This window comes from Dermacentor andersoni, chromosome 7, assembly GCF_023375885.2.
Source record: "Dermacentor andersoni chromosome 7, qqDerAnde1_hic_scaffold, whole genome shotgun sequence".
NCBI classification, from domain to species: domain Eukaryota; kingdom Metazoa; phylum Arthropoda; class Arachnida; order Ixodida; family Ixodidae; genus Dermacentor; species Dermacentor andersoni.
Window position 1 is genome coordinate 77,933,136 of NC_092820.1, and position 72,089 is coordinate 78,005,224.

The 72,089-nt window shown below is 47.6% G+C and overlaps 2 protein-coding genes across 3 annotated transcripts; both read right to left on the bottom strand.

Moving 5' to 3' along the window:
* Positions 1-2,733: 2,733 nt before the first annotated feature.
* Positions 2,734-13,490, bottom strand: LOC126534274 (serpin B3-like). Of its 2 annotated transcripts, XM_055072110.2 has the most exons (4): positions 12,973-13,490; positions 11,780-11,933; positions 9,421-9,534; positions 2,734-2,985 (listed from the first exon to the last, which is right to left on the bottom strand). In XM_055072110.2, the coding sequence occupies exons 1-4, from the start codon at positions 13,395-13,397 to the stop codon at positions 2,815-2,817; spliced, it is 864 nt and encodes a 287-aa protein (XP_054928085.2). In that variant the 5' UTR covers positions 13,398-13,490; the 3' UTR covers positions 2,734-2,814. The 2 variants fall into 2 exon arrangements, with proteins under 2 accessions (XP_054928085.2, XP_054928084.1); XM_055072109.2 differs by lacking the exons at positions 9,421-9,534; positions 11,780-11,933; positions 12,973-13,490 and adding exons at positions 5,059-5,282; positions 5,413-5,602.
* A 13,154-nt stretch (positions 13,491-26,644) lies between these two features.
* LOC129385732 (uncharacterized) lies at positions 26,645-55,855 on the bottom strand. The gene is made up of 7 exons (XM_055072772.2): positions 54,945-55,855; positions 50,775-50,841; positions 48,525-48,761; positions 39,161-39,356; positions 38,862-38,899; positions 29,505-29,694; positions 26,645-27,007 (listed from the first exon to the last, which is right to left on the bottom strand). Exons 2-7 carry the CDS (start codon positions 50,830-50,832, stop codon positions 26,959-26,961), a joined length of 768 nt encoding a protein of 255 aa, XP_054928747.2. The 5' UTR covers positions 50,833-50,841; positions 54,945-55,855; the 3' UTR covers positions 26,645-26,958.
* Between the last annotated feature and the right edge of the window lie 16,234 nt (positions 55,856-72,089).

The following is a 72,089-nucleotide window of genomic DNA, read 5'->3' on the forward strand; positions in this document are numbered from 1 at the left end:
TTGTTGCATTTAATAGGAAAAGCTTTAATATTTATTGACAGCTCTTGTTTTCCTTTGCCTTTCCACGCAAATAAACTATGTATGCTGCTGTAACACCGTGTGCAACGAAGCTCCTTATATTCAAACAACTTCTCGTTCTTTCCTTTTCCTCTGTGTTAATTTCCTATCTGTTCGATCCCTTCGCTCCAAACCTCCTATTGACAGTTACAAAGGCTCAGCCGGATGTAACCACCAAACAGGTGGCTATTACGTGTATTTGGATGTTCATGTGCTGTCCCATGCCGTTTATCAATCCGACGCAACAATTTTTTTTGTTGCTATACGTATTTGTATCAGCAGCCAGTGGTTCGAGGCCAATCACAGAATTCATCTCAACCTCAGCATGGCAGCTTGATTGTCGTGCGACACCTGTTTGCGGGAGTGAACTATTCGCTTGACTTGAGTGGCAAAAGTAAAAGGAAATGACCTATAAAGCTGTCCGCTTGTATAAGCGTTATCGCGAAAGCAACGAGTGGAAAGTAAGTTTTACTGCCAGGCGGCCTTCGGTTCTTACGTATGACAAGGGGGATGGAGATCGCCCGGATGTAACTTGGCTCGACAAGGCCGAAGAGCTTTGCCGCAGTCACGTGCAGTAGACAGGCAACTCAAATATAGCTTCTTATTGAGGGTAATAAAAAAACCAGGATGTTTGCTTGTTCTTTATGCGGACGAAAACTGGAGGCCACCTGCACTGAAGGCGTGGAAAATCCTCCGATGGTCAGCCAAGGGCTCCGCGTGACTTAAAAGAAACGTGATAACTATAAAAAAAGATGTTATCAACAAAAAAGCAATGCACATTTACCTAGAACAAGGAACAGCTTAAGAAAACCCTTCCACTCTAGTGCACTCCAGTAGACGCTGGCGTTGACCGGTTACAAATCTTTACAAAGCCTGCACGTGGCATCCGAAATGCATTGTGCGCCAGTGCGTGCGCCCACTGAGAAACGCGTCACGCGGAAACCGGGCTCCCCTCTCGCGCTTCTTTCTGAACGCGCTGTGCCATCTAGTGACGCTGCCGAGAGTTCTGTGCATGGCCTCCGAGACTACAAGCGCGGCGCGCCGGGGCCTGCAAACGCCGAGAATTGCTCCCTGGCTTGCCGCCCACCCGTTGCCGCATACTCGGTATCTAAACTTGGCGAGAGGTTCATTGAAGAGCGGCACATATCGAGTGCATTCATGACGCAGCTCGCTAAAGCTTTGGCGTGAAAGATGCTCATGGAAAGGAGGCCCATCCGCTCATATATACCCAGCGCATTTCTCCGACAGCCTTCTGAAAAGTCGGGTTGCTGTCCTTGAGGAACACTTGTGACGTGGCTTGGATTACTTCCAGCATCGGAAAAACTTAAAGGATCTTTTTCGTAATTGTCGAGCGGCACATTCCCAGTGTCACATACCTAGATACCCCAGTTGGCTCCAAACACCTGCATTTAACAGCAGCACACACCTACGGGCACATACCTGATGGGTCTAATTGGCATGAAATAGGTTCATTCAAGACCAGCAAAGACCAACGGGCACACACCCAGTGCTCCAAGCCGGCGTCAAAGAGTTTCATTGAGAAGCGATGCCACCCAGTCCACCATCTACTGTGACCTATGTCGGCGCGAAAGAGGTTCGCTTAATAGCGGTACATATGTGCACATTGCCACATACTCGGTGACCGAAGTTGTTCAGACGGTCAGTTTCGAACCTTGTTCCCTCAGCATAGCAGCCTCATGCGTTCCCCGTTCGACCACTGACCCAGATGGGTGAGTGAAACAACTTTATTCGGTCCACAATAAACGAAAAAAATGGGTAGAGACATGCGTACCCAGATACGTAGCCACCGGAGCATGAAGTACTCTAAGAATGCTAACGCAGTATGAAAAACAGTTTTTGATATTTTAGTTCAGTGCAGCGTGATTCTGTACGCTCTAGTTGCCGTCAGGGTACCAAGATGGCGCCATTCGCTCTACTGCACTCTAACCCCTTAAACTTCGTAAAGTAGCGGCACTCTCCTCCTCCTCCTTCACTCCTCCTCGTTTCTCTTCTCTTTCACGCTCCCTCCTCGACCGTGGCGCCGCCTACACGGCTCGAGCTTAGCAACGGCGCCAACATGCGCTCCTCGCCACTCCGTAGACGCTTTTCGAGCAAAAATGGCGCTGATGCACGGCGCGAGGGCCCACGTGATGCTATTAGGCCAATAGCGACGCGGTGTCAGCCTCGGCCAGAGCGCGCGAGGAGGAGGCGGCATTCTTCAAAGCGTGGTACTACTTTACGAAGTTTAACGGGCTTTTTACTGCGCACGTCTCCGTTCCCGCAGCGTTCCCCTAAATTCCGTTCACTGTGAATAGTTTAAGGACATCATCAAATTGCTCAAACTCCCTCATAAAACACTTGCTTTGGCTAGTTGGTTCATGCTTGAAGTAGTAAAGGCAAGGCGCAGAAGACCAGGACTCAGGAAGAACACAAACGACAGGACCAGCGCTGGTCCTGTCGTTTGTGTTCTTCTTCCTGAGTCCTGGTCTCCTGCGCCTTGCCTTTATTACTCCCTAATAAACTAGACTGCGGGTTGTTAGCCAATTACCAGCGTATCCCCACTCTCGCATACGCCGTCCGTGGGCTGTCAGGCGCGACTCGTTCATTGTAGCAGCCGCACAATCTACATCATACGTAGCTTTCTTCCGAGATATGCAAAATAAGGACAGACGGCAATCGACGAACAGGTTCATTGTGCAGAGGCAGACAGAAAATTACAGAGCCAGCGACAGGGGGCGCCCGATACTCGCTAGCCGGCTACTTCCAGGCGAATATCTTGCGGACCGAGCCGAATAGGAGGACGGCCTTGGGCTCGCTGTTCATGACGAGGAACAGGAAGGGTCTGTCCACGATGAACTTCTCCTGCTCCTCCTGCTGCTGCTCGCCGTCGTCGTCCGCTGCTGGCGGCGTCGACGTACCGGGTGCGGCCTGCAGCAGTGATCGACGGGGTTTAAATGGGCAATAAAAGCAAAGCACTAAATCAGATGACTGACAAAGCCGTCTTTCAAAACTCTATTTACGGTCATTTTGCCGTATCCGGCTAATCAAGACACGATGTAAGAGACGTCAATATATCAATTTCGCGCCGTAAGCCTCGGCGCTGGCACGTCAGAGTGACGTGATAAGCTTCAAAAGTAATTCTGCTGCTACTCAACAGTTGTGGCGCAGTGATTGTTCTAAAAATTGCTAAGTTCTGTCTTTGGCTCTTAAAATACGATACACTCCACCTTTACCGGTAAACAGACAATTTGACTCTAACAGACGTCCACAAATCCCATGACGTCACGGCGCGTTGATGCGGGAACTTCAGTGAGCCGTTGCCACTAGTCCTTCCTTCTTGCGCCTTTAATGGTTTACCGATCCTGTTCCGGCACTCTACAAAGGTAATTTCCTAATACAACTAAAATAGCTTTTCTCTTCGCATGCCTTGAGCCAGCTGCCAATACCGATTTCTTGTTCACATGGACGAAAAGCGCCAAAATTTTGTCATTAAACAACTGCTTAATCCAAATACTGAAATTCGTTGCACTTAAGAAAGAAGGCTGAATTATTCTGACTGTAACGAACAGAACCTTTATTTAGGTCCTCATATATTTTACGAATGCAACATTTTAAAAAAGAAATGAAGCCCGTTATCCGTAACTCTGCCCCAAGGAAGGCTATTGTAGTTCACTAAACTCTAACTATATGAGCATCTGAAGAGGACAAACCAAGACGATTGAGTCCACAGGTTAAGTTAAATTGTTACAATCTTCAGGGGGAAGGAGTGATCGAGGGTGGTTAAAATACTTCATAAATATTAGTGGTATATACTAGAGCAGTGCATAACTTTCGTATCACTTTTGGTCGCTTCAAGTGTCTCAATAGGGCAAGTCGACAGAATTGCAGTACTGTTTTTATTTATTACATAACATAGATGTAAACTTGACAGAACGTTGTTTCTTGCGATCTTCTACACCCTTATTTCGCAGAGCGCTTGACGGCCGAACTTAAGAATCTGCTCCCAAAACTTCACAGAGTTCAAAAGGATGGTTTCCTGAGCAAGTTGATATTGCATTGTTGAGACGAGCAGTGCGAGAATAACCCTTGATACGAAAATCAGGAGACGAACGCAGTGCCGATTACCAACTTAGGTTTATTGAAATGGCAGGTAGCACGTTGCGAACAAACATGTGACAGAAATTGAAAAAAAAAGATGACGGTAAGAAACAGAAACAGCAAAGCATTGGTCATTCAATGATGCGCATCCAGATATTCTATCTCTGAGGCATGCAACGTGACAGATGGTTTGGTGGCACACTTGGCGGCACAATTCCGAAGAAATGTGTATCGCCAAACGATCTGTCACGTTGCATGCCCCAGAGATGCAGTATCTGGATGGACATCCCCGGGTAACCAGCATTTTGCTCTCCCTTAAATTTGTGGTCTTTCTCCTTTTCTGCCACATGTCTTTTTTTTACATTATGTACATTTCTCCGATTTCAATAAACCTCAGCTGGTAGCCAGCGCAGCGAGGAAACATCATGGAACACGAAAACGCGTCTATAAGGCATTGTGGTTCGACAAAGCGTCACAAGATGCCACTACGAGCGTCCAGTGACCCTGCATTAGGCAAACACCCATTGCGTATACCGGAATACAGGACACGCTAAATCTCCCTAGTGCTGCCTTTTCAGCCGCAGCAATGTTGCCAGGTGTCTAAAGGCGTCAAATGAGGCCAGCAGAAAACGATCGGCATGGGCTGGAGAAGGCGCTGGCAGCTCCGCCTGCCAGCGGCCCTCAAAATCTACCTACCGCTAACCAAAAGCCACGTACCACGCGCAGTTCCCATGATGCAACCCGCGATCTGAACATTTCCCCTGAGTCTACGAATGAAAGCGGGAAGAGAGCGGCGTCGAAGCATGTTACCTTGCGAAGGCTAGCTGCCTAACATCATGCTGTTTCCTAGTCTTTTTTCTTCCTCATGAAGTTGTCACCCTAGAAGAGTCTGCATGCGCGTACCTGCGCTCCTGTGTACTTGGGTATCCGGCTGCTGGCGCGCTCGCGCGCGTGGAACACGGCCACGTGACGGGCGAACGAGACCTTGGGTGTGGCGGCCGAATCGCAGAGCGTCGAAAAGTCCGCGTCCGGTCGGAAGGCGTCCTTGACCCCGAGCGCCGGCAGCGCCTCCTTGAGGTCGACCACGTCGCTCACGCGGAACATGGGCACGCTCACGCTCACTGGACCTGCAATCGCGTGTTGGCACGCCATTGGTACGACAAGACGCCCCCCCCCCCCCCCCTCCCAATCTTTGTCACATTTGGGAGATACTGCCACTTCATGAAACGTATGCTCCGTGCTAGCCCCACAACTCACCATTGTTCTCAAGCCTGTCGATGCAACTGAGGATTTGGTGCGCATTCAGTTTTCCCTCCAGGTCTCGCAGGCTGTTTGGCGGGTCTGGCACCAGGATGACCATGGTCTTCTTGTGCTCGCGGTAGGGAATCTCCAACATGCTGGCTCCCAACTCCGCGCTTTCGGCGGTGCGAAAGTGCCCTGTCTGGTTCATCATGCGCACCACCTGCATTGTCGCGAGTACAGTGTCCGTGTACTATGCGGTAGTGTTTTCTACTTTGATATATGCCATCCGATATACTATTCTGTAATATTGTGCGATAACCTTGCGCTATAATTCCTTGTTTTGTGCGATTAGAATTATTTGCCTACTTCAGGCAATTTGGGTGTATCGATCTATATATCTAGCCACTGACGCCCGCCCAGTGGCCCAAGCGCCCTACAAGCTTGGAACGCTATAGGTATGTTTGTGGTTTTGATATCATCATAGCCTTTGCATCGTCGTGACTCCAGCTTTGTAATCCGAGCTTTGTCATGCCATCATCGTTGCATCACTGATGTCAGTCACTCTGCCTCGTGCATTTGTTGTCATACCGCCGTCGGGGTTGTTCTTTCATCGACACTCCTACTTCGTCATCTGATTCTCTTTATACCATCGCCACGCCATCGCACCCATATAGTCGTCGTCTTAGTTTCAAAAAAAATAATTCGTTCTAACGCCGTCGTCGTCAACCCATTGTCCTCATACCATTGTAGAGACATCGCAGTCATTGTGCCGTCGCCATACTATCTTCATCATGCATTCGTCATAACAGCGTGCGTAGTCGTGAATCTCGTCGTGTCTGTCCGCGTCATTGCAAATTTGTTATCCGACTCCCGTCATGTATTCGTCGTAGCGCCGTCGCCGTCATCCCATCGCCGTTGTGCCGTCGTGGTCACACTGTAGGTCACACGATCGTCATCACTTTGGAAACGTCACGAGAATGTCGCCATCCAAATGTCGTCATGCCATCGTCGTCACATTTGCCTTCTTCCTTTCATGGACGTCACTCCGCCTTTGTCATGCTCACACAATCGCGTTGTCATCATTTAATCGTTATTATGCCGCTGCTGTCATGTCATCGTCCTCATTGCTTCGTCGTCATACGCTCTTTGTTATGCACTTGTTGTCATACGGTCAACGTCATTCCGTCGTAGTCATTGCATCATCGTCAGCCTACCTTCGTCATACCGTCGTCATCACGTGGTCGTCGTAGTACAGTTACCATTATACAGCCATCTTCATGCCATGGTCGCTATGCAGTAGTCCTCACCCTCATCATGCCGTTGTCGTCAGGCTATATATATATATATATATTTCAATATCGCTATCTATTTGTTGTTAGGCCGTCGTCGCCTTACCACCTTGGTCACTGCGTCGTCTTCTCTACATTATCATGCCGACATGGTGATGGCCGATCCTGGTAAGCGAGTATCATAGTGTGTGCCAGAGGCAGTGTATGTCGCATTATGGACGTCAGACTCTGGAGTTTTGCAAGACGGGTAGCGCCACCTGCCGGTGCGAAGAGGCAGTAATTGAGTAGTGCGAAGCCCGACTCTCTTGCTAAGTTGCCTATGCAGCTAGCGACTGCGAAACAACAATTTAACTGGATTTTGATCCATATTGCGAGTGTTTTGCGCATTTAACACCCAGACAGAGAGCTATGAATTTCTACGTTAGTCGGACGCGCCGCCGAACTGTCATAAAGCGCTTCTTGGCTCACTTTTCAGACTGATGGCGGAAACGACAGCAACCGCAATAGCTCCGCGCGCTACGAAGAAACGCCGCAATCGACGCTACTGTTGTGTTGTAAACTGCCATGAACGTGAAGGGCGGAATGACAACGTTCAGTTTTACCGATTTCCATCGCGATCGTATGAAGGGGAAAGGCGAGAGCGCTGGATACGGGCCGTTCAACCTGCTGGGTAATCGGATTACTTGCATTCCCCACAACACAGCGGCCCGCATGAGAAAGTGCGACAGTTTTGTTCTTCTGTAATTGTGTTGCGTAGCCCTGACGGAGGACCGTGGTAACCAAGCGATAACTCAAGAATTTGCAACCGCCACTTCGTTGGTAACAGAAAAAACAACGTTGCGAACCATCCTGCTTGTGTGCCATCAATATCTCCACTTTTTAACAGACGTCCGCCTCCGCTTGACTCAGCAAGTGGAACGGAGATATTTGGCAGGTAAGCCTAACCAAGCATTTTGGTTCGTTTATGAATTCAAAATCCTGTTCTAGTGCATCGTTGTATCGCGAGCTCATTTCTACTTTCGGTATTTTGTATGTCCTGCGCCGATACAACAAGCACGCTTCGCAATGTGCTGAGCCTGCTCGACTGCGTTTTTCAAATGTGAGCAATGGAGTTGCTGTAGGAGCACTGGACGAGTAATTGCGAAGTAACCCGCGTGTGTAAAGAAAAAAATGTTGCGTTTATTTACATTTATTTGTGCGCGCTTGTTGCTCGAAGCGTCTGCGCGAAACTTCAAATTAAGGTACGAGCGATGCTGTAGCTCCTGCGAGAAAGAAAGATGCAGCGCGTAGGCACTGTAGGAAGCTTCTTTCGTTATGATCACACGCTGTTTGCTGCCTTGGAAAAGGCTATGAAAGGATACTCTCTTTAAATAATTGCGAGACAAAACATTACAATAAAATACATAAAAATATAGGAGATACTTAAGTCGTGTGTTCAGGATATATTCAATATGAACCAATTTGAAATGCTTAGATATTTATGCGGATATACCTACAGACAAACCTGACGCTCTCTGTACTTGCGAGTTGCAGCACGCCGAAATAACACTTGAGACTTTATTTTATATTGTACACGTACTTTCACCCTGCTGAGCTTCCTTTCCGAAGCGTGGATGGGCGGAAGAAGCCTTCCAGGTTTTTTATTTTTAGGAAACCATGCCTCAACACGAACGAAAGAGAAGGGTCTATTGTAGCCTATGCACTTTCGCTTGCGCACAGCTCTCCTTGCACTACTCAGTTCGCGCCAAGGCTCCGATGGGGGCGCTGGTGACGGATTTTTCTGCAGCGCCGCCTGGGCAGAGTCTGAGGTCTATATCCGAAGCAATAAAATTTTCACAATGATCGCTGCCAAGTGAAAATAAAGGTGCCTTTAGCTATACGGTGGGTCGCTATATTGATCCAATCCTAATCGCACTACGTCGACAGTCGTCTTAAAATGGGTTCTGTCGGACTTTTTTTCTATTCACTAAGAGAACTTCGCCTCACTGGTTTCTGCTATGGGAATTGCTTCTGTATACTTTTCTATACACTTTATGTGTACCCGTTATATGAACAAACGATTGACTGAGTGATTGGTAAAGGTCGCACACCTCAGAAAGTAACCAGAATATGTCTAGTGAACAAGGTTCAAAAATAATGCAACACACGTGCTAGACGATGTGGTTTGGGACACCTCTACAATTTATGCACCTGAGGTTCTTTAACGTTCACATAACTTTAGACTCACGAGTGATTTAGCATTCCGCCACATTGGAAGGCGGCCTGGTATTCGAACCCATAACTTTTGAGCTCGGCAGTAGAGCGCCATGGCTACTGAAGCACCACGGTGTCTTGAAAAGGGTGACCAGCCTTTGAAGGCACAGACACACTATACAAAAAAAAAAGATTTTACCGTTGATTACTGTTTCTTTACTATAAGATGCGCGTAAGCAAGTTGGAACAGGCAACAGGCAGACGTCCCCCTGTAACGTGTTATACTGCATCACTTTCCTGAACCTCTGTTCGAGAAAGTATAAGCTAGAGTAGCGACTCCTGCTCGAAACGCAGAAATCGCCAAGATATTTTAACCTCGTCGCTGTACTTCGTAATTCAATCCGAAAGCCTGCCGTGGAGTGTGATATGCTCACGCGGAGAAGCGTACAGCTTGCTTTTTTTTTCATTCATTATAGGCAGTGCGGGGTTGTCTAAAACACAACGGCGAAAACGGTTTTTTGTGCTCTATACAGCTCCTCACCTTAGATTTCTTAGGCGTTTCGTGGAAGAACCCACGAGTGACGTGGAATACGTGACGCCATTTTCCTTTGATGAAGAGGATGCTGAGCAGAAACAGCGACGTCGTGCGGTCCACCTGATCGCGCGGGAATGAGTGAACAGCTTGTTACCTCTAGGTGCCTGTTTCTTGCTGCTAGCACGGGTATAGCTTGACAAGGAAGCATGACCGAACAAGTAACTTAGCGCAATGAAAACCACAGACACAAGAAAGGTGGGCACATATACAACAAACGTGGACGCTTGTCTTTGTCCACCTTTCTTGTGTCTGTGGTTTTAATTGCGCTCAGTTACTTGTTCAGTTATGAAAAACCAACTAGCCCAACAATCGACTCTTCTAGAAGGAAGCATGAATGCCGTCATCTCGGGCGTAATGTGAATGTGGTGTGCACGGGGCTCCGATATCAGTTAAATACTGCTGCAGTGCCACTAGTAGCGACAATGTGTAATGCGTGCAGCTGAAAAAGATAAGAGCCATTTTAAGGTAACCCGTTTATGTCACTGGTATTTGTAAGGTGTTAAGAAACCGGTAATAAAGAACAACATCAAATTCGCGGAGCAGCTCGCAATAGCGCCGAGCCGCTGTACTTGATAAGCCCATGTGACACGGGTTCCATTTCGCATAACGCCTAAGATTTATTTATTTTTTTCGCCGAAGAGCACCATGAACGAAGTATGGTCTACATTTTGCGACTACACAACCTTCGGGATTGGCCCACATTTGTATACTGCCCTATCTTTGGTGCCGAGCAATATGTTTGGTTCGATAGCTAACTGGAAAGAAAACTGCACTGACAATGCCATGAAGCTTATTCGCAATAATACTCTTCTGAGTAGCGGCGGAAGAAGAAATATTTTTCGATAGGGGGGAGGGGGGGGGAGGTTGCACCCACTTGACTGGGGAAAACAGGGAGAGTAGCGGGTACGCGGCGGCTGGGTAGACCACGTACTAACAGAGAAAGTTCGGGAGAGGGGTGGAGGAGGGAGGCGTGGCACGGTGCCCGGTGTGCCATTTCTTGGCTAATCCACTATTCCTGAGTGTTATATTTGACTGAGTTTCTTTTACGTTTCCCTTCCGCGTTAGGGAGAACGTGAAACCGTCGTATGTGGAATCTATGCCTATATAGTACATGTTCGAAGTAACCAGAAACCACTGACGACGTAGATAACCTTGGAGGGAGCATTATGCCACTCAGCCGCAGCCTTGCCAATCCAACTATCCGTGAAGCCACCACCTTCGCTTTTTCGCTATCAAGAACTCAACCCAGCAAGGCAAGTTGCCCTGCGCTCGGCAAACTCACCCCAGCGTACTTGGTTCCAGGAAGGTTTTAGCCGAGTGCACTGGCTAGGGTGCTTTGTCAGCCTTTCCGTGCACATTCTCTTCAGATATGTTCGTGCAAGATCGCTTGTTTATTGCAACGCACACCTTTATTGTGTTCGTTTCAACGTGCCAATACCGCAGCCGTACGTTGCTGTCGCATCCGTGGTGCCTTCAGAAAATCCCGTGCTGAGCATGGCTAGCTCACCGTTGGAAGACACTACAACTTGCCGTGACATGATCACGTGTTGGGCGGACTTTTTCTTGAATCAATTTTGTGACGTTACGCTCCTCCTGCTTTTCTTTTCTTCCTCCCAACATCCGGGCCGCAACGAGTACGGAAGAAATACCCACAACCTATTCGGCCATACTAAATCACCAGAAGCTGGAGCGACGAGTCGATTCCCCATCCCACCCACACCTCAGCACGACAGCGTCATAATCTGCCGACAACAAACCAACACGTATGCACATGAAATCCTCGTGCATTACAGCTACCAGACGCAATTTCATTGCTTCTGACCTCACTGCAACATGCCCGACACTCTTGCACACCCTGATCATCGAATGTCCGTACTATATTCGCAGCACGAGTCAACGGAACAACAAGAAAGCTCAGCAATACAACCTTAGCTTGGAGCTCAAGAACTTGAAAAAGGCCCAAGCAAGCGAGAAACTAACTGAACTAGCAACAAGAGTCAAAGACGACCTCGGTGAAAAGTGGGAGGAGCTGCTCTCTGGTGGGAAATGGAGGAGTAGATAACACAGATTCAGGAACACAGCAAGCACCAGAGGTTTTCTGGGCTAAGAGAACCACCCAACCCGGGCAGGCAAGAAAAGATAGCCTGCCTTTTCAACCAATAAACGTTTCAGTCATTAATTCCTCCACCGTAACAAGTGTTCATGAACCATCGCCACTGTATCTTTTTCTTTCGTTGCCACAGAAAATTACCCGCGAGTATATCTACATCAGGAGCACGACGAGCGCAAGTCGAAAAGTGCCCACCTCTGTCCAGAAGGAGGCGTCCTCTGGTGTCTTGCAGGAGAACGAAGTGAGAGCTCCGATCCATGCCGTCATGCGCGTGGGGAACACCACGCCGTCTGTCGGGTCGTTGGCGAAATCCTCGGCCTCCACGCGGCACCAGCGGCTCAGCCATCTCCTGCGCACCATCCAGTGAGGCTTGCTCGTATGCGCCCTTCTAGAGCTAATTATTAATGCTAAAGTATTATATGTCCCATTACGTGAAGATGCGACGGCGTCGTTGTGACTCAAAGATGGTGCTCAAAAAGTCGCAGTTACGCCCGAAATTAGTAGACGACTTACCAAGTAAGGATAGTAGTTTTATCAGCCGTGTAAAGTTGTAAACATTCGCTTAGTAACTAAATTACCGAGCATGGTGTGAGCGCGCACAGGAAAACATGAACTCATCACACTCGAGGACAGTGGATACTCGCCGTCAAAACGCTGTTGTGAATAAGCGTGGCAGCAGCAGCGAGTGAAGTGACCTTCGTGCTGTCTATCGCTTCAACGCAAACTAAGCGGCGAGAACACTGCACACACAAAGCAGTGAGTTGCCGGCGCGTCTAGACTCTGCCCCCGTCGCAGATCGCTTACAAGATAGCGCGCAGATGTGCCATACGCAGTTGCGACCGGAGTAGAGCACATTCTCAAGCGTCACTGCCGAATTTTTCATTGCGTCGATAGTCAAGAGTTAGTTACCAGTTTTCTTCCAATTTCAGTATTGTTAAGGAAATAGAGAGATCTACAGCAGCAGGCATAATAAACTGTTTCGATTTTTTTGTGATTCCTTAAGAACACAGAAATCACCCTCCTAAACTCGGCAATGTATTTCCAATGAAGAAATTAAAGTGAGCGTTTCATTCGTTCTTTCATTCATTCGTAAACTTATAGTGCCCTTATGGGTTTAAGAGAAAAAAGCAGAGGTGTGCGACATGGTACGTGAATGCTGACGATAGATAGATAGATAGATAGATAGATAGATAGATAGATAGATAGATAGATAGATAGATAGATAGATAGATAGATAGATAGATAGATAGATAGATAGATAGATAGATAGATAGATAGATAGATAGATAGATAGATAGATAGATAGATAGATCATGTCTTCAACTTGTCATAAAGAGAATTTAACGCGCATGTTCGGCTCCCATTAAGAACTGCCTCCGTGCACTCACTTGTACCCATCGGCGAGCCGGAGCCCCTTGTCGTAGACGAGGCAGTTGTCGTGGCGCATCTCGAAGTTGCGCCTGTTGCTGTCGGGCCACGTAGGGAACAGCCGCGCGTGCCAGATTGGCAGGCAGGTGGACACCTGACGGGGCTCCTCGTATCCCAGGTGCGCGGCCCGCGCGATCTGGTCGGCGGTGCGGCCCCGGGCGCCGTTGTACAGACCCACCAGGGCGCTCGACAGCAGGAAGGGAGAGAAGAGCATGTTGCGCGATCCCGCGGACTCCCGGATCACCTCGTGCAACTCCAGCGCCAGCTGCAGGCTGCTCCGTGCGAAGTCCGGTGCCAGGCTCATGCACTCCTCGCGAATGTGGTGCCTGCGCGGGATACGTCTCCTTCTCGCAAAGTTGACCCGCACGAGGAACCAATTAAGCATCTCGCCGAACAGTGGTTCAATAAAATGTTCATTCTCTCTCTCTCTCTCCCCTACATTTAAGGCTTAATGCTTACTGAGATAGAAACTATACGGACGCTCTACGTGCGTTCGCGCCGTCTGCGCCGCCACCGCGGCCGTTATGGTGCTGCTGTCGTGCTGAGGGCGCTGAGGACGCATGCGCGGCACGCGTGTGCACGTTTAGGGAATCTCCAGGGAAGAGGACGTTCCTAATGGAAGACGCGATGGAAAATAGTGGACAACCTGCAGCGCAGTAACTGTCTCTCTGTAGAGGGCACCTCCGCAGCTGGCACGAGCGTGGCGCGCTCACGCACTTTGGGTAAACTAGCGTTCCTGCTGTGCTGGTGCGAGTAGCTCTGGCCAGAACCGCAAACGTCAAGCTAACGTTATCCAACATTTGATTTGGCGCTGAGTCAGGCGAACGGTTTGCCATCGGTCTCGTACGTCTCGTGAACCATGGCGAGTGCAGCGCTACACGGTAGTGCTCATCAAGCCAGCGTTGCGATATGCATGGCCTCCGAGATTGCGCAAGCTGGTAGGTTTTGCTTTAGCGGTCCCATTCGTCGCATTCCCCAGCAAAAAAAAAAGAAGTGTATAATGCGGTGTGCGCGCACGGTTTCGCAGAGATGGCATTGTTAGTCGAGTGCTCTGGTGGCCATAGAGGGCACAGCGCGACAGATCTCGACGCCCGCATCGCTTTTATTTTCACGCTTTCATTCTCAGTGACGTTTAGGGGCCCGCTTCGGGCATGGAACTTTTTCCAGCATTCAATTCCTCTAGCAGCCACCACTTCCCCCAAATAGGACGCGAAATGTGCACACGCTCTCACCTTTTCAAAGCTGGCGGGAGCGTTTGGCCGAGAAGACTCTGGCGCTGTCACTGCGTTTCACTTTCTTGTGTCGCTTGTGTTGTTGACGTAATTTGACATTGTTCCTACTTTAGCGCGCGCGCATTTGCTCACCTCTAGCAAAGACACGTTGGTCATTTGCCGTGACGAAGGCCACTTGTCGAATGTGACATACAGGGTGTTATTCGTCATCAAAAAATACTACAAAGTATGGAATTAAGACATTACATGGGCCTAGGCATGTACCCTTGAACAGCTCGGCCAGTACTATGTTGACCCAACTTGTGGAGGCTCATGTGACCACCAAGCCCACTGCGGCTGGAAATTTCTTCAGGATAGACCCGCCTGTCATTTATTATGGCTTGGCAGTAATGAGGCAGTCTACAAACACAGCTTGTGCTTGCCCTCAATGAAGAGAGGTCTACAATGAGCTCATTATGTTGAACAAACAATGCGCAAAAACTATGCATGCGTGCTGCATGTGCATTGCAGGGTAACTGTTTTTCTGTCGAGGTGTAGCGTATCGCATGGTACGTGGGCGTAGATGGGGAACGGATGGGACATACTTTTTTGTGACGTGCTTTGAATTTCCTTAGACTGCCGAAATAGACTGCGATTTCTGTACAGTGTGACACCGTGGGTTTGTGGTTTTGGCCTCCTGCGATGCATTCTAATGGGCTGTGTGGTGACGTTCCTCTTTTTTGTTTGGTCGCACGTAACCGTACTGCTACATCCGCGATTTATTACACGATTGTGCATACGTCAACTTATGGTACGAACCCTTTGATTAGATACTAGTAGATTATAACAACCATACCCCAGATTGCTGAATCAGTTGCAGGGCAGCAAGTGCGACTCAAATGCATGCAGAGCTGGTGTTATGCTGTTACCAGAAAGCACCTAGGCTTATATTGTCAGTAAGAACTGCGTAATAGCCGGCTAGTAACATAGCGTGTTTTTTTGGTACTCGTGGACTGTAAGAGCCGCACCTGCACAACACTTCCAGCCTTCCGTGTTGCCAATGTCGGAATGCGCGGTGTTCTGAAGTGAATTTTTCATTGCTACACCTCTCCGAAAGTTGAGTAAGACGCTGAGCCCATCGCTCGAGCGTAAGTCTACGAAGTCGTTTTTCGTCGGGAATACTGCTTGAAGCTTTCGCCACGTTCAGCTGAAGTTTCATTTACCAACATTATCGCCCCAAACACACGCACAATTATCGTTCGGTAGCTCAAGCTCGGAAACTTACCGCGAACCATGCATGCGATCACGCACTCGCCTTGACCACTTGCCACGCGTAAAGGACGGCGCAGCTTGGCTGCAAGCCGGGAGCGAGGGCACGCGCATGCGCACAGGCATAATTGAGTTGCAGAATTCGTCTGCAAGTCGTGAACTCGATGCACTCGCTCTTTCGCAGCCAGATTACGCGTATGGTGCAATTCTTGAACCCAGCTTCGGAATGTTGCAACGCTTAGACTGTCAAGGGAGCTGTGTTCTGTGCGCAGTCTTTTGGGAGCACGTGTGCGAAATATGAGACCAAATTTAATTTGTACCTTTTGTTTGCTTGTTTGTTTGTTTGTTTGTTTGTTTGTTTGTTTGTTTGTTTGTTTGTTTGTTTGTTTGTTTGTTTTCTAATCCAAATCATCACGCTGAAAGTGAAGAGTTCCGACTCGTTAGGCTTATAAATAACGAACCAGATGTAGGATTTCTGAACTCCTTGGCCAAATGTCATCAAAACGTTTAAAGAAAGGCACACCATTACGGTCGTTTCACGGAGTATAAAATAATGAATTATCAGGCAATTTCGATACGTTTGCAGAAACACTGCACCGCAAGAACACATTTAGCTTTAGCAAGTGCCGAGGGCTCATTCTGGAAGCACATTCGCCAGAATCTACGAAAGAACGGTGAAGTATCACACACTGTCCATAACTAAGCTTATATCGATATCGATTATATCGACATTCCAGCAGCTCTCGTCGCTGCTTCTGCATGCTGCATTCAATGCTAGGGCTACAGCCAGGACCGCGCTGGAACTCTAGCACGACGCTACAGCCTAGCTACAGCTACAGCCTAGAGGAACGCTGCATGTGTGTGGTCGGGGACACAGTTTCCTACTAAACTCATTGGACAAATATCTGGCACTGCTGTCATTCAGGTATAGGTTAACTACGTGTATTTGGCTAATCTTCCTGTTTGTGTACCTTATGACAGACTTGTGGCTACTGCACTTTATTTCTTCGGAAGGAATTACATTTTTTCACGCATATGATGGCGATAAGGCTCTCTGTGCATTATGTTCTTTGAGAGTTACATTTATAACCCAATATTACGTTGAATATGAATACTCGCAAACTCAGAGGGTGATTTGAAAACACAAGGACGATGTTCAGGCGAATCCGCGTGGTTACAACCTGTTATTCCCATTCTTGCTCAACCGCCACACGTGCGCCAGATTTTTTCTCTAGTAATCTTTGCAGAAAGCTACGGCAAAAGTGGCTGGACTGAGTGAAAATACGTCCTCTTCCTTGCGTAATGACCCTATCTTCTACTCGCCGTGCCTCGTCTACTCCGGGACATGGGGCCCTGTCCGATTCAACCTCACTACAGATACGAGATAAGTCCTTGTCTCCGTCCCGGTCCTCAGCAAGAAACATGTCTAACTGATCCATGTTAAAATTTCGTGCTTTCCCTTTCTCCTTCCTCTGCGAAAACATCCGTGTCACAAATTTTCTTATTTTCTCTGGATCATTTCTACCCTTTCCCCGTCCGCTTGTGAAGAGTAGCAAACAGGACGCTTAATCTGGCTAACCTGTTTGCATTTCACTTATTATTTCTATTTCTCTGTGTGTGTGTGTCTCTCTCTGTGTGTTCTACGTTTCATGAGTTTTGAATATCGGCTTGCACTGGGACGGAGAGATACTCACTCGTCCTCGGGCGTTGCTTCACCGCTCCTCCTTGCGCAGGAATCGATGGGCGAGCTGTTGCCCGAGAACGGTGGCCGGTACTCCACCGAGCCCTGGCTGTCCAGGGACACACGTGACATTTCCTAGAGGGCAGCCTCCCGGGTTATAGGGAAAGGAGAAGACGCGGCTCACGGGAGAAGGTGAGGATACTCTTTAAGCTGTGTTGCTTGCGGTCGTTGGGCTTAGTCTTGTCTTGTCTCCAAATACTGGTTCATACCCACTACCAGGGATTGGCAAAGAAGCAGGCGGTTTGAGGTGTCTTGATTAGAATTAAAAGAACAACTAAATTTTCATAGAATATTTTGTTGTTGTTCTTGTTGTTGTTGCCTCAAAACATGGATGGTACCCACGAGGAGGATTGGCCACATTACATTGATTGAAAAGTACACGCAAAACGACGCCAATAAGGGTAAAGGCAAACATTCAAAACGAAGGCAACTAAATGATGACACAAATTTTGAGAGGAGCTATACACAAGCTTACCAAAAAAATAAAAGCGACATAAGATGTCCCACGGTTGGTACCCTAGCGGCATAACCTTCCGGACGCTTCCGTCAAGTCGTGCAGGGCAGTAATCATCGACGCATGGCTTGTGCCTAATTGATAGGCACCAAAAGACAAAATGCTTGGTGCTGTAAGTGTTAAACCCAGATTACCAGTTGAAATATGAGCAAGAAAGAAAGAAATTTTTAATAGCTTCTCGTTCATTAGAAAAAGAGCGTGAGTTAGTTATGGATAAACCAGATCAATGAAAGTAAAAATTTAGGTGGGGAACTCTACAACAGTAGCGTGATAGCGTCACTTCGCATTGTCTCGAAAGGCATTTGCTCATGTTCCACAAAAATTTTAGATGTCGAAAATCATCTTTGGAAAGTAGGGACGATTCACTACAATTTAGACATAAAAAGCGCTTAAATCTACCCATTGATATAAGAGAATTTAAGAAGAACGTTTAACAGCGAACCATTTAGTGACGACGATGGGAGCGAGTCAGGTGATTCTTTTTAAAAAATTACGCTATGTCCAGGGACCCAGACAAAGCGGAATTAAGAAAAATTTTCAGGGTCAAGGGTCGTAAAATCTACTCAGCAGGTGTGACCGATTAGTTGAAGCTAATATCTACAGACTGAAAGTGCATCTGTAACAATTATTACTTTACCTTCCTGTGGACCCAATTTTTTGAAGGCCAGAATTTTTACGAGAAATTCTGCAAGAAATATTAGGGTGCAATAGCGAGACGAAAAGCAAAAGATCAATTAAGCTGATTTGAAAAGTTGGCAACTCTAGGCTTCCCTAAATTTTCTGTTGCGTCCGTTGAAATCGCCAAGTGAGACTGAAAATAAATAAGATGGTCTTGAAGGAGACATCCAAGTATACGCGCTGGAAAAAGTTTTGCGTGTTTGGGAAGAATATCGTCCAAAATCAGTTTCACTTTCAGTATAGTAGAATTTGGAGAAATCAGGCACGGTAGACGAGCTTGAAGCTTTGATAACAGCATCTGAAAAAGAACAACTTGCGCATGTTGATAACGCCACCAACACGGTTTGAAAAATGAATGAGATGAATTGATGGAAATGGATGGCAAACGGGAGAGGGATGCATTGTAAAGCTTCAGGAAAGGCAGGACAGTAGGTCGCATAAACCTGAACTCAAGTGCAATAATTCCATCCTCCGGATAACGCACATTGTTAGCCACAAGATTCGGCAACCCAAGACAATGACGCAGCGCTTGTATTTCCAGTAGTATTAAAGGTGTTAGCTTGTATGCTGCACATACTGAAAAAAAAAGAAAATCCAATTTCGAGAATGTGGAGGACGCAAAACTTACAAATCATCAGCAACGTAGCCCTTCGCATACTGGTGTTTCTATTACTGAACCGGTGCAACAATCCTATTGCACGTTCTTTACTAGCATTTGCTTTGATTTGGTGCTGCCGCTTTAGCTTACCATGAGATGCTTGTAAGTGGATACTTGTGGTTTGGCTCATTTCGACGATGAAGAGAAATAAAAACGGGATGTAGCAGTGGAAGCACAAGTAACGAACATTTCTTGACATCAAAGGAAAAAAAACAGTCCGTCCAGTCAGACCGGACTGTCAGACAAGTATGACTCTAAAATTCGACCTGAATTGTCGCATTGAAAATTGTTGTATGCACCCAATTCCACAAGCTCTTTCCACAAACATCCGTTTTGATTCCCCAAGAAATGCAGTGAGAATTAAGATCTCTTGCTAGGAGCATTGCATTTGAACAATTTCGTGACAGCGAGTTCAAATGACCAGTGCACCTGACTCCGTTCAGGAAGTACACATTAACCACTGTGAAAGCAGCGCAACCAGGCAGTAACAGATGTAATCCCAAAATTTCGCAGTCTGAACACAGTTGCTCAAAAGTGACAGTTACCTTACGATGCTTTTTTGATGAAACTAATGCTTGCAGCCAACCGCCTCAACGCATATAAAGAGGGTCAAGGTAACCGGAGGATACAGAGCGGCAATTCCAATGAACTCTTACTGATGCTATGGCGATCCTAGTAGCGATGACTCCACAGCGAGACGCAACGCATCCTGCTCTTGGTGTTCACTGTATTTTTTCCCCTTTTTTCGGCCTAGATTTAGGAGAATCAGTGGGTGAAAAGGCGGAATCTTACGTCTATTGCTGATGGTCCCAAGCCTCTTGTGTCCAAATGAGGGGCTGGGTTCCGCAGTTGCTGATAGCGTTGAACACGCGAACGTGTCAGACTCAGCCTCTGCCTGACTGTCAAAGTTTGATTTGTTCGAATGTTACGCAGAAATAGTAGTTGAAGGGGGGGCAGGGGCAGCACATTGCCATTGGACGAGGCTGTTGAATTTAGCAGTTAGAATTTCGGTTATACCTTTGGCAAATGTGTTTTAAAAAGTCGCACTATAACTACTGGGATAGCCTTGTCAATAGCTGCGGCTGCTGCGGCCGAAACTGTGTCTTCTAGGGATGTGGAATGAAGGGACGCAGCGACTGAGTAACCGACATCAGGTTCTTCATTAGCTGCTGTTACTTCCGCACCGGAACAATGGCGTCTGTCCGCGATCTTAGGCACCTGCACCTCACAACCTCGCGTAAGGCAGTTACCATTCGTAGCACTGTGTGTTCCATCGCACAAGCAACACCTTGGTGCATCTACGTCAAGCGGTGATTTGGAGTGGGAGCCACCACAATTACAACATCCCATTGAAGGTCTCCAGGCATTAGCACTGTGCCCATATCTCCAGCAGCTTCGGCACTGCAGTGGTCTAGGTGTCAAGGTCTTCATGCGGAACAAATACGGTCATGCGTTCACTTCAGACGGGCGCAACGAACCGAGGAACAAGACCATAACACTCTCAATTGCAACTCAGTTATAATAACATAACACTCTAGTTGGAACGCGGTTACCCTCTAATGTGACTTACACCTACCTTGGGGGACTGGCAAAAAATTTGGCACATGATGATGATGATGATGATGATGATGATGGCTCATGCCCACACTGGTGGATTGGCCCTCCTGCTCGAGTTTCTACCTCTTTCTTAGTAGTGGCTCTTATTGGCGTTCAGTATCTTCATCTATGGCTGTGGCTCGTACCCACTTTGAGAGATTGGCGAAAGATTGTGTGGATTGTTGGAATCGATAATGGTTTCAGCAAGGCAACAGACTTCGATAAAGAACTGGAGAGGCTGGGTGTGGCACGCCAACAGGCGGAAAGAAGTTATCGGCGCGCGAAGTTCGTTCCAGATCTGAGGGCTTCACGACACGTACAAAAGAAAGTACAGCGTCGTATGAATAAATTGAAAAACAAGCGATAAAAATATTTCTGCCAGTCGCTTGATCCCCGAAGATCGCTCTCGTACATATGGAGAACAGTTAGGGGTCTTCGTTCATGTCCTCATCAAAAGAAGCCTTTTGCTGCTCTGGCCTTCTATCAACGCCGCCTGCAGCTTGAAGTGGTTGACGAATTCTGTTCGCGGGTTGCTGGGTTCGTGGTCATCACTAGTGACGCATCACTTAGTGACGTTCCTGAAGCATGTCCACCAGAAACGAACGTGTCATTTTCACTCCAAAAGCTCGACACTGCGTTGGCAACTTGCAGGTATTCTTCGTCACCAGTACCATATAGCATCGCATGCGCTGCCTCATGCTACCTTGGTCATGAAGCATGTGGTTAGCTGCTCAAGTACTATAATGAGTCGTGACACAGCGGAGTCGTTTCTAAACAATAGAAGTCGAGCCGCTTGATTTACATTGTGAAATCTGGAAAGTGCTCACTCCTGCCGCATGATGAACCCTCCGCCTTGCCGATGGAGGAACGCCTGCCGTACTAGGAAGGCGCGCTGCTCGCGTCAGCATCGCAGGGCACCTTACCACTGTTTTGTTTGCAGTTTCGGCAGACGCCCTCACGACAATATCCTAGGATTAGACATCTAATCATTTCATTCTACCCTCTGACTGCGCGTCCGGTGCGATTCAACTTCAACTGCCTTAGAGCTGTGGCATTCCACAAGAGACACAACCACGCTTATGTTCCCTCGATGACATCCGTCTGCCACCGCAAGCCATCAAGTACGTTACTGTGACTTCACTTCCGCCTGTTTCTGGCGTCGTCTGTGTGGTGTGTCTGAGTGCTCACGTAATGCTTGAAAGGAACGTCGCCCTTCCACGCACTCTACTCGCCCTGGCGGACAACCAGGCTGCTTCGCACAGGTGATACCGAGAGGTATGTCGCTGGCCGATATCTTGCCTATCGATGACTGCGAGACATCTCTATTAGATGCGGAAGTTTCACCATCATCCGCAGGTGAGTTCCATCAGACCATTTCTACACCAGACGGCCTAAATAAGATGATGGCACCTGACCTTCTACCTACGCAGGCTGCTGACATACACTGTGTCTTGCAGGCTTATCGCGAAATTTTTTATCTTGATGGTCATCCTTTAGGCCAGACGCCAGTGGTCACTCACCGCTTATACACCAGAGACGCCAGTCTCATACGTAGACGCCCGTACCGCGTTTCACATTCCGAGCGTGAAGTTATACAGCATGAGGTGGACAAAATGCTGACTAAACCGCCACCGAGCACTCGTCTTGTCCGAGGGTGTCCCCAGTTGTCCTTGTGAAGATGAAGGATGGAAGCTGACGTTCTTGCGTCGATTACCGGCATCTGAATAAGATCACGCGCAAAGACGTTTACCCTCTGCCCCTTAATGATGACGCCTTCGACTGCCTGCATGAAGCCAAGTACTTCTCGTCCATAGATCTTCTCTCTGGTTATTAGCAGATCTCTGAAGATGACATAGACCACGAGAAGACCACTTTTCTAATATGGGACGACCATTATCAATTCAAGAAAATGCTGTTCGGCCTTTGTAATGCCCCGGCAATCTTCGATCGTATGATGGACTCTCTATACTTCGCGGCTATAAATGGTCCACTTGTCTACGTTATTTATTTGATGTGATAGTTTGTTTCCTCACGTTTGTGAACCACCTCATGCGTGTGTGAGCCATTCTTGATGTTTTCCGAGGTACCGGCCTGCAACTCAACTCCTCCAAGTGTCACTTGTGACGTCGCCAGATTACTGTGCTCGGCCGTCTTGTCAGTTCCACAGAAGTTCGACCCGACCCTAACAAGATTCGCGCTGTTCAAAACTTTCACGTGCCGTCACCCACAGATGTCAGAAGCTTTGTTGGACTGTGCGCTTATTTCCGTCGCTTCATCAAGAACTTTGGCGACACGGCCCACCCGCTCACTGACCTACTCAAAAAAAGATGTCTCCTTCTCATGGGTCCCTACGCTAGCCGAAGCCCTCGCCATCTACGTCCACTTGCCAACGGCTCCCCCTTTGCTGCCTCACTGCGACCCATCTGCTGCTACTCAAATTCACACGAAGGCCAGTGGCCATGGAATAGAAGCCGTCCTTGTTCAACAACAGAACAATGCACAGCGCGTAATTGCATACGCTAGCCGCCTTCTCTTGCCCACAGAACGCAAGTTTTCTATCAAGGAACGCTAGTGTTTGGCGTTGGTTTGGGCAGTAGCCAAATTCCACCCTCACTTATTTGGTCGCCCATTTTACGTGACCACTGATCACCATGCCCTGTGCTGCCTCTCATCGCTGAAAGACCCGACTTGACGACTGGGTCGGTGGGCGCTGCGGCTACAAGGATGCACTTTTACTGTTCTATACAAATCTGGCCGCTTACACAAGGACGCCGCCTGTCTATCCCGTCACCCAGTCGACAGTCCAGACTATATGACACCCACGACACCGATGTTCGCGTCCTGGCCATTGCAGACTTGCGTGACATTCGCAATGAACAATGCCGTGATGACTCTTTACTTCTCCTCATCGATCGCGTAGCTTCTGTGCAACCTGAACCCGCTGTCAGCGCTTTCGTACTCCGCAACAGCGTTCTGTAGCGACGCAATTTTCACCCTGATGGCCCGGAACTTTTTGTCGTCCCACCTCGACATCTTCGGGCAGAAGTTCTTGAGCAGCTGCGCGACGCACCCACCCCCGGCCACCTCGTTGTCTTCCGTACCTAAGACCGCGTGTGACAACGCTTTTACTGGCCCGGCCTGTATTGTTCTGTGCGCCGCTACGTTGCTTGCCTGTGCACTCTATCAGTGCCGCAAAAACCTGCTGTATTACCCGCTGGCCGCCTATATACACCCCATCGATGTCCCTGCCGAACCCTTCTTTCGCGTCAGCGTCGATCTCCTAGGCCCTTTTTCTACGTCTAAAACCGGCAACAAGTGGGTCACTGTCGCGACTGACTACACGACGCGCTACGCCATCACGCGAGCATTGCCGACAAGCTGCGCTGCAGGCGTTGCGGGTTTCCTTCTTTATGATGTCCTAATGCATCACGGTGCACCAAGGCAGCTGCTCACTGATCGCGGCCGCACCTTCTTGTCCCGCGTTTTTGAAGATCTTTGTTCCTGTTCTGCCGTGCACAAACCATCCACCGCATATCACCTGCAGACCAATGGACTAAATGAGCGGTTCAACCGGGCGTTGACGGAGATGCCATCCATGTACGTTTCCCCGGACCACAGCGACTGGGACGACTCACTACCGTACATAAAATTTGCATATAACTGGCGCCCATCACGAGACCACTGGTTTTCTACCATTCTATCTGCTGCGCCACCCAACTTTGGCCTTCGACGCACTGCTACCACCCGCGACCAACTTTCCAACTGAGTGCGTCCGCGACATCTTCACCCGGGCTCACAAAGCTACCTAGATTGCCCACTCACGGCTCACTACCTTACAGGTTGCACCGAAGACGAAGTACAACAGCCGCCGCCCAGGACGTTCACTTCTGCCCTGCGTCTTTAGCTCTTCTGTGGACACCATGCTGCCGCATCGGATTGTCCAAAAAACTTCTCCCGCGCTACACAGGACATTACAAGATGCGGCGCCAGCTCGGCGATGTGAACGACGAAGCATCCCCGCTGGACCATTCATCTTCTGCCCCTGTGCCTACTGATATCGTCTACGTGTCTAGGCTGAAGCCTTACGTCGCCGTGACTTCGCCCCTTGCATAATCACTAGCGCCGAGACGGTGACTTTCCGACCAGGGCGTTATGTTTAGTAAGACGTAGTTTGACTATGAATGAAGACGACGATTTGGCAAATCGATTGTGTGGTTGTTTCGGGCAGCCATCTTATGTATCCAGCGTTGTTGCAATTTGTAAATGCCTCTAAATACACTTTGGCTTGACTGTTTCTGCCTCGTGGCAATATAAACCGTAAATCTTGTGGTATTTCGGGCGTTACTAGAAAAATTTCGAACAGGAAATCATCGTTTTAGTGAGCCATCCAATTACTGTTTTCGAGAATTATCATGGTAGCCTTCTTGTCCCACAGATATAGCCGCAAATGACCAAGTCGATGTTCGTGTGGCTAAAGCCCAATTGAAGAATCCCAGAAGGAGAGGATATTTTGAGTATTTAAAGCAATACCCAAGTTTCGGAATGAAAATTCAAATTTTTTTCGGTGATTCCTAAATTGACGGCATACTAGCAGTAAGTGGTCATTGTTTTCTTGTTCCTGGCAGGTGGAACATAGAGGAAGCGGTGCCATACCGGACCTCTGCAGGAAAAAGTTTATTGGTGGGATGCGTCAGCGTAATTTTGTTATAGAGATTTCTAAGTTACGTGTGGGACACCATCTATTTGCCCATAAAAAGAGCAATTGAATAAATTCCGATGTTGGGATTTTCAGTTTTGTAGAATCTTGGAATAGATAAAATTTTCTCAACTACCCGCAGAGACAAAAACCGAAGTAGGCAAAACGGACATACCAGGTCCACCAAGAGAGAACCACGCAAGTCTGTCAGCAACTTCATTTAGGTATAGATCGCGATGACCTTGAACCCCTACCAACCGCACGAGACTTAAGTTTCGAGGCGTTAACGAATTAAATGTATTGGCTACAGTAGTGTCTGAACACGAAGTGAGTGAGATGCATAGTGACAGTGAATCAGTCACTATAACTACTCTTGAATAATTCAAAAGAACTATTGGAAGAGCTAATATATTGGCTGATAGTTCAGCCAGAAATATGGGCATAATGCAGATGACCAGAATAGTGACTCGGAAAAATACCCACACCCGCTTCCACCACTCATCGAAGTGCAGCGGCGAGGCGTCAGTCGTCTTTCTCTTCAGCAGACGAGCGACACGAGCGATGATAGAGCTCTATTTTTCTTAGATAATGAATATATTGAAATAAGGAATCATCCATAAATCCTTTTTTTTTTCGGTAACTTGCTATAGACGCTGGTAAGATCGAAAAGTGGGCAAGAGAGGGAACCCCGCGCGTCAATGAATGTACCGGGTCGTTTCCCGTCGATCCAATACTGCACTAGTCACGTTCCTACTACGCTTAGCTTTCTTACATAACACGTACGGTACGGCTATATTAGTACCCAGGACTCAAGCAATGAGCAGAGTAACGCGTTAGCAATATCAAGCCCCTTCATTAGCAAGAAAATAACGATATTTATTTATTTATTTATTTATTTATTTATTTATTTATTTATTTATTTATTTATTTATTTAAATGCGATAATGGGGGGCGGGGGGCGTGTACTTAGATTTAGGTGCACGTTAAAGAACCCCAGGTGGTCGAAATTTCCGGAGTCCTCCACTACGGCGTGCCTCATAATCAGAAAGTGGTTTTGGCAGGTAAAACCCCATAATTTTTATTTATTTATTTATTTATTTATTTATTTATTTATTTATTTGCTACGTAGATATGCATGCAATGAAGCCAACCAGACGAAATTCCCGTCATGCGAATACGAGAAATAAACAATTATTTCTATTTTTGTAGCGTATCCCTCCACACCTAATGGGTGAGTACTACAGAAGAAGACAAAGAATATCGTCCACCTATTGTTTAGGCAGAGATTTATTTTACGAAATACACCACTCTGAATGATCAGGACAGCCCAATGTGCTGCTCTTTTTAGGTCAAGCAATGCAACCGGATCGGCGAGATACAAACACTGTTTTGGAAGTGCCAAATGAGTTCTGCGGAAGCTTGCGACGTAGAGATAGGTTTATTTAGGAGACAATTGCCATGCCACCGACGTTAGCACGAAGCTACGAGGCAAAGTAGTGTGGATTTCTCTGAAAGAAAATTGTCTCAAACCCAGTCTTAAGACACACATATAGTCCACTTAGGACCATGTCGCCAGCCTCAGCTCACATCGATGCCATTTCACTTCCGGTTTGTCGTGTCTGGTTGAGCCAACTGAAAAATGAGATACATCCAACATAACCATCTGCAAGGTACCGACGATTGCTGAACTTACAAGCGGTGCTTATGCAAGTGCTATCTAAGCATGGGGGTGGCACGGAACTCGAAAGCACAAATAGCAGATGCTACCAACAAAGGCTATCGCGCACATGTACCACTCTTTAACATTTAGAATTAATCAAAGTTGGTTTAATTTTACTCATCTGGGGCGCTATAACGTAAAACTGTTCCAAACTTTTCCATTCCAATTCTGGAATCAGCCGTCCACGTTTGGTCAAGAAATGTTCGGGCCACCCCCACTTCGCCTGTCTGTCACACGCCACGAAAATCGTGATAGCTCTCCATCTAATATGACGTGCACACACTGATTATGCATGAATAGAGCGAGTAAAAGAAAAATAATTATTGCAGATTCGGCGCCTTTTCGCCATTAGCCCTCTGCTATTGGTCAAAAGTTTTTGGGCTACGCCTACTTCACTGGTCTGTCACGCAACGTCAGAAGACCGCGAAAACTTGCCGTGTAAAATTTGCGTGAGCGCGTTAAAGATGTATTAATATGCCTAACGAAACCTAATTTGTTTCGGAATATCCGGAGACTGTCCGGTTCCGAAAGGAATATAAGATGGCTGCCCGCCGATCGCTCAGGCACTGGATACTCGCACCTGCCAGAGAGCTTGGATCTATTTGCGTATAATGAACTTCTTTCGTGGCATACTGCCACGAAAAAAAGGCGCGTATGCTACATCACACTGCCAACTCTTCTTTTCTGAGGGACCCGTTTTAGCGGCATTCTTAACCTTCCGTTGCACGCCACCATGATCTGCGACCAGTCACCACAACCTAAGTGAAGGGAAGAGGACCAATCGCAGACGCCGGCACCGTCCCCCTCATACAGTTTTGTATTTTCACTGCGCTGGTTCGGCGCAATCGAAAGCCTCTGCTCTTGAGCGTGATACTCGCCCCTTGTGAGCCAATTATTCAAGAAAAACCGCTCAATGCAAGCAATATTGTTCGTTTTGAAAGCAAACAAAAGTGACCTCCTATAAACGACGAAAGCGCTTGATTGGACTGCTCAGACAAAGCTGCAGGACATCGCCCGATGCTTGTGTCGGCGGTTACGTAAATTTGACGTCAGGATAATAGAATAAAAAACAGATTTGAATAATTTTACGTTATAGGGCCCCTGGGCTTCTATTGAAAAGAAACATCCCATGCTAGAATAGGATTTTTTCTTCACAGCAGGTGCCAGCCATAGCAATGTTGGGCTAACTATGAAAAGCGACATTCCAATGGTAAACAGCACTTAAAAACGAAAGGTTTCGGGATTCGACCCCTGAGACCTGCCTTTATAAAGATGTTCTGAAGCTAGAACTGTTCGTAACCGCTGGTGCCAGTCAGACGTCCTGTCCATCATATTATCGCCGAAGCCGGCCAGCCAATCGCAAGCAGCACTCACGTACAAAGAACTTTGTTATTTATGTTGCTGCTATCGTACTATAAAAAAGAGCTGATAGGCTGGAGTAGTTTGCTAGCACAAGGTCCCGCCAATCACGACAGTACGAAAAACATTAGCGAACGCGGCTATCGAATGAAAACAATATTCGTACGAATAAAAAGCTTTATGAATGCGGCTTGATTGAGGCGAAATAAAAGAACGCCAGTGTCAGGTGCATTGGGGGCATGTTACAGATCCCTAGCTGGTCCGAATTAATCCGGAGTCCCCCCACTTCGGTGTTCCTCATCGGGGTTTCAGCGCAGAAAACTCGAGAATACAATTCAATTAAATACAGCTTCCCGTTCATCGGAGTGCTACGCGTGGCGTTATGCTTATGTATCCGCCACTGGCGGACTCATTTATAACAGTACTTCTTTAACAACTAGGTCACGGCTCCTCAGACAGTCGAATCCAGTCTATTCGACAGCAACGGCACGTCATAAATAGGTTGTTGAAAGAAATGCAAATTTGATTTCAACGAGGAAGGCATACAATCAAACATGAGTGAAATCATCAATATTAGAATGGTGTCTGAACACGCGGCAGGCTATTACAATACATTTCAAACACTATATACGCTCATTTCCTAGTTGCTGCAAATAAAATGCTTCAACTTTACTTACGAATACTTAAAGTTTTCTTTAAAGAGAGATGTATGTTGATATGGATGCCAATGAATTCTGTTTTTACGTTTCGTACGAAAGCAACCGTACACAATACACGAACATTTTACCATTTTTTCTATTCGAAGTTTTCTGCTATATAAAAGCTCAAATTTTGTTTCTTCAGTCGTTAAATATTCCAAATCGCCCGTCTGAAAAAATTCTTAAGAAAGTTAACTGAAACCGAAGCACCGGCTCACACACTTATTCAGCAAGTACAGTCAGAACACCCGGCCGTTGGGACGTGAGTCACAGTGCCTTTAATTATGTCTAGTACTTACTCATTTTTCTAACGAATAAGGTTATTTAAACAATAAGGGTGGCAAGGACTTACCTGCAGCTTAACTTGCAGTGTTCTTGAGTGACAAAATAATTTACGGCAGAAGCCCCTCGTGGCCAATAGTCCTCGCAGACTTGGTACTGCTCGCAATTTCCTGAAGAGCTGTTGTAAAAGTACCTTGTGGCGTCGCCGTCCTTCTCACAAAAACCGGGTGGCTGTTCGGTGCAGGACACTATCTGCTCACCTGCGACAAGACATATACTGGTGGTATCCCGGAACGTTTCCTCGCATTCCAACCCCCCCCCCCTTCCCTCAAACCCTTTGCTAGTCCCTACACTGTGAAGAGCGAAGAAAATTTCCTGTAATTTGCCCGGCCCTAACCCGCGCAGGAGGCATACTCGTTTGCCAGGCCCAAACTGATACACTACCCTCGCCTGGACGGATGCACCTTCTTCGTGGCCTTCACACAAGGGACTCCTCCTCACCTTACCGATATTGTGGAAACCACATCAACACCCCGCATGTCGACTAAAGCTTCTTTGCCAAATCAACTCCCTTCGCGTCCACAATTCAGGCTGCCACCAATCGCATCACCGAGTGGTTGAATCAAGCACCCAGTCGGCATGTCAAATGGTATCTAGCAGATTTTGTAAGCTCAACGCTGGAGTGCGCCATTGGCGAGACCCTGTACTGTGGTTTTGACTGACTTACCTCCCCGAGCTAAAAATAAAGTGTCTTGTTTCTTTGTCACTTGGAGCGTCTGCACGACTATTGCAACACTATAGGAACACATAACGGTTATTGTTCTCGCGTATTTTTGAAGGCAGATCTTTTAGCCTCGCTTGCGGCAAAATTGGAGAATCGGCAGGACGAATCGTTGCAAATTGATCGTATCGGAGCAAACAAATCATCGTAAAATACGGCCACAGGGGTAACACTTACTGATGATGTACTTAATTTTCCCCTCATTATGTCATCCGTAATAACCTTGGACATTACCGCGTCGCTGTTACAGTCAGGATGGGCCACTCGCGTCGTTATGGATGACAAGGAAGACTATATATGAAAGGGCTCGTTAGAAAATACGGCCCCTTTTTTTCATAAAGAGGCTCGTGGTTCCTAATTTCACTATGTTCCATTAATTTCTAATATTAGAATTTGCGAATTCACAAATTCCATAAATTGCTGAGCTAAAAGCATTTCGCTGAAGCTTTTCATATCCGCAGAAACACAGACTGGCGTTCCAGCCACGCTTCAATTGTGTACTTTGATTGCAAAGTAGATTTTTCTCAATATCATATAAAATAGCAATTAAAGCCAAATTCCAAGGCCAACTCGGTTCGTCACGCTGATCATTCCTTATGGCAAAGCCTCGTGGGGCGCTATACCGTAACCTTCAAAATTTTCTATTCCAATTCCGCAATCAGCTCTCCGTGATTGGTCAAAATCCGTTTTGGCGGCATTCTTAACCTTCCGTTGCACGCCGCTGCGAATTTCGACCAGCCATAACAAGCTAAGTAAGGGAAAGCGGACAAATCGTAGATGCCGCTCCAGCCTTTTCATCCAGTTATCTATTTTCACTGTGGTGGCTCGGCCCCATCGAAACCCTCTCCACTTCAGCGTGCTCCTCGTCTCCTGGCAGCCAATTACAAACGAAAAACCGCTCAAGGTAGGTAATATTATTCATTTTAAAAACAATAATTTTCAATTCTGAAAATTATTGGTTATGATTTAGGTTTAACCACCGGCATCGACCTTTTCAAAGCCTTAAGGTTGCCAGATTTTAACGCCCTTCTAGCGGAAACGGCCATCCTGAGGCATTTCTGGTCGCACAAATACAAGGTTGAATATGTTCCTGCTCGTTGTCTCCGGCCGAAAGACCGTTTTCGGGTGCCTCGCTGTTCTACCAAGTACGGTCAGCGCACTCGTCATTACTTCATCCCTTCCTCTCTCAATAAACTACCAGCAAGCGCCTTTCGCGCGAAATCAAAGTATAAATTAAAACAAATTCTTCGTCGCATTAACCTCTAATCCATTATGCGGTTGGTTTCTTTCATTTGTATTAAAACCCTACATGAATTTAGGGTCAATTGTATTAAATTAGGGTCAATTGTATTAAAACCCTACATGAATTTAGGGTCAAACGACGACGAAGTGTCTTTTGATACAGCGCTGTTCTTTCTAGCTCCGCCTTATTTCTGTGAAAACCTAAGTTCATCCGCTGGTCTTCGCTCCCTGCTCGGTCGTAATGGAAGTGGACGACCCCGCACGTCTGCCGGCGATGGCGGCGTCAGCGGCGGCCGCTTCCAGGAAGCGGATCGGTCAGCAGAGCGACACCGACAGCGAGGACACCCATGTCTACTCTCTCAGCAGTGAGGACACTTCCGATGACGACTTCCAGCTTGTGCAGAGCCGCAGAGCGAAGAGAAGGAACACCAGGACGTCCTCATCGTCAAGCACGCAAACAGTGAGACAGCCGCAGAGGCCGGACGCCAATACCATCATATTTGTGCCCCTGCTTCCCAACGTCAACATGAGGCTACTTAACAGGCAATCTGTGTCGATGTCACTGGAAGCCCTGGTGCCAAACGAAATATCGGACATTCGAATGAACACCCGAAAAAATCTTCTGGCGGTTGATGTCCAGCATGCGGCTGCTTTGACCACTCTACGCAGCGTAACGGACCTCGATGGCATTCAGGTGCGCTCTTACATCCCTCTGGGATCTGACGTAGTCACCGGTGTTATCTACGACGTAGACGTTGCTATCCTTAATAACGACTTGCCTATTCTTATCAAGCCAGCCAATGATGAGGTCATCGTTGATGTTAAGCGGCTAGGCAGTTCACGCTGCGTGAAAATAGCATTCAAGGGTAAATATATACCCTCGCATGTTAAGGTGGGACACTTCAGACATGCGGTGCGGCCTTTCATTGCGAAACCTCTTCAGTGCCACAAATGCATGAAACTGGGACACGTGAGCAGCGTCTGCGAAAATCAGGCAGCATGCCCCCGCTGCGGAGAGCCCCACGCTGCAGATAAATGTGGCGCGACTGTAGTGAAGTGTTCCAACTGCGGAGGATCACATGAAGCTTCATCGAAGAAATGCCCACATATTAAGAAGGAAATGGCCATCTTGAAAGAGATGGCGAGAGATCATTCATCTCATCGCGAAGCCGCCGAAAAAATCAGGAAGCGACGTTCACGTCGCCGGCGCTCCTCAAGGAAGGCTCCTCAAAGAAGGCGCATGCCACTTCCTACAACACCACCTCCTCCTCCACCGCCCAGGCCAGAAAATGTGGACAGGACCGCGAAGAGCAAATCCACTGAGAAGACCGCATCTGCCGAATCTTGGCCGGCTCTACCGAAACGACAACATTCACCAACAGACACACAGCAAGCTTTCGCTGGACAACCCCCGACGTCTACTGTCGGCGATTTGTGCGACCACGACAGGCAGGTGGCTGATATGCTGCAATCGCTAATTAATACAATGCGCATTATACTGAACAAGCTGCAAACACCAGCAGCTCGAAGCGCTCTGCAAATACTGGATGCACTAAATCCAGTGCTTGCTAGCATCGTTTAAGCATCATGGCTCGATCAACAGTCCCCTTCCGCACTGAACTTAAAAGTGCGTCGATCTTTCAATGGAATGCCAGGGGTCTAAGGACCCGTATATCAGACTTTCGCCAATTCATTTTCACACATCGCTTCCCCATACTGGTCATTTGCGAACCAAATACATCAACTCCACTCAGACTGTCCGGTTATGAATCTTTCGTCTCGTCCACATGCGGTGCGAGCACGAAAGTGATCATCTACATCCGCACGGACTTAACATATGTCGCTAATGCGATAGAGCCTCATGACGACAACCAATATGTCTGCGTAAATGTCCAAAAGAAGAATGTGTCATTTACACTAATTGGAGCCTATATATCCCCAGCGGGTCACTTTGACGGTGAACGACTGAAGAAAATATTACTAATGAACAATGGCCCCTGGGTTATCACAGGTGATTTCAACGCGCATCACCAGCTATGGGGAAGCACTAAAATTGACTCCAAAGGCAGGAGCCTTGCCTCCTTTGCTGCCGACCATGATTTGTGCTGCGTGAATGACGGCAGCCCTACATTTCTGCGAGGCACGACCTACAGTAGCTGCTTGGATTTAACTTTGGTGTCACGGCGCTTTGCCTCGAGCGTCCAATGGTTTACAGACATAGAAACACATGGAAGCGACCATATTCCAACATACATAAAGATTAGAGGAGTTGAGCAACGCTCCTCTACTGCCTTGCGTACAGTTGATTGGTCAAAATTTCAGAAGGATATGGATGACACATGTCGGGAAGGCCTCTCACACACTATCGAAGAAGCAATCGCAGAAGCATTGAAAACATCCATCTGCTCGCTTCCAAGGTCAACAAGGCGAACAGACTTGGACATGGAACTGGAGAGGCTGCGTGCAGCACGCCGACAAGCGGAGAGGAGGTATCGGCGCACGAAGTCCGTCTTGGATCTGAGGGCTTCACGACGCATACAAAAGAAAGTCCAGCGTCGCATGGATAAATTGGAAGATAAGAGATGGAAAGCATTCTGTCAGTCGCTTGATCCCCGCAAATCGCTCTCGCACATATGGAGAACGGTTAGGGGTCTTCGCTCATCTCCGCATCAAAGGAAGCCCTTCGCTGCTCTGGCCCTCTACCAACACCGCTCGGAACTTCAAGTGGCTGAAGAGTTCTGTGCACGGGTTGCTGGGTCCGTGGCCATCATTACTGACGTAGCATTGAATGACATCCCTGAGGCACGTGTACCAGAAATGAACGTGCTATTTTCACTCGAAGAGCTCGATGCTGCGTTGGCGACCTGCCGGCGTTCTTCGTCACCAGGACCTCATGGCATCACGTATGCTGCCGTATGCCACCTTGGACATGGCGCACGTGATGAGCTGCTCAACTACTACAATGAATCTTGGCAGAACGGCGCCGTTCCTAAACAATGGAAATCGAGCCGCTTGATCCCCATTCTGAAACCTGGAAAGTCTCCGCTTGAGATCTCATCATATCGTCCGATTGCGCTTTCGAGCTGCGTCGGCAAAGTGATGGAAAGAATGATTCTTGCTCGATTGGAATGGTACCTAGAACGATTCAACATCTATCCGGACGCCATGACAGGTTTTCGTCGAGGTCGCACGTCCATCGACAACGTCATCGACATCGTAACATGGGTCCAAAATCAAAAAAGCCTCAAGCGCTTATCTGCGGCACTTTTTCTGGATATAAAAGGAGCATACGACAACGTCGCTCACGAGGCCATACTAAACTCACTTGAGGCTGTTGGAGTTGGTGGCCGGATGTATCAATGGATTCGGGACTATTTGACTGCGAGGCGTTTTTTCTTACAGACCGAAGACGGCCCAACTTCATACCATTCCATCTGCCGTGGTGTGCCGCAGGGTGGAGTGTTGAGCCCTATTTTGTTCAACCTCGTCCTGGTAGGACTAGCGGATTACCTACCGCAGACAGTACATGTCTCAATATACGCCGACGACATTTGCATCTGGGCCTCTGCGGTGACTCGCCCTCAGCTAAGAGCCAGGCTTCAGCGGGCGGCAACCATGACGGCTTCTTATCTCCGAGAGCAAGGCCTCAGTGTGTCTACTGAAAAGTGCGCATTACTTGGTTTTACGCGGAAACAAATGTCATCGTATCCTGTTACGATCAATGGTCAAGCTGTACTCTATGTTAAGACGCATCGCTTTCTAGGCGTCATCATTGACCGCAACCTCTCGTGGAGCCCTCACTGCGTCTATCTGAGGAAGAAGCTAGTCGCCATTGCTCAGGTCTTCCGATTTCTATGCGGGAAAAACTGGGGTGCACCAGTCCATTCTATGTTACAGCTGTACAGGGCTTTGTTTCTCGGACTCCTTCGTTACAGCCTACCAGTATTGTCAAATGCATGCAAGACGAACTTTCGCGCCTTGGAGAGCATACAAGGTCAAGCCCTACGCACGTGTTTAGGGCTGCCTAGGTGCACCTCAACAGCAGCCACAATCGCCATCGCAGGAGACCATACAATCCAGACACATGTAGCTGTCGACTCTCTCAGAGCGCACATTCGCCATCTGTCAAGGATCCCCGACCATCATTTGGCCTCCCTACCAGCCGAGAGACCTCAAGCGACCTTTTCACGAGTTATTAGCGCTCATCATGAGTACATACCGGCATCATTTACACCGGCGGCGAAGCCTTCCTCTCCCCTGTGGTGCCTGCGACAGCCTCAAGTGAATTTTGCTATTCCTGGAATTACAAAAAAGTCCAATCATCCATCGCCGGCTCTGAAGCAACTTACGCTCATATTACTGCATCAGACGTATCATGACCGCATACATATATATACCGATGGTTCCACCTCACCTACCAGCTCAACTGCCGCATTCGTCGTTCCAGCCAAGAACGTTACAGTTAAATTCAAATTGTCGCACACGACTACATCTACATCGGCAGAACTTGCAGCTCTCCATGCCGCTATGATGTACATCACCGAAGAGCCTACAGAGAAATGGGTCGTATTTTGTGACTCAAAGGCAGCCCTTCACAGCATCAAGTCCGCATTACGTCACAGAACTTACGAGCAAATGACATCTGAAATCAGGGAACTGCACCACCATGCTCTGGAAAGTGGACACCACATTATATTTCAGTGGATTCCTGCTCACTGTGGCATCGTCGGCAACAACCTAGCTGACAAGGCTGCCCGGTGTGCCCACGAAGATACCAAGACGCGTCCAACACCTTTGGCGAGGTCGGACGCTGCCAGAGAACTTCGCCAACTTGCGCGTAAGAAGTCCCAAGATCTCTGGATTTCAAGTGGCCTAAATTGCAGATTACGTAAACTGGACCCCACGCTACGGCTACAACTGCCATCTAGCCTTCCTCGCGGCGAAGCAACCTTGTTGTGTCGCTTGTGGCTGGGAGTGGCGTTCACGAACGCATACTCCTACCGTATGGGAATGGCCGAGAGCCCGATGTGCGACTCGTGTGGGTGCGCGGAGACCATCGAGCACCTCTTGTGTACCTGCCCTCGCTACGATGTCCAACGCCTCTCTCTGCGGGCAACATTACGCAGACTGGACTCGAGATGTTTCACCGAGTCAAAGATACTCGGACCGTGGCCACACCCGTCACTGGCTCGAAAAGCGATTCGTGCACTAGTGCGGTACTTGAAGTGCACGGGCTTAACAGACCGTTTATAGTGTCCTTGTGTATGGTGTCGCTCCCACACGTACTCAGTGCTTCCTCTCTCCCTTTCTTCCTCTTTCTATTCCCCTTTCCCCCACCCCCAGTGTAGGGTAGCAAACCGGATGCTGTTCTGGTTGACCTCCTTGCCTTTCCTACCCTTGTTTTCTCTCTCTCTCTCTCTCTTACGCCTACTGATGTGTGTGAATAGAGCCTGGAAAGAATACTTTCGTTTTGTTTCAATGCCCTGCTCCCTGCTGACCTCATATGTATATTCCTGTCTCTTTTTGGTTCCTATTTTCATTTTGTCTTTTTTGGCTGTTGTCAATAGGATAATTGACGGATTTTAAGTGACACACAAATGCCTGATGTATGTTTTCTTGCTCTGTTTAAGAATTGTGGGTTATGTTACTTTTCATCGCAGGATACGTGGTTTGTGTGCAATTTTTTGCCTCCTCATTGCTGTTTGTGTATATCCCTTGTGTCCGTGCCTGTTAACAATGCTTCTGCATATCTTGCGTTATCCGCGATATTACATCGTGTTAAACGCTGTCTGTCGGCTCTGCCCTTCAAGCCCAATGCGGCTTTGGCAGGCCTATTATGTATTAGTGTTAGCGGAATTCTGTGTCAATAAAGTATTATTATTATTATTAAAAAAAAAAAAAAAGAAAAATGACCTCCTGCAAACTAGCAGAGGGTTTGAGTTGCGCTGTTCAGGCAACGCTGCGGGTCTCCGCTCGATGCTTGCGTCGGCCCTTACGCAAATTTGACGTCAGGAAATTGGTATAAAAACATATTGGAATAGTTTTACGTTATAGTGCCCCTGGCAAGCGGCCTTCCCTTCGCCTCCAGCAATGTCGCGCGTAAGGAAACACGCGCCGCTGCAAAGCACTTCGACAGATGCCGCTACATTCACGCCTTATGTAGATACTATAGCATCGCAGTGGCTGAGGAGCAGCCAACCAGTTTGCGGCACTAAAATGAATCTTGCTGCCATAACGTCAACATTATTCTCGTGCCATGGAAAACGCTATATCAACGCCACACCATAAATAACTGACTGAATAAATCCTAGAGTTTAATACCCTATTGCGTCATCACTGAAGTTGCGGCATAGCAGTCGTTTCACACTGTATACTGAGTACCTGCTGAAAACGGCGCTGATCTCTCCATAATTTTACTCTTGGGTTTTTGCTACAGATCCTCGAGTCAATACTTCCGCTCCCCGCTCTCCGTCCGCCGTGTTTCTGTTCCCGACTTCCTTGACGATTCAACCGCATTGCATCGAATATGTTTGTATACTTATCCAAGCATTGTCGAAACATAAGTGTTATTAAGGTTACGAGAAAAAGAACCGTGCTTTGTTGAAGAGCGATATTTTTGATAGAGGAACTATGAAAACCATCTTATGTTTAATTGAGCCAAGCCAACTTTCTTGATGTTAGAAGCACAGGAAACGCAATGGCAGATACTCATAACTTAGCGGAACAGAAAATTGAGCTCGTCGCTGTTGATTTACCAGTACTTGCTGCAGCGCGGGAAAGACGGCACAAAATTAGCTACGGTAGTACTTCGTATGTGTTGTGATTACATTCTGATTAGTGTCCACTTAGAAATAGCACATCACATTCACTGGTACTAGTCTCCCCTGGTGAAATAATTTTTTTCTCTTGCGATGACGAACAAGATAGGGTATCTCCGGAACCTGGAAACGAACTGATCACCTATGGCTGAACAAGGTATGTCCGACGAGCCAGAAACATCCCTTGAGTGACCTTTGGGGACTACTCCATTTGACTGCCCGCGCTGCAGCAACAATTGTGACGGTTTTTTTTTTTTACAATTTTGCTAGTAGCTTCCTCTAGTTCAAATGATCTTTCTGAGAAGGCGTAGTTTTCTTATTTATCGCCCAGTATTCATAAGTGCGCCTTAACTTGAAGCCGTGACTTGACTTGGTGAAGTCAAGGCTTCAAGTTTAGGCTCATTTCTGCATGCTCGGTATGCGAAGCGTCACAGCACATCAGGCGAAAACTATTCAAGTAGTGTAACAGCAGTTAGCCGGATAAAGACAGTCACCATAAAAAATAAATCAACCACAAGACGCAATCTGAACAGAGTGACCGAATTGAGTCACCCTTATCAAACATCAAACTTTGAAAGAAACTTACAAGTCTCTGAGCCGTTCACGTTCTTGCTGTTGAATTTCCTGCAAAAGCAGTAAAAGCAAACAAAAATGTGGGTCTTCCCATGCCACCCTGCAAGCGTCATTTCTCTTTACGACTCAAGCCTCTACACTATTTCTCCTAATCTCGCCTTACCCGCTTCTTCCCGTGCAGAGTCGTCAACCAAAACTACTAGTTAACATTCCTTTCCTCCCTATACATCCTTTCCCCTCTCTCTTGGAGTCCAAGCAATCCAGAGAGCTAACAAAGACGCATAAGTCAAGTGCAGACGTTCTGATACTCACCCGCAGTTGTTTTCGCAAAAGCCTTTGGCGCCGAAACCATTGACTCGTTTCGGAAAGTGCCATGGGTTACTGCGGGCCTTATACCGCTGACACTCTTCGCTCGAAATGTTGTAAAACCAAGCATTCCATTTTCGTCCACTTTCGCCTTCACTCATAGGTTCATATGGAGGGTCGGCGCAGAATGAACTATTCTTTCCTATAAAAAAGATAATGATAATCATGTGTCAAGTACAGAGCCGGAATCGTGGAATCTCGGCATCGCACGACCTGTATTCTCGAAAAGCTTTTACGTAAATTTTTGTGAAAAGCACACCCCAGCCTTTTTTGACGGCGGACGTAATATTAGCGAAGGCGGTCGTCCTATGGCAATTCAAGAGCACTCGTGAACGTACACACTTTGGTAATTTAGTTCGGAATTCATTTAGACCATCTGTGGTTCTTTGACGCGCACCTAAGAGCGTGCTGCGCGAACGTTTATGCACACTACCATCCATCAGCATGCTGCCGCCGGGGTCGTGAATCGAATCGGCGTCATCGATCCGAGCAGCGCAACGTCATGCACTATAAAGTAATTTACACCTTTCAAAGAAGGGTGTAAGTTTGTCTATAACTATGCTCCCTGTAAGTTACAGACAAATTTACGCTATTATTCACTTTGAACGGTGTAAATTACTCCACAATGTAGCCACTGAACCATCATAGCTGGTCACCGTACTCATTCAGGTAGCACTGCTTCACCAGAAATGCTGTTTGAGCAATTTCGGAACCCTTCTAGCCTTACGTAACCCTTCAACTGCACAAGTGCGCTCTAACAGCTGTCGCTGCAGCAAACGTTCTTTTTTCTTTCTTTAAGCAATGCTGCGCAATAGCACGGACACCACAAAGAAAAAAAATAATGCACCCGAACACTATACTCACAACTGATATATTTTCAAAAAACATGAAAGAAAACAGATGAGAGATGCAGCATGCGAGTGAAGCATGACAGAAAAACTAAAACGGAAGAAGGTACGACGCGCCGCAAACCCACCACGGTGGCTTAGCGGCTGTGGATGTGGCGTTGCGCTGCGAAGCACCAGGTGGCGAGATCAAGACCCGGCCGCGGCGGGGACATTTCGATGAGTGGGAAATGGAAACACGCCGCTGTGGCGTGTATTGCGCGCTGTGGCGGTGTATTGCGTAACGTGCTGAGGCGTGCACGTTGAAGATCCACAGATGGTCAAAACTAATCCGCAGTTCCCGTCTACAGCGTACCTCATAATTAGACGTGCTTTTGGCACGTAAGACGCCGGAATTGTCTTTAACGAGCTGCAAGAATATATTCACAGGGGTTTGTTCTTTGTTATACGCTGGTGATGGCAGTGGTTAGTTCTTGGACGACGACGCTCAGGCTGTCTGTAAGCATGCACGCTCGGACCCTACCTGCGGTTTAAATTGGTGGTGCAGCTTGCCTTGTAACTATATTATAGCCCGCATGTAGGTCCTGCCCGTAACCATATCGAAGTCTAGGGTTCAAATATTCGAATTAACAGTCAGACAGTGTGAGTGGCCGGTCCTAGAGATACCTGCTTTTTTTTCCTCAGTCAATTCCCTTATGAACTATTTTTGTGTACCATCAGGAAAGATACCTCGCTATACATTGTTAAGTGCCGTGTTGGCAGAAGACGATGGCGACGGATAATTATGATGGATGGTACAAATAAGAGAAGGAATAATTGCTAGAGGTTGACAAACGGGTATGCGCGTGCGGTAATTTAAAGTTAAATATTTGTTTGTCGTGATTATCGTGTAGCAACACGGAGGCTCCACCACAAATACCAACGTGTTGGGCTATATGATTTGAGCAGCTCTCGGTATACATTATCGTTTTATTTATGACTGGAGAGATGACAGCCCCAGGACTAGCACGGCGCAATACGATACGAAGGCAAGCAATGCTATGCTGGCCGTCGGAGCATTATGGTCTCAGCTATAGCGCATACATTATTGGTGTTTCATTTTAATCCTTCAGGCAGAACTACTGGGAAGGCGGTTTCCAACTGCATGTGACGTTGCGCTGCTGAGCTCGAGGTCTCAGGTTCTATGCAGTCCGCGGCGGCCGAATTTCGATGGGGCCGAAATACAAAGACTCTCGTACACCTGGATTTAAGCGCACGCTAAAGAATCCCAAGCAGTCAAAATAATCCGGAATCTGCCACTAATCCGTGCCTCAAAATCAGAGCTTTCTTTTTGTCAAGTATACTCCCATACTTACCTTTACTTGCAAACAAGGCAAACATGTATTCCCTCGCTTGGCCCTTCAACTAAGCAGTCTACAAAGCCATGATATAGGATATTCTCGGACAAACAAGATAACTATCCTCGAACGCATTCCCCGAATTCATAACCGTTTCGTTGGATAACCTTCCGTTATCCTGCGGAGGACATCCAAATACTACCCACTCCACATGTACAATCATGTTCGTGCTGCCCACATACTCCCCCTCCCCCCCACTTCTCACCTGCATCCGACTCAAGACGGATTCACAGGGCCATCAGACACCCCCTCCCTTCGCCTTCCCACCACCGTCACGGCATCAGCGTCCGTCATCACGCAGCGTTTCCTCGGTGGTTTCTCATCAAAAAGACGCCGTTTCGGCAGAAAGGCGAAGCATTCATTGAGGTAAGAAATTATTTGACAGCTATACGAAGTAAGTTTACGAAGTAGGCTTATCGGCCTCATGAACTGTTGTAAAAATTAGCTTACTAATTGAACTAAAACTCACAGTGTCACTCACGCGCAGGCAAACATGGAGGCATCTCACTGGATGGCCACGAACACTCGCAGTCGGAACGCTAGAGTGATGAAGAGCGGCAGCAGCGGCGAGCGAATTTCCTTCGCTCTGTCTCTCGCTTCGACGTCAACTAAGCACGCGAGAGCACAGCGCACCCGACGCCATCAGCTATCTCGAATCAACTAGCCTTCGGATTCACCGCAGATTACCTCGAAGGTAGGAAGCACGCTGCCACGCCATGTGCAACCGCGGCACGAGTCCAAGAGGAGACGCCCGATACCCGGCCTTTTTCCCCTCCACCCTCCGCCAGCTCCTCCTTTGCGCGCGCGAGAAGACGCCGCCGCACCAATGGTGGTGGTGAAAAACTTTTATTGATGAGAAGGCCAAAAGTAAAAGCAAATTAAAAAATTAAAAAGCAGCGTTGTGGGCGGCCTTCAGGCTGCCGGTTGTGGCGTCCAGGCCATCCCTAGTCGCGACGTCCTCCGCCCAGTTCACCAGCCGGAGTTGGATATCCGGCTCGGTGCTGGACAAAGCAGCCTCCCACTGCTGCGGATTGCTTAGGCGCCAAGAGGCAGGGGGCAAGTGTGCCGGACAGGAGAATAGGACGTGAACGTAATCGGCGCGGGAGCCGTCACATAAGCGGCAAGCCGGCGAGTGCGTCCCGGGGTGGAAGAGGGCAAGACGTGCGGGAGTAAGATAGGTATGGGCCTGAAGGTGGCGCCATAAGTGTTGGTGGGGCTGGGAAAGGGATTGGTGCGGAGGGGGGAAGGTGAGACGAGAGAGGCGATAGTGCTGCGTGATATCGCGGTACGTGAGGAGCGCGTCGCGCGTATCCATTCCCGGCGGGGACGGGCTTGCTCGGTCAGTCGAATCTCGAGCGATGGAATTGGCCGCCTCGTTACCAGGATGGGCCGCGTGAGCGGGCACCCAGATGATTTGGATGGGGCGAGAGGGAACGGTATCGGAACGCAAGATTCCGATGGCCGGGTGTGCCACCCGTCCAACCGCGTAGTTGTAGACCGCAGGTTTGGAGTCGCTGAAGATGTACTTCGCGGAGGTTTGCGTGATGGCAAGGGCAATAGCTGCCTCCTCGGCCTCGACAGAGGTAGAAGTGTAGACTGAGGCAGTAAGAGTGGGTCGGAGAGAATTGTCAGTGACGGCAAGGGCATGTGCTGGGTAGCGGCGGTACGGGGCAGCATACGGGTAAGCCACGGCGGCCTGCCGTTCGTACTGACGCCAGAGCGCGGAGGCTCGCGCTGCTCTACGGGAGGGGTGGTGTTCGGGATGCATATTTTTAGGGAGGGGATTAACGGTTAGCAGGGGGAAGACGTGGGAAGGGATGGGCAGTGATGTGGGAAGAGGAATAAGAGGGGAGAGATTAAGGGTGGAGAGAAGTGCGCGACCCGGGCGGGTGCGGGAGAGACGGAGGAGCTGGGCCGTGCGATGGGCCTCCGTCAGCTCCGTCAGGGAGTTGTGGACCGCCGCACCAAGCCACCATCATTTTCGGCTCATCTTAGCGTGATTTTTTTCCTCCCACCTGCCCACACCACGCGTGGCCGCGCGACCTTATCGCGCTTGGACTTTAGACGGAAGCTCACGACTACGCCGACGAGGTGGATGTTCTCCTGGAGGGTCCATATAATTGATCGCAAAAAAAAAAAAGAAAATCGGACGTGGGCGGCGTTAAAACTGTAGCGACCTGACTATTGCTCAATTTCAAAAATTATCCATAATTTCTATTATTTCATTTCTTTACGTTAACTTATTTTATCGAAATTCTTAACAATATTTTCATTACACTTCTAAATTACAGTCCTATCGTCCCACGCTCCACTATTCAAATCTAGTTTTTCTATACTTCTAACCATACGGAAAATCGCCTGCTTCTTGGCCAATCCCGCATAGTGGGCACGCGCCACTGTTGAGGACACAAGACAAGACAAGATCACGCTAGCGCACTCGACCTGAGCGGCCGCGATAGCTCGTTACGAGGGCTACCTCTTCGCGCCGCCTTCCACAAGAGCATCGGCCAACGTCACCCAGAGTGCTATTTCAGGGAATAAACCGGCGAGTAAACGCTATGTCGAGAGAGGGTGCCATAACGGTGACGATACGGAGGTGCTTGGCGTGCTTCTCCCGCAACGCCAACGACAGAGAACTGCTGACGGAGGTGCGCGCCAGTAATTTCTAGCCTCATTCGCCGAGGCGCGCATTCGACACGCTTTTCGACCAACCTTAATTGACGGTCTTTACACATCTGCTTAGTTCCGTAGATGGAAGTCCATTGCTGTTGCTGACAATCATGCCCGCGCGGCGCATCAAACAGGATGAAGTGTAGAGACGTTCGCAAAAGGCGGACTGCTGTTGTTAGGTTTAAACGTTGCGTTAGCGATGTTTGGACTGCTTAGCGCTCCGCGCTAATAAACCCTGTAGAAGTGTTCTTGCCACATCATATTTTTGGTGCAGAAATCAACCGGCGCCGTCGCTACCCGTTGCTTCGCCTGGGATATCTTTTTATAGCCAAACTATCATGGAACGCATCAACAAGCGGATTTCTTGCCGATGACAAAGGACGGGCATTATTAACAAGATGAATGAGCTAATTCAATCTACAGAATTGAACTTTTCTGCGCTTCGTTTCTTTCATAGCCCACTAAAGGCGACGAAGTTAGGATTGCCCACGCTCAACGTCGAATTGCAAATATTCACGACCGCCGACCAAGCAGCAGAAAATTATGATTCTTTCATGGAATATAAGGATGCTGCTGCCAGCGCTTTGGCCTTGCTCAAGTACCATATGGACCTACTCAGTGTTTCCTCCCCAAATTAGATTACTCAGCCACCGAAAGCAGCTGATGGGAACCAACCAGTTCCTTCCTCATCAGACACGATACGTTCACAACGGCAGTTTGGCACCAGATTACCTAAGTAGCAATTTGTGCGTTTCGACCGTATGGTAGGACAACGTGGTAGCAGCTCTGAGATATGGTTCTGCATTCTGTCCACTATAAAACTCTAGGCTGCCCCGCATGCCTCGCTTCCATTAGATGGTTTCTTTGCTTGACGGAGCTGTTGCTCAAGTGGCTTCCGGAATTCTATTGATCAATTTAAGCTGCAGCAACGCACTTGGAATAATGAAACAGCGCTGCGGAAACCATAATTTGATCGAGCAGAAATACTAAAAAACTTATCAATACTCACAACGGACATATTCGAAGAAAGTTACAAGCTGGCGGAAGTTGTTCGACCAGGTGCAACTCAACCGAAGACAACTCGCAAATCGCGGAATGACAGCTTCATCATAGGCTGCAATACTTGTGAAATACTCCTGAAAATTATACCTCAAGGTATAGTACTTGACTATTACAACCACGAGTCCCTCGTTCTGTCGGAATTGTCCTATTGTGTTGTTGCTGCAGCTAGAAGAGTGAGAGCGTGGTGTTAAGTAATCACTTAGCGATAAAATGCTTATAAAAAGCAAGAATCTGGTGATTATCCGACTATGATTCAAAGGGGGAAGGGTGGAGCGAATAGTTAGTCCGGTGATGCTGGTAAGGGATGAATAGTCTGAGTATGCGGATCCGACGGCGCGATTTGTATGGCTTCTGTTGCATTAGTGAGGTATTTTTGATGGGATTTCCAGATTGTTCCAGCGTATTCCAATATTGGACGCATGAATTGTGTCAGTTAACACCCTTAATTTAGCGTCCGCTGCAAGTATTTGAGTGTTTACCGTGCTGCCGATACAATGTGGTCAACGTGTGATGCCCAAGAAACAAATTTTATTGCGATAGCAATTATATGGACACACCCGACGCACTTCCGCCGTCGCCGTCACCGTTATTCCGTAAAGTCCAAGAGCGATAACATTGTCGCAGCGCGTCGTATGCTGTCTGTTCGAGTGAAAGCGTGCGAGATTGAGCCGACGATGACGAGTCATCATCGTTCTACTCCGGCGGCTGCTGCGTACGGCGCGGCCACGCAGGTACTATATTGAAAGCCATCTGCGATGAGTACAGAGTCTAGTTGGGCCGACGGCTCATAGCTTCGTGGACGCTGTGTTTTCGCTACTTAGTTCATGTTGAAGCGACAGGCAGCACGAAGGTCAATTCGCTCGCTCCTCCTGCCGCGCTTCCTCACTCTAGCGTTTTCGCTGTGAGTTTCAGCGCTCATCAAGTGCGATGTGTTCGTGTTCGCTTGTGCGCGCATGACACCACATTTGTTCATTTAGTTACAAGTCTGGAAAACTTTATTTCAGTCCTGTAACTAAATTAATAAGCATGGCTATAGTTAGTAAGAATGTTTATAAATTTATACGGTCGATAAAACTATATATGCTTAATTCGTATAGCTGTCTAGAAATTTTCTATCGCAATCGATGCTGCGTCTTGCGATCTAAACTGCAACTTTTGTTATCTCTACGCCTAGCCCTTTGTATGCAATTGTTGACTACAAGATGGAGCAGCTTGTCCAAATGCGTTAGATGGCGGCCGCAGGCCGCGGGCCGTTTGCTGTATACGTGAGTGAAGCGTGCGATGGTGAACCGAAATGGACGGTGGCTTAAACTCGCACGTGCAATGGCGGAAGGCGAGGAGGAGTAAGTGCGCCATCTGCCATGGCACGCAACGCAGCCGGGCGGATGGGTTCTTCGGCCATGGCTGCGTATGGTGCGGCAGAGCGCGGCCGCGTTGGCGCTATCTTGAAAGCAATGTGTTGTGGGTACAGAGTGTAGGAGTCTAGGAACGACGAGGACTGATGGCTCCGTTTGCGCTGTGTTCTAGCCGCTTACTTCGCGCTTAAGCGAGACGCAGCACGAAGGGCAATTCGCTCGCTGCTGCCGTTGCCGCACTCTTTCTCCCGCCATGCGTTCTGACAGCGAATGTCCGCGGTCATCGAGTGAAATATGTTCATATTTCCTTGTGCGCGTGTGACACTACACTTGTTAGTTTAGTTAGTAAGCTAATGCTTACAAGATTGTACTACAGATAAAACTACTGTCCTTACTTCGCATAGCTGTCTAATAGTATGCTGTCGCAATCGATGGTTGGCATTCCGGGCAAAAGTGTGGCATTTTTTAGGGACCAGGGAAATTTAGTGTTGTGTGTATTGGATAAGCCCTCGGCAATCGGCATAGCTTGGCGATATTAACGCGAAACCGTTAAGGAGTTCGTGTCGCAGAAACTCCGCCGTCTCGCGCTGGCGCCCGGCGTCCGGTGTGGGGTGTCATTTCGACAAAAAGATTTTTTTGAACCACCCATACCCAGGCCCTCCATGTGACGAAAAGAATTTACTGAAATAATTGAATTTCTCAAGCTAAAATACTTGGGAAAATCGTAAACTATGATTTACACACAGCCTAAACATACGATAGCTCTCGGACTGTAATTTGACTGTACGAGAAAACATAACTCTGTTACGCGAAAACTCAAAGAAACCCCATTTCCAGCGTTTATGCCATATAAAGAACAGTCGCGGCGTCCGCCATTTGAGCGCGCCGGTGCGCGGGTGTCTTGGAGGCCACGGAGTGGCGCGCCCGGTTTTCTTGCTATCCCTCCAGCTAGCGCTCACCTCCGTCGTATCGCGGTCCACGCAAGAGGCCGCGTTTCTACCACACAGCCAGCGATTCCCGGCAAACATTACGGTTACGTACGCTTCACTTGCCGGGAAGCGCGAGAAGTTGTCACGCATCTTTGAATGTTATCGCGTTCCACTCTTAAAGGGCCCCTCACCAGGTCCGGCCATTTTGAGCTGACAAGCGCGCAGCATACATTGCGCGACAACGATCGTATTTGCAAAGTATTAATTACATCGCTACGCGCCGCGGAAAGGTCTGAAATTTCAAACCGAACGCCGCTTTTCCTTCTCCTCGCAGCCGCCGCCCTCCTAGCCGGAGGATAACGTACACGTGTGCCTGCGCCAACGTACTGGTGTCCGCAGTGTAACGTCATTTGTGGTGACACGTGACTTCCAGATTATTTAAGACAACATCTGTTATGTGTGCGATCTGTTGCTTGAATTTACAAATTGAGTTTAGAGAAATAATTAAATACACAAACGGGAATTCCAGCGTATAACGAAAATTTGCTATGGGGCCTGGTGAGGGTCCCTTTAAAGATGAAGCTTAAGCGTCTTCCAAATGTTTATTTGTCTGCAATGAACGTGCGGCAGACAATCACTATAAACCTGCTGTAATTTTGCCGTACGTTCAAAACGCCTTTAGGCAGTTGCCCACGCGCCTGTCACTTATTCATCACCATTTGTACTGTATGACTTCAGCATGTGTCATTACTTTGTCCTAGCAAAAGCCCATTTAATTACAACACAAGAAGGCGAGCGCGCGTGCGTGTGAGTGTATGTGCAACTGCATGTGTGGGAGAGAGATAGTGTGTGTGTGTGTGTGTGTGTGTGTGTGTGTGCGTGTGCGTGTGCGTGTGTGTGTGTGTGTGTGTGTGTGTGTGCGTGTGTGTGTGTGTGTGTGTGTGTGTGTGTGTGTGTGTGTTTTCACAGTGGCAACCCTGATAATGGTAGTGCATATGCCTCTCTCTGTGTCTACGCTCTCACCAAAGATAGAGAAAGAAGTACGGAAGTACCTGGAGCGCAAGTGCGGACGCAGTCGTACCGTACATAAAACACGCCGTTTTCAGGGCCACGTGAAAAGATTGACTCGGGTAACTCTTCACAGTCGTCAATCGTTGCGTTGTAGTAGTGCATCGTTGCATAATACCCGCGCATGTTCAATGCATCTTCCACCTTCGGGTTCGTTGTGTTTGGAGAGTTGCAAAGCTTTTCGCGATACTGTTTTAAAGGGCCATCTGTATTCTGAATATCTGCAAAAGAGAGCAAATAACGTACGTGTACACAGAACATATTAATGCACGCCTTGATAAAACATCGAAAGGTTGTTCATATTGCTAGGGAACAGTATTTGCGATTACGAAGAGGCGAACAGTGTGAAGCCGACGACGACGATTAGAGGCTAGCGCGGGCTGTTGCCTCTTGGCCAAGTGCGGCGCACTTCCACGTAAATATACTTCTATATAGCTTTTCGTCTGCGTCTTCCTACGTAACATGTAACGTAGAAAATTGTTATTATATAGAGAGATGCGTGATAAACATGACGTATTTAGATTATCACATTTTTCTTACGAGCATTTCTTCAGATTTATGTTTAATAATAGTAACGCATAATTAAAGACATCAAAATTAGGATGCCACGACGATCACAGTCTAGCGACATCATTAATTCCAGGCACAGCTACTGTATATCTTGTATATATCGGTGCGTGCAAATTTATAAGGTGTTTTGTGAACGCATGTAAACACATTTACAAGACATCAGCACAGTTGTTTTCCTTTCTGATTCCGGGCTAAAACTACTTACCCAATAGAACAACAAATGGTACCTAAATATATTTTAGTTGTTTTACAACAGCACGAATGCGATGGGAGATGACACATCGGTACGTTTCACATTGCTACTTAGCGCCCAAAGTTCTTCAACGCGCATGTGAGTCGGAGCTCCCGGACAGTTTACTGCGACAGCTGTTAAAAGTTCCAAATTGAGTCTAAATGCATCCCTCTCTCCGACAGCGGAAAACGCGACAGTTATCATCGTAGCGATAAGCTATGATAAGTGGTGCTGCTGAAGATTAATTGTCAGCTCCTCGCCTTCACTCTGACCTCGTGGCGACGAAGAACAAAGCTGAGTCAAACTCATCCCCTGTAGTCATGTGCAGGTTGGAGCGGGATGGGCTAACAGCTGCGCGATCGCGCGCAGTTTGGGCCGTAGGTATCTTGTGCGCGAGCGGGGCCGTACAGCCTCAGAGAGTGGTGGCATCTGCGCATATTTCGGAGGCCACGCCATTCATTGCTTTCTTGGACGAAGACGACGCTGCATGCGTCTACGAGAATTTGTTAATGATAAGCATGCAGTTGTGCTGAGTAGCAACCCCGCCACATTCCTTGAACTACCGCAGCAGGTGACAGTGTCACCTTGAAAACACCGCTTTCTCGGATCTCAAAGCAATTGACTGATTTACCGGGCTAGAGGGAGGCCAACCGAAGACCGTCCTCCCTGCATTTTTTGCATTCTTAGACGCTTGTCTCTCATGTTCTGTATTTCCCGAAACTTCCCTTTTCAGACAAAAGAACGTTCTGCAATGTAATAATTTCAGCGATCAGCGATTCATAAAATTAAATTATAGGTTTCGGCGCTCCAAAGCAACGTACTGACGCGAGGGTTGCCGTAGTGGTGGGCACAAGGATCCTTTAGACAACTTGGGGTTCTTTAAGGTGAACCTAATCTCAGTACACGAATATTTCTTTTTTTTTTTTTTTTGCAGTCCGCCTACATCAAAGAAGGGCCAGCCGCGGCTGGACGTCGAACCCGTGACATGGCGCTTAGCTGAAAAACGCCTCAGTCACTCACAGTAATGTCAACCACAGCGGAGGGTCTAACGTTCATTATCGTCATCCTAATCAGCTACTGGGAATTCGGCTGCGAAGCATCCCGTCACAATTGTCCTACCAATTTTAAACGTTAATACAATGAAAGCCATGATAATTCTTTTTTTCAGTGTCGCTTTTATCGTCTGTGTTAGAGCTCCCGCTTTCATCTTCTATTTAGTGTGTGGTACTTACTTCGCCAGAACTTGATGGCGCATTTTCTTAACAAATACCGAGCACATTCAACAATTTCTTACGTGAAATAGTCAACATCTCTTGCTGCTATTAACGAGTCAAGATGAGCTAGTTGCCATCTACGGGACAAGTATCGACTGTAGTTCAATGTCCTGCATGTCTTTGCACTCTCCGCTCTATAAGGAAACTGTATACTGTACCTGCGAATGCCGCAGCTGCAAGAACGTACACTGAGACGAGCGTACTCAGGCGACGCATTCCAACTTCCTGGAAGAAATCAAATCAGTGAATGTGATGAAAGTAGGCCTTCATGTTGATATACTCACTTAAGTAGGTATTTAAGTGCACAAGTCGACCATCAAACTTTTTTGGAGCACGGAATTCCTTAAAAAGCTATATGATGTCAAGCCTTTGCCACTGAACGTGCAATTCCTGTGGTACACTGTAATGGTAGCACTGCGAAACGCGCATACGACACAGCTTGCTGCTCTCACGTCTTGATGACCTCGCCTCCTTTCTCTTCATTAAAATTTACTTCTACCTCTTGATGAGGGAAACAATCCCTTTAAGGTAAGCGCCTCGTCGGAAGTACCACAGTAGTTGTCTTTTATTGTTAATTTTATATTAAGCGCTGTTTTCTCACTGTCTTAATGCTAGTATGGAAATGGTATAGTGACGATATTCCGAAAAGTGCTGTTTGTGGTACAAATCGAGGCATGAACGTATATGTATGTATGTATGTATGTATGTATGTATGTATGTATGTAGGCACGTATGTATGCGTGTAGGCACGTATGTATGCATGTAGGCACGTATAAATCTGTGTGCGTGCGTGTGTGTGTGTGTGTGTGCGTGTGTGTGTGTGTGTGTGTGTGTGTGTGTGTGTGTGTGTGTGTGTGTGTGTGTGTGTGTGTGTGTGTGTGTGTGTGTGTGTGTGTGTGTGTGTGTGTGTGTGTGTGTGTGTGTGTGTGTGTGTGTGTGTGTGTGTGTGTGTGTGTGTGTGTGTGTGTGTGTGTGTGTGTGTGTGTGTGTGTGTGTGTGTGTGTGTGTGTGTGTGTGTGTGTGCGTCCGTGTTGTGAGTCTGTGCGTGCGTGTGTGTTCTGTACTTGATGACATTTTTCATTTTTCATTCATGCTCCTTGGTGTAGGAATGTCTCCTGTGAACTGAAGGACTTTACAAGGAGTGACGTCTCACGCTCCACGCTTAGGGTTGCCGGCGCTACGCCTTAAGCCGAAAGGTCATTCGAATTGAATGTGAAGGGCGCCTCAGGTGGACGCTGCACGTCAAACACATGATGGATGGCTCAATTCTTCTGTGAACATTTTTAGCACGATTCGCGGTGGAGGGCTCGTATCCATGTTCTGTATCCATGCACCTTTACTGTGCTTTGCGAAGGTCTACTTCGGCCCGGACTGCTTGTTCGATAGAGGTTCCCACAAGTGATGCTGAAAATCTTAGAGGGCTGAAAGACCAATGTATCTAGGACCTTTCTCAGAATTCCTTGGAACACGTAAAGACCAACTGCAGGAAGCAGGCGCCTTTTGTTTCAATTTTTTTTTTTTAAATCAAGTGCTACTTTGCGCTCATGCTCACATGACCCAACAACACTGCATCATCCCTTTGCAGCCACTAGTATTTCTGCGGTGCATGACTGGTTCGCTCGCCGCTATGAGAGGCCTTCAGTGCCTCTTTTACCTGAAAAGCTACGGAAATTTTGAGAATTGTCAACTAATGCGTCAGCATTGTTTGGCTCGCCTGCGAGATCCTTTTTTGCTTAGTTTTGCTTACTTGCTTTTCCTAGCTTATGCGCGTCTGCACATGGCTTTTCCCGTGGTAAGGAGATTCTTAGGCTTTAGTAGACAGTTGTCAAATTTTCTGGCCACATCCGGCCTCTTCAATGCAGTCGTACCAATTGAGGCGGCACGCCGGGCACGAGTACGCTTCGACGGGGCAGAGCGGTCGAATGGAAACACCTGCCGCCTCAATAGCGCGTGAGGCGTTGCGTGAGGTGAGAGTGCATCGCCTGGATGCCGTGTCACTCTCGCTGTCACCCTGGCAAGCCTGCGTTATGCGCACGTTCCTTGTACACGCAAGCTCTCGCCTGCGTTCTGACTGCGCGTCGGTAAGGCCCAATGGAAACCCACCATACGCGCTTTGCTTGCCCGCCAGGTGTTCATAACTCGATGGTCTCTCAGCAGCGTTCAATTGGACACTGGGCAACCCCTAAATCTCTAGTTGGCCAACTCCCAAATGTTCTAGCTGCCCACCCCTAAATTTCAAGTCAGCGCAACCCCACATTTCAGTTCTGCCAACCCAAAGTTCAAGTAAGCACGATGCGAAGATTTTTTGGGACGTAAAACAGCACCATTATTTCAGTTCAGTGGGGTTCCTATATTTCGCAATTAGCGCAAGCATATACTTTGAAGCAGGCTTCCCGGCATGACTCTAGTGTCCTGCAATATGACGCTTTGCAGGGCTCGGTACACTATGAACAAAGGAGCATACGAAGAAAAAATAACATAAGCGGTGCCAGAACACGCACATGAATAGTGGGAACTCTTCCGCAGTTCCTACAGCAGTTAGTAGGTCGTCTTCGTATGGTAGACTCATCGACAGAGAATCGTCGTTATCAGACTCTTCAGATGAGAATACATCAGTTTCCTTTTCCGTGCAGAACTCTACAGAGCTATCCTCCACTTAGTAGTCGTCAAAATACTTTCTTTCACGCGCGCTTTCATTGCTTCATTTCGACGAGGTAGCCATGCTTTATGCGGGGGTGTCAGATGCGGCAATATAATGAACAGCGACACACCAGTACTCATCGACGGGAGGAAAAGGGTTAAATTGATGTGGCAGCTGTTTGAAGTTACATCACGTTCTCAGAGAATGAAACAGCACTGCTAGTGTTCTGCATGCAACAATGTCTTTATGAATCTACCTCCCAAACGCTGACTTGAACCAGACATTTCACTTGCGTATTCCCACGTGTGCTTTTGCTGGTTATTCGTGCATATTGTGGACTCTGCATGTCTGTGTCATATCGTGGGTAAGTTGCCGACCTGCTGAGGCATAAAGTTGGTCCACATAACTGCGCTTGTAAAGGTTCTGTCAATTTTATTATTCTGGTTCGTACGTCGTGTAAATAATGCAAGTAATCATCGCTGCTTAGCGCAGTGGTTCTATCGAGGCGAGTGACACTGCACAAAGTTTTCACGAAGCTTCCTTAGACGGGTACATTTCACAAAGAACATAACGTCTAACCGCATTTTGCTTTATCAGCATAACGTTCTTTCTCAACCAAGCTCTGGTGACACAATATAAGAAGCGAAAGAAACAGCAAACAGCATTTATAATGAAATCCCTGCCTACAACTACGTCGTGCCATTTGACAATTTCTTTTCTCAGCTTATATTCTACATCGCGCCACTCCCAATGCCCATACACCACATTTCAATTTGGTTTAACACGTTCTAAGTGTTTTCAGCGAACACCGTTTAATGGACAGTCCGCGACAAATATGGAATGCATTTTACACACTTAAAATGTCAGAAATATGTCAGCATTTCTCACCTTACCGCTACGTCAAGAAGCTTGTTTCTTGAACGTCACCTCAATGAATACCTCGGCGGTCATCACAAATGAGTGAATCAGCACATCCGTGCGTTCACGTCGTAGTGTGAAGTCTGTGTCCTACAGTCGTTGTTAGCTCTATCATTCGCGACACTTCCCGTTAAACCCAGGTCACAGGTTTCATTGATTTGATTTGACGTCCGCAAGCAAAACCTAGGATATGCGACAAAAGCAGGCGCATATGACTCCTGATTAACTGCGCAGTTCCTATAGATGCACAGAACACTTGTCACGCAAGCGTCCTTGCGTTCTGCCTTCATAGAAATGCGACCACGCGGGAGCTGCAATTCTACCCGCAAGCTCATCCTCAGCAGCATGAGGCCCAGAGTAATAAGCCATAGCATCGTTCCGAACACTTTGTGAAGTGTAACGTTTATTGCTGTTGAGCGCAAGGTTGCAGGTTCTATTCCGCGTTGTAGTGCCAGAACGTTCCTGTACTGTACTTTAGGTGCACGATAATGAATCCATGGTGATTCGCACTACACGGCGTCCCTCAGTGGCCCACAGCGAAGCTTCGGGACGCTAAACTTCACAATTTAGCACTTACGCCTACGGGTACATCACGGTTCATCACACTTATCGCCAACAAACGATTTAGCGAAAGTGCATGCAATGACTTTCAAAAGACATGCCCCACACTCGCGTTCTAAGAAACACACGCTGCGCATAGGAAGCGTGAAAACGGCAAATTACGCGGAACTGTAAATTAAACAGTGCAGTAGTATACAACGCAACCAACCTTGCGAGCCCAGCAGCAGGTGAAAAACGTTTCGCCGATATAATGCTGTCTCCTTGACGCCGTTGTCACAAATAGTGATCTGAGTCAAGGCGCAGCTGTAGCACCGTTATATGTACTATACATGGCTTGCGCGTGACGTCACGCTCGCCGGGTCGCGTTATGTCAGCCATGTTGGTGCAGCCCATGCGGCGTGGGCGAAGTGCAGCAGCCCGGCCATGCGCGACCATTCACAGTTGCTAGCGGTGCTTTTCGTGTAATATGCCGCCGCTTCTCAGCAAGCAGCCTTCGGACGCGAACTACCACTTGGATCTCACGGGTGTTGGCGCGTGCGGTATGCGGGAAAAGTAAGCATGTGTGAAAACATCGACCCCTTCTCGCTGCGAGCAGGAACGGACACGGCAAGTGTTGTCGGCATATTTCCAGAGATTGCATGAACACACAAAAAGGGGCATTGGTTTTTTTTTTTTTAGGCTGAACTATGTAGCACTTATTCTAGTAAACGAGAAACGAACATAAAATCTTCTTTTTCTCTCCTACACAGAATAGTACGGGGCCTTCAAGAATCTCCTTGACTAATCCGCTACTGTGGGTGCATATGCAAGAAATGGACGGGAGAAGAAGAAGAATTCACGTTGAGAGTTCATAACTCTGTTACGCGAAAACTCAAAGAAACCCCATTTCCAGCGTTTATGCCATATACAGAACAGTCGCGGCGTCCGCCATTGCAATTGCCACAGTAGTTGTCTTTTATTGTTAATCTTATATTAAGCGCTGTTTTCTCACTGTCTTAATGCTAGTATGGAAATGGCATAGCGACGATATTCCGAAAACTGCTGTTTGTGGTACAAATCTAGACATGAACGTATGAATATGTATGTATGTGTGTATGTATGTATGTATGTATGTATGTATGTATGGATGGATGGATGGATGGATGGATGGATGGATGGATGTATGTGTATCCATGTAGACACGCATGTATGCATGTACGCACGTATGTATGCATGTAGGCACTTATGTATGTATGTAGGCACTTATGTATGTATATATATTTGTGTGTGTGTGTGTGTGTGTGTGTGTGTGTGTGTTCTGTACCTGATGCCATTTTTCATTCATGCTCTTTGGTGTAGGAATGTCTCCTGTGAACTGAAGGACTTTACAAGGAGTGACGTCTCACGCTCCGCGCTAAAGGCCGCAGGCGCTTCGCCTTAAGCCGAAAGGTCATTGGAATTGAATGTGAAGGGCGCCTCAGGTGGACGCTGGACGTTAAACACATGATGTAAACGCTCAATTGTTCTGTGAACATCTTTAGCACGATTCGCGGTGGAGGGCTTGTATCCATGTTCTGTATCCATGCACCTTTACTGTGCTTTGCGAAAGTCTACTTCAGTTCAGACTGCTTGTTCGATAGAGGTTCTCACAAGTGATGCTGAAAATCTTAGAGGGCTCAAAGACCAATGTATCAAGGACCTCTCTGAGAATTCATTGGAACACGTAAAGGCCAACTGCAGCGAGCAGGCGCCTTTTGTTCCGAATTTGTTTAAACGCAAGTGCTACTTTACGCTCATGCTCACACGGCCCAACAACACTGCATCATCCCTTTGCAGCCACTAGTATTTGTACGGTGCCCGACTGGTTCCCTCGCCGCTATGAGAGCCCTTCAGTGCCTCTTTTACCTGAAAACGTACAGAAATTCTTAGAATTGTCAACTAATGCGTAAGCATTGTTTGGCTCGCCTGTGAGGCCGTTTTTGCTTAGTTTTCCTTACTTGCTTTTCCCAACTTATGCGCGTCTACATATGGCTTTTCTGGTGGCAAGAAAACACTCAGCTTTATTAGACAGTTGTCACGTTTTCTCGCCACATCCGGCCTCTTCAATGCATTCGTACCAATTGAGGCGGCACGCCGGGCCCGAGCACGCTTTGACGAAGCAGAGAGGTCGAAAGGAAACAACAGCAGCCTCAGTAGCGCGTGAGGCGTTGCGTGAGGTGAGAGTGCATCGCCTCGATGCCGTGTCACCCTCGCTATCGCTCTCGCAAGCCTGTCTTATGCGCACGTTCCTTGTTCACGCAAACTCTCGCCTGTATTCTGACTGCCTCGGCAAGGCCCAATGAACCGCACCATACGCGCTTGCTTGCCAGCGAGGTGTTCATAACTCGAGGGTACCTCAGCAGCGTTCAATACATTGCAGAAAAATCGTAAAGTACGACTCGCACACAACATATAGGCATGATAACGTCATATTGTAATTTCAATCAACGCGGAAACAGAATTCTGTTACGCGTGAACTCAAACACAAACACCCTTTTCCAGCGTTTCTGCCAAATCACAGACCGGTCACGACCTCAGAGCTTAGCGCGCGCCGGCAAGCGCAAATCTCGCATTCCACGGAGCGGCGCGCCCGGTGCCTTCTAATACCTTCAGATGGCGCTCGCCTACGCCGCATCGTTATCCAAGCAAGAGGCCGCGTTTCTACCGCAAAGCTCGCCTTCGTGCATAGCGTTCGCCGCCAGCGTTTCCCGATAAACATTACAGTTACATAAGCCGCAGTTGCCAGGAAAGCGTGAGAAGCAGTCGGGTATCTTTGAATGCTATGACTTTCCATTCGTCAAGACGAAGCCTAAGCGTCCTGCAAATTTTTGTGCATATACGAAGCATTACACTTTTCGTCCGACAGGGCAGACGAGCTCGCCAAAGAATGCGTACGCATTAAACGAAGAAGCTTTTACCAAATTTTTCCGGTAATTTTTTGTCACTGTGCAGATATTTTTATGTAAGACAGCACGATTATTTCAATTCAATGAGTTTCCTTTATTTCGCAAATTGTGTAAACATATACTTTGAAGAAGGCTTCACGGCATGATTCTAGTGTCTTGCAGGGCTTGGTACACTATGCACACAGAAGAAGACGAAGAAAAAATAACGTAAGCGGTGCCAGAACATGCACATGAACAGTGGCGAATTTTCCGCAGCCCCTACAGCAGTTAGTAGGTCGTCTTCGTATGGTAGAATCATCGGCAGTGTATCGACGTCATCAGACTCCTCAGATGAAGTAATGTCACTTTCTTTTTCCTTTCAAAACGCCACAGAACTGTCGTCCAATGAGGGGTCATAAAAATACTTTCTTTTACGCGCGCTTTCATTGCCTCATTTCGATGAGGCAGCCATGCTTTATGCGGGGCTCTCAGAGGCGGCAATATAATGAACGGCGACACACAAGTTTTTCGTCAAAGGAAGGTAAAGGGTTAAATTTATGTGGCAGCTGTTTGAAGTTACGTCATGTTCTCAGACAATGAAACAGCACTACTAGTGTTCTGCGTGCAACAAATGGCTTTATGAGTCTGCCTCTCAAACGCTGGTTTGAACCAGACGCTTCACTTGCGTATTCCCACGTCTGGTTTTGCTTGTTATTCGTGTATGTTGTGGACTTTCTATGACTGTGTGATTTCGTTGGTAAATTGCCGACCTGCTGAGGCATAAATTTGGTCCACATAACTGCGTCTGTAAAGGTTCTGTCAATTTTATTATTCTGGTTCGTATGTCGTGTAAATAATGCGAGTAATCATCGCTGCTTAGCGCAGTGGTTATATCGAGGCGGGTGACACTGCACAAAGTTTTTATGAAGCTTCCCTGGACGGGTACATTTCAGAAAGAACATAACGTCTAACCACATTTTTCTTTATCAGCATAACGTTCTTTCTCAGCCAATCTCTGGTGACACAATATAAGAAGCGACAGAAACGTCATACAGCATCTATATTGAAATACCTGCCTACAACTACGTCGTGCCATTTGACAAATTTTTTTTTCTCGGCTTATTTGCTGCATCGCGCCACTCCCAATGCCCATACACCACATTTCGATTTGGTTTAACACGTTCTAAGAGTTTTCAACAAACACCATTTAATGGACAGTCCACGCCAAATATGGAATGCATTTTACACACTTTAAAATGTCAGAAATAGGTCAGCATTTCTCACTTTACCGCTACGTCAAGAAGCTTGTTTCTTGAACGTCACCTCAATGAATACCTCGGCGGTCATCACAAATGAGTGAATCAGCACATCCGTGCGTTCGCGTCGTAGTGTGAAGTCTGTGTCCTGCAGTCGTTGTTAGCTCTATCATTCGCGACACTTCCCGTTAAACCCAGGTCACAGGTTTCATTGATTTGATTTGACGTCCGCAAGCAAAACCTAGGATATGCGACAAAAGCAGGCGCATATGACTCCTGATTAACTGCGCAGTTCCTATAGATGCACAGAACACTTGTCACGCAAGCGTCCTTGCGTTCTGCCTTCATAGGATTGCGACCACGCGGGAGCTGCAATTCTACCCGCAAGCTCATCCTCAGCAGCATGAGGCCCAGAGTAATAAGCCATAGCATCGTTGCGAACACTTTGTTAAGTGTAACGTTTGTAACGATTCCGCGTTGGGGTGCCAAAACATTCCTGTACTGTACTTTAGGTGCACGATAATGAATCCATGGTGATTCGCACTACACGGCGTCCCTCAGTGGCCCACAGCGAAGCTTCGGGACGCTAAACTTCACAATTTAGCACTTACGCCTACGGGTACATCACGGTTCATCACACTTATCGCCAACAAACGATTTAGCGAAAGTGCATGCAATGACTTTCAAAAGACATGCCCCACACTCGCGTTCTAAGAAACACACGCTGCGCATAGGAAGCGTGAAAACGGCAAATTGCGCGGAACTGTAAATTAAAAAGTGCAGTAATATGCAACGCAACCAACCTTGCGAGCCCAGCAGCAGGTGAAATACGTTTCGCCGATATAATGCTGTCTCCTTGACGCCGTTGTCACAAATAGTGATCTGAGTCAATGCGCACCTGTAGCACCGTTATATGTACTATACATGGCTTGCGCGTGACGTCACGCTCGCCGGGTCGCGTTATGTCAGTCATGTTGGTGCAGCCCATGCGGCGTGGGCGAAGTGCAGCAGCCCGGCCATGCGCGATCATTCACAGTTGCTAGCGGTGCTTTTCGTGTAATATGCCGCCGCTTCTCAGCAAGCAGCCTTCGGACGCGAACTACCACTTGGATCTCACGGGTGTTGGCGCGTGCGGTATGCGGGAAAAGTAAGCATGTGTGAAAACATCGACCCCTTCTCGCTGCGAGCAGGAACGGACACGGCAAGTGTTGTCGGCATATTTCCAGAGATTACATGAACACACAAAAAGGGGCATTGTTTTTTTTTCTAGGCTGAACTATGTAGCACTTATTCTAGTAAACGAGAAACGAACATAAATTCTTCTTTTTCTCTCCTACACAGAATAGTACGGGGCCTTCAAGAATCTCCTTGACTAATCCGCTACTGTGGGTGCATATGCAAGAAATGGACAGGAGAAGAAGAAGAATTCACGTTGAGAGTTCATAATTCTGTTACGCGAAAACTCAAAGAAACCCCATTTCCAGCGTTTATGCCATATACAGAACAGTCGCGGCGTCCGCCATTGCAATTGCCACAGTAGTTGTCTTTTATTGTTAATCTTATATTAAGCGCTGTTTTCTCACTGTCTTAATGCTAGTATGGAAATGGCATAGCGACGATATTCCGAAAACTGCTGTTTGTGGTACAAATCTAGACATGAACGTATGAATATGTATGTATGTATGTATGTATGTATGTACGTGTGTGTGTGTGTATGTATGTGTGCGTGCGTGCGTGCGTGCGTGTGTGTGTGTGTGTGTGTGTGTGTGTGTGTGTGTGTGTGTGAGTGTGTGTGTGTGTGTGTGTGTGAGTGTGTGTGTGTGTGTGTGTGTGTGTGTGTGTGTGTGTGTGTGTTGTGAGGGTGTGTGCGTGTGCGTGTTCTGTACCTGATGCCATTTTTCATTCATGCTCCTTGGTGTAGGAATGTCTCCTGTGAACTGAAGAACTTTACAAGGAGTGACGTCTCACGCTCCGCGCTAAAGGCCGCAGGCGCTTCGCCTTAAGCCGAAAGGTCATTGGAATTGAATGTGAAAGGCGCCTCAGGTGAACGCTGGACGTTAAACACATGATGTAAACGCTCAATTGTTCTGTGAACATTTTTAGCACGATTCGCGGTTTAGGGCTTGTATCCATGTTCTGTATCCATGCACCTTTACTGTGCTTTGCGAAAGTCTACTTCAGTTCAGACTGCTTGTTCGATAGAGGTTCTCACAAGTGATGCTGAAAATCTTAGAGGGCTCAAAGACCAATGTATCAAGGACCTCTCTGAGAATTCATTGGAACACGTAAAGGCCAACTGCAGCGAGCAGGCGCCTTTTGTTCCGAATTTGTTTAAACGCAAGTGCTACTTTGCGCTCATGCTCACACGGCCCAACAACACTCCATCATCCCTTTGCAGCCACTAGTATTTGTACGGTGCCCGACTGGTTCCCTCGCCGCTATGAGAGCCCCTTCAGTGCCTCTTTTACCTGAAAACGTACAGAAATTCTTAGAATTGTCAACTAATGCGTAAGCATTGTTTGGCTCGCCTGTGAGGCCGTTTTTGCTTAGTTTTCCTTACTTGCTTTTCCCAACTTATGCGCGTCTACATATGGCCTTTCTGGTGGCAAGAAAACACTCAGCTTTAGTAGACAGTTGTCACGTTTTCTCGCCACATCCGGCCTCTTCAATGCATTCGTACCAATTGAGGCGGCACGCAGGGCCCGAGCACGCTTTGACGAAGCAGAGAGGTCCAAAGGAAACTCCAGCAGCCTCAGTAGCGCGTGAGGCGTTGCGTGAGGTGAGAGTGCATCGCCTCGATGCCGTGTCACCCTCGCTGTCGCTCTCGCAAGCCTGTCTTATGCGCACGTTCCTTGTTCACGCAAGCTCTCGCCTGCGTTCTGACTGCCTCGCCAAGGCCCATTGAAACCGCACCATACGCGCTTGCTTGCCCGCGAGGTGTTCATAACTCGAGGGTACCTCAGCAGCGTTCAATACATTGCAGAAAAATCGTATAGTACGACTCGCACACAACCTATAGGCATGATAACGTCATATTGTAATTTCAATCAACACGGAAACAGAATTCTGTTACGCGGGAACTCAAACACAAACACCCTTTTCCAGCGTTTCTGCCAAATCACAGACCGGTCACGACCTCCGAGCTTAGCGCGCGCCGGCACGCGCAAATCTCGCATTCCACAGATGATGATGATGATGATGATGATGATGATGATGTTGTTGATGATGATGATGATGATGAAAAACGTTTATTTCCTCTATTTTACAGTGATTTTTGCGGCTTCAGATGGAGTCTTCCATCTTCTCTTCAGGGTCGCCCGGTGCCTTCTAATACCTTCAGATGGCGCTCGCCTACGCCGCAACGTTATGCAAGCAAGAGGCCGCGTTTCTACCGCAAAGCTCGCCTTCGTGCATAGCGTTCGCCGCCAGCGTTTCCCGATAGACATTACGGTTACATAAGCTGCAGTTGCCGGAAATCGTGAGAAGCAGTCAGGGATCTTTGAATGCTATGACTTTCCATTCGTCAAGACGAAGCCTAAGCGTCCTGCAAATTGTTGTGCAGATACGAAGCATTACACTTTTCGCCTGACAGGGCAGAGGAGCTCGCCAAAGAATGCGTACGCATTAAACGAAGAAGCTTTTACCAAATTTTCCGGAAATTTTTTGTCGCTATGGAGATATTTTTATGTAAGACAGCACGATTATTTCAATTCAATGGGTTTCCTTTATTTCGCAAATTGTGTAAACATATACTTTGAAGAAGGCTTCACGGCATGATTCTAGTGTCCTGTAAAATGTCGTCTTGCAGGGCTTGGTACACTATGCACACAGGAGAAGACGAAGAAAAAATAACGTAAGCGGTGCCAGAACATGCACATGAACAGTGGCGAATTTTCCGCAGCCCCTACAGCAGCTAGTAGGTCGTCTTCGTATGGTAAAATCATCGGCAGAGTATCGACGTCATCAGACTCCTCAGATGAGGATATGTCACTTTCTTCTTCCGTGCAACACGCTACAGAACTGTCGTCCAATGAGGGGTCTTAAAAATACTTTCTTTTAAGCGCGCTTTCATTGCCTCATTTCGATAAGGCAGCCATGCTTTATGCGGGGCTGTCAGAGGCGGCAATATAATGAACGGCGACACACAAGTTTTTCGTCAACGGAAGGTAAAGGGTTGACTTTATGTGGCAGCTGTTTGAAGTTACATCATGTTCTCAGACAATGAAACAGCACTGCTAGTGTTCTGCGTGCAACAAATGGCTTTATGAGTCTGCCTCTCAAACGCTGGTTTGAACCAGACGCTTCACTTGCGTATTCCCACGTCTGGTTTTGCTTGTTATCCGTGTATGTTGTGGACTCTGTATGACTGTGTCATTTCTTGGGTAAACTGCCGACCTGCTCAGGCATAAATTTGGTCCACATAAGTGCGTCTGTAAAGGTTCTGTCAATTTTATTATTCTGGTTCGTATGTCGTGTAAATTATGCGAGTAATCATCGATGCTTAGCGCAGTGATTCTATCGGGGATTCTATCATGGCCTCGCATATCGCAGCTACAAAAGGCCACAAAAGCGCTGCTGCGATATTTGAAAGATACAGGATTGAGTCAGCGTCTGTGATCCGGACTGAGTGACTGAACGATATCCCCGGTGGACTTTCTCTTCTTTCTTTAATCTTTCCGTCCCCGTTTCCCTTTCCCCAGTGTAGGGTAGCCAACCGGGCTCAGTCCTGGTTAACCTCCCTATCTTTCATTTATCATTTGCTCTCTCTCTCTCTATCGGGGCGGGAGACACTGCACAAAGTTTTCATGAAGCTTCCTTAGACGAGTACATTTCAGAAGGAACATGTCTAACCACATTTTTCTTTAACAGCATAACGTTCTTTCGCAGCCAATCTCTGGTGACACACTATAAGAAGCGACAGAAACGGCAAACAGCATTTATATTGAAATCCCTGCCTGCAACTACGTCGTGCCATTTCACTAGGTCTTTTTTCTCAGCTTATTTGCTGCCCCTCGGTACTCCCAATGCCCATATACCACATTGCAATGTTGTTCAACACGTTCTAAGAGTTTTCAACAAACACCATTTAATGGACAGTCCACGCCAAATATGGAATGCATTTTACACACTTTAAAATGTCAGAAATAGGTCAGCATTTCTCACCTTACCGCTACGTCAAGAAGCTTGTTTCTTGAACGTCACCTCAATGAATACCTCGGCGGTCGTCACAAATGAGTGAATCAGCACATCCGTGCGTTCACGTCGTAGTGTGAAGTCTGTGCCCTGCACTCGTTGTTAGCTCTATCATTCGCGACATTTCCCTTTAATCCCAGGTCACAGGATTCATTGATTGGATTTCATGTCCGCAAACGAAACCTAGGATATGCGACAAAAGCAGGCGCATATGAATCCTGATTAACTGCGCAGTTCCTATAGATGCACAGAATACTTGTCACGCAAGCGTCCTTGCGTTTTGCCTTCATAGGAATGTGACCGCGTGGGAGCTGCAATTCTACCCGCAAGCTCATCCTAAGCAGCATGAGGCCCAGAGTAATAAGCCATAGCATCGTTGCGAACACTTTGTTAAGTGCAACGTTTGTAACGATTCCGCGTTGGGGTGCCAAAACATTCCTGTACTGTACTTTAGGTGCACGATAATGAATCCATGGTGATTCGCACTACACGGCGTCCATCAGTGGCCCACAGCGAAGCTTCGGGACGCTAAACTTCACAATTTAGCACTTACGCCTACGGGGACATCACGGTTCATCACACTTATCGCCAACAAACGATTTAGCGAAAGTGCATGCAATGACTTTCAAAAGACATGCCCCACACTCGCGTTCTAAGAAACACACGCTGCGCATAGGAAGCGTGAAAACGGCAAATCACGCGGAACTGTAAATTAAACAGTGCAGTAATATACAACGCAACCAACCTTGCGAGCCCAGCAGCAGGTGAAAAACGTTTCGCCGATATAATGCTGTCTCCTTGACGCCGTTGTCACAAATAGTGATCTGAGTCAATGCGCACCTGTAGCACCGCTATATGTACTATACATGGCTTGCGCGTGACGTCACGCTCGCCAGGTCGCGTTATGTCAGCCATGTTGTTGCAGCCCATGCGGCGTGGGCGAAGTGCAGCGGCCCGGCCATGCGCGACCATTCACAGTCGCTAGCGGTGCTTTTCGTGTGATATGCCGCCGCTTCTCAGCAAGCAGCCTTCGGACGCGAACTACCACTTGGATCTCACGGGTGTTGGCGCGTGCGGTATGCGGGAAAAGTAAGCATGTGTGAAAACATCGACCCCTTCTCGCTGCGAGCAGGAACGTACACGGCAAGTGATGTCGGCTTATTGGCGGAGATTGCATGAACACACAAAAAGGAGCATTGGTTTTTTTTCTAGGCTGAAATATGTAGCACTTATTCTAGTAAGCGAGACACGAACATAAAATCTTCTTTTTCTCTCCTACACAGAATAGTACGGGGCCTTCAAGAATCTCCTTGACTAATCCGCTACTGTGGGTGCATATGCAAGAAATGGACGGAAGAAGAAGAAGAATTCACGTTGAGAGTGCGTGCCCTCGTTCAGCTGGAGCCTCGCGTGCTCGAAGATCGAAGCAGTCGAAGGCAGGCATATAGTTCGCCCATAAAATCTGAAGCCTTATAGTGGACGTCGCTGTCAACTTGGCTTACGTGCCTTTAAGAAGCCTTCGCTCTGACAAGGCCCGCTCCGCCAAGTCCTGACCATGTCCAGCCGCAAGTCAAAGAAATCACGCCGCAGTGCACATACCCGTAACCGCCACCGCCGCCGCAAGTCGCACAATGCCTCTAAGGAAATGCCGAAGTCCTCGACCGATGCCCCGCCTCCCAAAGCGACCACCGCAGCATCAGCTGAAAGAAGCGGCGAGACCACGTGCGATCCTGGTAATGTCTTTAAGTTCGACACCACTCACAAGGCGACAGACGACTGCCCGGAGGCTGGGACAGCGGCAACCGGTGTCCAGTACCGCGAGAACAGTGCCGGAAACATACTGGGATCGAGGTCCACCGATGTCAATCTTGCCAGATCGCAGTCGTCCTCGGAATCAAACGACTCGCGCGTCGAGCCAACGCCGCCGCAGCCTCAACCGACGACTGTCGCGGGATATGCGTCTGCGTCGTACAATCTGAGAAGCTGGAACGCCGCTGGAGGAGTGCCGAACGCCGAGGACTCGGAGCACGATGGTTCACAATCTACAGATTTCCGGTCACGTGAGCGCTTGATCTTGCATGGGACGGCCACGACTATCCCCTTTCGACAGACGGTAAAGGTGTTCGTTTTTAGCTCTGGACGTTTGCGTCTTGGCATGTGTTCTGTACTAAACTCAGCAACGCCAGTGCTTCTCCTAGACGAATGAATTACCCTTTTCACATCTTGTTCCTGATAATAAACGTAGTGCGTCGACGGAATGCCGCGTATATGCTAGTAAAGCGACGTCGAATGGTCGCTGTTCTAATTTAGCATCTCGTGTCGCTTTAAGGTGGAGCGGTACCCAAATTGATGTTCATGCGTGAATTTAAATTTTTTTTACAGGAGAAACTGGGCAACGCCAGATTAATTCACCAGCTTGTTCAAAAGCACCCTTTACATGTACGTACACGGTCTTGAATATTTGGCTGCGCGTGTTCTAAAAAATATTTTGCACTCACCGCTGCACAGTTCTTCGTCAAATTTTGCAGGACAGTCGCATTTTGTCGTCGACTTTGTTTAGTACAACACTTGGCACAGTTAATTGACTGGTTTCTAAGAAAAAAAATGAGAAACTGTCTCGTCTGAGGGAAAAATGGCGTCTGAAATGCGGCCCTTGCACAGACTTGTGTCGCCAGCTGCCATCATCTGTAGAAAGCAGCGTTTCAGGTTGGGCTGCCGCGTGTTGCCCGCTCCTGGAACAATTTTTGTAGGAAACTCTATGCCTGGAACAGGCGACTGTCCTCCCTGAAACGCTGCTTTCTGCAGATGACGACAGGTGGCAAGGCAACTTTATGGTTGCGCCATTGCGGCAGCACCTCGCATACCCATAAACGCACGCAATGTTTTCACTTTTTTCTTAGAAACCAGGCCATTAACTATGCCAAGTGTTACACTAATCGTAGTCGACGCCGAAATGCGATCGTTCTGCAAAATTTGAGCAAGAACAGGGCAGCAGTGAGCGCAACATATATATATATATTTTTTTTTTGAACACGCGCAGCCACATATTCAGGACCCTGTACATGCTGATAGGTCGCGGAACTGCCCTTTATTGTGGCATTGTGCAAGGATGCTCTCAGCTAAATTGAGATAAAGTATACGGTGTATTTCAATGCCATACATTCGTAATTAAATTAATGGAATCTTTCTTTCACTGCTTATTTCCGGTGCATGGTTCAAAGCGACGGTTTAGCTTGGGGGGTGACAGCTAGGCACATTTTAAGGGATAAATTGTTTTTCTGGACTGCATTGCGTCTCTGGGTAACCGATTTATTATTTGGGCTGCGAATTATTGAATTATTTTTGAAAATCTCCACAGTCGAACTCAGACATAAATAACATCACAATCATGTAAACTGCCTTTTTTCAATATAGTTAAAGTGGGCGTGTAATATACACGTAGTTCGCACAACTCTGAAAAATATATCAAAAATTTGTGAGTAAGAGTCTGCAAAACCTCCGTAAAATATTGTAAAAATGGCACCTAGGTGGTAAATTCATATATCGCATTTTTCACGTTGATACTCCCTAACACACACAGTTAGTTTACAGATCAGGTATCTCTGGTTTTGTGCATACTGTTACAGATTTGTAAACTTCCCAGTTGAATGTTGTTACCTTATCAATTTCCCACATATAAAAAAAATTCGACGTGCTAAATCAAAAAAATTGGAGGACGCTTAAGCTTTCCATTTAAGAGTGGAACGCGATAGCATTCAAAGATCCCTCACTGCTTGTTGCGCTTCCCAGCAACTGCAGCTTTCTTGGGAAGAGCGGACGCGAGCGCGATGGTGTTGTTGCAAGGAACCGAGCTGGCCGCGCCGTTCTGTGAAGGGTAGAAACGTTGGAAAAGGGGTTTTGTATTTGAGTTTCCGCGTAATCGAACTACGTTTTCTGGTATATTTAAACTCCGACACCATCATGTCTGTAGACTGTGTACGGGTTGTACTTTACGATTTTTTTTACGCATTTTACTTTGAGGAATTCAACTATGCTCGCGGACAACTTTCTGTTACAGTGAAGGGAAAGCTACACGGAGGCAGAGCGCGCACAAGTGAGAGCGCTTCTGAAGTGAGTCCCGTGTTTTCATCCACGTTAGTTTAATTTGGGGAAGAGAAAACATAGACACCTTTGCGGCTTTTCCCTTCCACGTCTGGGAACCATCGCACCTGAAGCTGCGTCGATTAAGCGTCTGTTCCGAGCAATAAAATGCACTGTCAAACATTGGCGGACTACTTGGCGCTGTAACACGTGTGCAGCATCCACGCGCCTGTAACTTTCCCTTCTCAGGACAACATTCATTTGGGCTAGCTGGTGCATACTTGAATTAGGAAGGAACAGCGCCAACTAAGACGATCACAAGTGGGGAGAACGACACTTGTCGCACTTGTCGAATGGCGCTTGTCCTGTGTCGTTCTCCCCACTTGTGATCGTCTTAGTTGGCGCTGTTCCTCCCTAATTCAACTTTCCCTTCATCGACACAGAAAGTTGTCTGCGTGTATAGTTCTGTGCGCTGGACAGGGGTAATTGGAGATCGCAGGGAAAGGCCTTCGTCCTGCAGTGGGCATAAACTATGATGATGTTGATGATGATACTTCTTCAGTAACGCCTGTTCGCCACGTGGAGGGCCTGCGCGGTTCTGGCTCGAAATGATTTTTCGCGAAAGGACGTCCGACGCCGACAACGGATTTTTTTGTGACACAGGGCACTTGACGCTATCGCGTTAAAGCAATGCGTGTCGGAGTATAGTATAATTTTTCTCTCTCAAATACAAGAAATATCGTTCAAATTCGTCTTAACAGTTCTCTTATGAAATCATTTCTGCGTTTTACATGTATTTAAACACATATATCAGAGCAGGCACTCATCCGAAGCTTCCTTTTTAATATTGGCCGATAAAACCATTAATTTAAGCATAAAATATAGGCATGTCTTCCGTAGACTGCTCTGCACATTTGTAAGGGAGATTGATTTGAAAATTTGAAAGAAAGAAAGATCGTCTTTGAAGTGCGTGCCTGAAATATGCACTCCGCATATGGAGCATCCGGAACATTATAAAATTAGTTTTTTCATACTGTTAAGCTTTGGAGGAAATTGGCGTTACGTTTTTCTAATACTCCGTTTTAGAAATCAGATGCAACGCTGCCGTTTTTCTAATACTTCGTTTCAGAAATCAGATGCAACGCTGCCGTTTTTCTAATACTTCGTTTCAGAAATTAGATGCAACGCTGCCGTTTTTCTAATACTTCGTTTCAGAAATCAGATGCAACGCTGCCGTTTTTCTAATACTCCGTTTTAGAAATCAGATGCAACGCTGCCGTTTTTCTAATACTTCGTTTCAGAAATCAGATGCAACGCTGCCGTTTTTCTAATACTTCGTTTCAGAAATCAGATGCAACGCTGCCGTTTTTCTAATACTTCGTTTCAGAAATCAGATGCAACGCTGCCGTTTTTCTAATACTCCGTTTTAGAAATCAGATGCAACGCTGCCGTTTTTCTAATACTTCGTTTCAGAAATCAGATGCAACGCTGCCGTTTTTCTAATACTCCGTTTTAGAAATCAGATGCAACGCTGCCGTTTTTCTAATACTTCGTTTCAGAAATCAGATGCAACGCTGCCGAAGCTACACAAGGAGATCGGTAAAGAAAATGTATCACTCCGCCAATGCTTCGCTGCGGGCCAACGGTGCTTGCTTGAGCGAGCACACACCTAAGGCTGCACTCAATGGGCTAAAGAAAAAGAGAGAAAGAAAACACGAAAAGAAGAAAAATCTAAAATGACCTGAGACAACGCATTATAAAGAGTATTCTAGAGTGTGTTTCTTTCTTAGGGCTAAAACTTGTTTCGTGCACGCAATACTAAGCCTATATAAAAAGCAGATATGCACAACAGCGATTGATAACTGGGAACTATATCCAAGTGCGAATGCAGCCACTGCAAAAAGTCTCTCTAGGCTCCACAGCACTGCACCTGACGTCTGAAACGGGGTACAGGCCACTATGCCTTTACAGGGTGCAAAAAGTACACGTGAAAAGTGTTTTCAATATAGACACAAGGCTTGAAAAAGCAGGATGCAGCATCAACACGGCAATCTTCCACACGGGGTTCCACCTTCATCACTGTGTCTTGATGAAGTAGTTTACATTGTCCACGTACAAGAGCATGTTGTTTCTTGCATTTTCTTGTGGTCTTTAACAAAAATGAAGTTGTCATGTATGTCGATCTGTCTTCGGTCTGAGGAGCATCTAGATATGTAAACGCTGGACCACACCTGCTATGAATGACATTATCCACTAGAACACATGTCACCGTTACATTCTACCCATATTTAGACTTCTACAGATCACAAGACCAACAGTATAGAGTCGCGAACTAAAGCTGTGAGACCACAGGTGCATCGGAACATTTCTTCTTAAACTTCACACACACACACACACGCGCACACACACACACACACACACACACACCTCGCCCGTTTCGCCTTGGCATTACAAAAGTCCTTAATTAGCCAGGCCAGGCCAGTGGGGCCCTACATATATATATATATATATATATATATATATATATATATATATATGGATTTCATGGAGGGGTGGTCGGAGCCCCAAGTCCAGGGCCCCACTGGCCTGGCCTGGCTAATTAAGGACTTTTGTCCAGCCAAGTCGAAACGGGCGAGCTGCACCTCCGACTGCTTCATTCTCTTATCGCTATTTGAACTACGAGGGCGCCTAGTGCACTCCCAGGTCACGTGAAATTGTGAATGTACGCGACGTTCAGTAGGGCGACCGGGCAGCTGCACTAAACGTTGCATACATTCTCAATTTCAGCGGTGCAGCAGATGTGCACGTTTGCGATTAGTGATATGCAACGGAGAACTTCCGCGCTAAGGGGCTCTTATAGAAGAAATATTTATTGGCGCCTGCTCCCTGGTATCTGAAATTTAGCTCACTACGGTGCATTTCTGGTCACTTGGGAGCCAAAGAATGTGTTCGCGTTCCTTCTGTCCTTTATATTTTTTTTTTTTTTTTTTGCGAAACTTGACAGTCAAATACACCGCGGTCTATCCATGGCTATAGCCGCTAAGCATGTAGCCGTCGTACGATACCCAAATGGACCGGCCGCATTTTCGTACAATTGTCAACTTCATCCGGAATGACCACTCTCAGAGAACTAGTGTTAATTTGCGACCTTGAGGTAAGTCGGCGAATCACACAACCAACCAGCAGACCTCCCTGCCTGCCTACCTGCCAGTCGTGTCTGCGTCGGTCGGTCGGTGTGTCGGTCGGTTTGTCGGCTGGTCGGTGGTGGGGAATTTATGCCATATAATAACACCGCGCTCTCGTAAACGAGCACGCGAAACTGGTCACTGGGTTCTCAGGGCGGTTTGAATTTGACTTCAATGTTTGCTTCAAGAGCCCGAAAGCTTTCGCTTCCGCCTCCCTTGCTGACACCACAGCTATACCGACATGTCCAGGTTTCACCACCAAAAGAAGAGCGCCTCGAGGGAAACACCAGAAACAGCCAGGAGTTGGCGGTTCTGCCACCGCAGAGCGCCATCAGCCCGTTGAGCACGTTGTCTCCTGACCCACAGGCCGTGGTCACCGTCGAGGGCGCCTACGCGTCTCCGGAAGTATTCGGCAGTGTGACGGCTTCCGGTGTGAACACTGTCCTGGACGGACCTCGAGGAAAGTCACCTGGTCCACTTCCAGCATCAAGCAGCGCCACAGGTCAACAGCCAGAGACGCCAGAGCGCCACCCTGACGGGGGCACGGTAACCGAGGTCCCGCCGGATCATGGAACAGGTTTCATGGCGGCCGCTTCGACCATCGGGGTGTCGACTACGGGGCGTGAATCCAGCCCGAAGGGTCTGAATAGGGCTCATTCAACCACACAGGCTGCGAGCCCCTCGGTGAGCCAGCGGTCCATAGGCCCCTCAGCTCTGAGCCTAAATGTGGAAGCAT

Excerpts from the sequence above, each read along its gene's own strand:
- LOC126534274 (XM_055072110.2), bottom strand. The coding sequence starts at position 13,397 with ATGCTTAATTGGTTCCTCGTGCGGGTCAACTTTGCGAGAAGGAGACGT. Across the intron at positions 9,535-11,779 it reads ACGCCTCCTTCTGGACAGAG|GTGGACCGCACGACGTCGCT; the intron begins GTGGGCACTTTT and ends CCGCGCGATCAG. Across the intron at positions 2,986-9,420 it reads AAACGCCTAAGAAATCTAAG|GCCGCACCCGGTACGTCGAC; the intron begins GTGAGGAGCTGT and ends TCACTGCTGCAG.
- LOC129385732 (XM_055072772.2), bottom strand. The coding sequence starts at position 50,832 with ATGCGTCGCCTGAGTACGCTCGTCTCAGTGTACGTTCTTGCAGCTGCG. Across the intron at positions 38,900-39,160 it reads TTTTGCGAAAACAACTGCGG|GAAATTCAACAGCAAGAACG; the intron begins GTGAGTATCAGA and ends CTGCTTTTGCAG. Across the intron at positions 29,695-38,861 it reads CGTGAACGGCTCAGAGACTT|GTGAGCAGATAGTGTCCTGC; the intron begins GTAAGTTTCTTT and ends GTCTTGTCGCAG.